The 60948-nt window shown below is 40.7% G+C and overlaps 2 protein-coding genes across 3 annotated transcripts; both read right to left on the reverse strand.

Annotated features, from left to right (window-relative positions):
* Window positions 1–20115: 20115 nt before the first annotated feature.
* Window positions 20116–26134, reverse strand: EAPP (E2F associated phosphoprotein). Its single transcript, XM_068946430.1, has 6 exons — window positions 25963–26134; window positions 25149–25330; window positions 23724–23822; window positions 23235–23358; window positions 22233–22343; window positions 20116–20741 (listed from the first exon to the last, which is right to left on the reverse strand). The coding sequence occupies exons 1-6, from the start codon at window positions 26034–26036 to the stop codon at window positions 20477–20479; spliced, it is 855 nt and encodes a 284-aa protein (XP_068802531.1). The 5' UTR covers window positions 26037–26134; the 3' UTR covers window positions 20116–20476.
* Window positions 26135–26351: 217 nt separating this feature from the next.
* On the reverse strand, window positions 26352–56837 carry SNX6 (sorting nexin 6). Of its 2 annotated transcripts, none has more exons than XM_068946432.1 (14): window positions 56725–56837; window positions 56531–56578; window positions 51384–51488; window positions 50438–50548; window positions 48782–48903; window positions 46675–46798; window positions 45457–45552; window positions 42762–42867; window positions 40017–40092; window positions 38636–38675; window positions 37360–37446; window positions 36283–36442; window positions 35118–35203; window positions 26352–28189 (listed from the first exon to the last, which is right to left on the reverse strand). In XM_068946432.1, the coding sequence occupies exons 1-14, from the start codon at window positions 56728–56730 to the stop codon at window positions 28136–28138; spliced, it is 1221 nt and encodes a 406-aa protein (XP_068802533.1). In that variant the 5' UTR covers window positions 56731–56837; the 3' UTR covers window positions 26352–28135. The 2 variants fall into 2 exon arrangements, with proteins under 2 accessions (XP_068802533.1, XP_068802532.1); XM_068946431.1 differs by having other exon boundaries at window positions 56531–56581; window positions 56725–56831.
* Between the last annotated feature and the right edge of the window lie 4111 nt (window positions 56838–60948).

Consider the following 60948-nt stretch of genomic DNA (forward strand, 5'->3'; position numbering starts at 1 on the left):
GGAGGCTGCAGAGTTTGCAGAATTTGAGGTTTAGTTTTTTGTTGCTGTTGTCTTGAGGTTTTTTTAATGGTTAGTTAAATACTTGTCAGAGATTACAAGTAGGAGTAGGGGAAGGAACAAGATCTCTAAAGCTTCCTCCTCCTTTCATAACCCTGTCATTGTCCCATAAATGCTATGCTAAAAAAGGTTGCCACCTTAAACCCCAACTTCTCATCAGATTGTTGTTTGTTGTTGTAATACCTGTACTCATAAACAATTTTAAAACCTCAAAATCTCCCAATGCTAGGAAGTAAAACAACTTCCACATCAAAGGAAAGAAGAGAGTGGTCCTTACAGGCAGATCTGTGAGAAAGTATCTTCTGACCTTAACTGTGGCAGGCAGTTTAGCCTGAACAGAAGAATGAGAAGCTTCCCATTACCAGCCTCACAGCACCCTGTCCTCTATCTCTCCTCTCTCTGCAGCAAGTGGCTAATGCTTCATGCAAAGAGGAAAAAAAGCCAGAAATCTGAGAAGACAAATTTATTCAAAGACTGGGGGCAGGGAAACACCACTCTCTCCACTTTCCTGGCTCCCGACACATTAGAGTCAATTAAACCTAGTACTCCATACAGAGCAACAAGCAAATTTAATATTTTATTTGCAATTTAAATTGTATAATAGGAGTAAGGGGATCAATTCCACTCTCTGGTACTGTTAAAGAATTAATGGTTTCCTACTGGAAAGATGTTATGCCTTACTAGAAAACAGTTCATAATTAGCAAATATTTATTGTTAGCCCCCATCATAGGTCCAAGCACATTGATAGCAACACACCTCTCACAGACCCCTTTGAGAGATATTACTAAAGCAGACCTAGCTAATCCAAAGGGTAACCTCCTTTGCAATAAACGTAACTAATTTGGAGGATTGATATTATGTATTCTACTTGCTTGCATTTTACCAGATAGAAAGGTTCCCTGTTAGGATCTTTTTCCAGTTTCAAAAAACCCAGCAGTTTTTGAGCTATGCTGTAGCGTCAAAGGCTCCTCTTTCAGCAGATTAAAACCAACTAGTGCTCTTCTTTCTATAGGTTCACAGCAGGACATTTCAAAGTACAAAACTGCAGGGAGAAGACAGAAGCCTTACTATGCGTTTCCTCGGACCTGCAAGCCACCTTCCAGATACTATTCCTAAGGGTTAGTTATCAACAGTTCCTTGTCAAAAGGAAAAAGAGGCACTGAACTGGATATTTCATGGATAACCACACCAATTCCAACTTTATTCAGTGCTTGCACTAGTAATTTGGACAATGGAACAAAAAATATGCTTATTAAATTTGTAGATGACAATGCTAGGGATCCCTACCCTCAGTTCTTTAGATCAAAGAGCCATTGCAAGGATAAACACAAAACTTCCTCCTAGGCAAAGGATGCTTCTAACCACAGCTGGAGAATCCGGGTGACACAATAGTTTATCTCAAGAGAATTTGACTTTTCCCGTAATAAACTACTATGTTTTGTTCCTTAATGGACAAGCATGCATTCAATACAAAAAACATCTTGAAAATGGACATGAAAAAATAAAAAAAAAAAAATCAGAAGACCCTGTGGCTCCCAAAACCATAGATCACCGTCTGTTGACCAGAAGAGTAGACTCCCTTCTCTTCAAAATTGTTTTTGCTGCTTTTATGGTTCTAGCAATTCCCAAAATAAATGTCTCTAACTGGAACAGAGCTCTGCAAAGCTGCACAGCTGGGAACACCTGGGGAATCAGCCAGTTCTAGACAGCCTCGGTTTCCCTTTCACTGGCGGAAATTCCTGCTCTTGCTGACTGCACACAGGCAGTAAGCATCTTCCTGAAGAGCCAATTCTTTGGCAGGGTGGGGCAAGCTTTGGTTTATGTTTTAAGGAGGGGAGGGGTGTTGGTTTGAGCTAGAAGCTTTAAACTCACAGCCCTTCTAAAAGCATAGCAGTTGTTTGATGTCTGCAATTCCCTTGACATACGGGCTTGTTATACCAGTATATCAAGCTAGTATGACAAACAGGTTATTTAAATGGAAAACTGACTATTTTCACAAGCTCCACCACAATGTAGAGCCGAGCCCCAATTCCTTAAGTGCTGTCACTCAAAACATAAGTTACTATGTTTGAAGCTGTTGCCAGGGAGGGTGCAGCGATCAGATGAAGACACTCTGAGGTATCAGCTGAGTTTTCACTGGGAAACCCATCTCATTCCCACAGTGAAATTGTTAATCAAGTATAAAGAAAAGTCCAAGGTTAGTGCACTTGGGGCCAAACACACAGTTGTGTTTGGGGGAGTGGAGGACATCTAGCCCTGGGATGCGCTAATAAGGAAACCCCGGTCTCCCTCACATCCCCCTGAATTCATTTCAGTGTGAAAGCAGGGGCTGGAAGCTAAATTCTCACAGGTGAGTGATCACATTACTGTATTTTTAATTTTAAACAACAGAAGCAAAGCCGACACTTCAGCTATTATGGCTTCCCACATCTCATACCCTTTAGACTGCACATAGGGACAACAGAAATGCAAACTACACATCCTCGTTTTTGTCTCAGAGCCATGTTAGTCCAAGGAAGCCAAAAATTACCTCTAGTAAGGGCAGAAGCTCCCTCCTGGCCCTTTCACCTACTGCAAAAAGACACAAAATAAAGTGTTAATCTCTCACTGAAGGCTCCTAAGCAGTAAAAAGAATGGAATCAGCTTATCCCAGGCCCGCATTGTTTCTTCCTCCTCTCCATGAGACAACCTGACATAGCTGAGGTGTTGCTGCTCAGCTATATTCCACCCTGTGCGTGCCCTCCACAGCCCTACGGTAGTAGACTCAGCCCTTAACTTCTGTCCACTTCCACTTTCCCACTGGTAAGCTGGAAACAATGGTTTTTTGCCTCCTTTTCAAGTGTTCTGACACCTACAAGAAAGAAAGAAAACCTTTACAAAGTGCTTTTTCTTGTTGATGAAGATCTAGGGCTGTAAGACAACAAAGCATTCCTTTCTAGCAATTCTTTTTAACCATACATCATTTGGGAATTTTAGAAGGAACAGCAACAGCAACTCTGTAATATCCAAAAGGAAAAAAAAAAAAAGTACATAAATACTGACTGCAAAAACAAGCTTGCTTTCTCTGGTTTACAGCTGCAAGCCTTTCATGAGAACAATCAGCTCTTGTAAATATGCTGTTCTAAAGTTCCATAGGAAACAGCCTCAACCTGAATTAGTGGAAGTTAGACTCTTCTTTCTGCCCTCTTCCAGAACCAGTACATCACAGAAAATGGAAGACAGTCCGTATTTATTTCTTAATAGCTGAGTCATTCATAACTGATGATACCTTAAGTCTCAAGTACAAAAATCCCTGGATGTGGATGAGGATGAATCAACCTACGACCCCAGAAGGTAACTCAGGAATCTTTCACCATATATATTCCAGAGCTTAAAAAGTCACTATGGTGTGTACTAGCAACAACAAAGGGATGAGTCCAGACATCTACTGTGAAAACAACAGAGCTAATGACAAGGAAAAGAACTTGAATCAACTCACAAGCTGTTCAATCTTATTGGAAATTGACTTCTAATACGTTTACAGTTGTTACAGTGCATGCCCCTCCTGACTCTTTTCTCCTTTCAAGCTCAGAGGATAGTGCTTTCTGTTCTGCCATTATCTGTTGTATTAACTACAACTTTTTATTGACTCAGAACAGTATTGAGAGAAATGCAGTGTGGATGTAAAGATCATCATAGGATCACATCACCACTGTCATCTCAGCACTCTTGAGTGCTGTTTTAAAACTATTTGGGCTCTCCGCTCCAACCGTTCGGGCTCCTCATGCCTACTACTTCAGTTCCTAGTATGATCCACATGCATTTTTTTTATATTGCTTTACCTAGCAAATTCTCTTTCCCCTCCCTATACCCTTTCCTTCTTAAATACCTCACCAAGGTAGTTCCTTGGTTGTTTCCTTAGTCTTTATAGACCCATAGTTCCTTACAAACTTCACTGGAAGGGCTCTTGACCCCTTTGTTAGCTCTTCTGGAGCCTCTTCAGTTTCTCAGCATTCTTCTGGAACTGAAGGGCCCAAAACTAGACACAATATTCCAGGTACAGCCTCATCAGCATTAAGAGAATAATCTTTTACTTCGATCTGCTGGCCGTGTTCTCCTAATGTAGGCCTATAAGCAGTCTGCCTTATGTTGTGAACACACTGCTGGCTCATATTCAACATATGCCACTATAACTCCCAGGTTCTTTCCACTGAGACTCCTCTCCTATCCAGCCAATACCAATACATGGGGTTATTCTGCATCAGCTGCACAACTGTGCACTTCTTGTTAAACTGCATGAGATTTGTCAGCCAAGTTTCGAGTTTATCAAGGTCCATTTGAATTGAAGCTCTGTCATTCAGCATATTAACTCCCTCCCCCATAAAGTACCATATACAAATTTGCTGAAGGAACATTGTCTCATCATCAGCCCCAATATCAACCTGCGGAGTACTCAACTTCTTACCACCTTTCAAATGGACACTGAGCAACTGATTTAAGTCCAGTTATCCATCCAGTTCAAACCATCTAACATTTTCCACATAACCCATATTTTCTCCAGTCCAAGTGAAAATGCTATGGGAGACTGTGTCTGAAATCCGTACTGAAGTCAAGGTATGAGAATACCCATCGCTCTGCCCTCATCCACATAATAAGCCATTTAGTCACAGAAGGCAATCAGGTTGCCCAAGCAATATTTTTATACATCTTCTTTGCAGCCTGTCCTTACTTCCATTTCCTCAGTGCTCTTTTTTGGCCTTCTAGTCCCCTAATATACCCTGCTTATCTAATCAAGCCATTTTCAAAAATTCCCAGTCTTCCTGCACAAGGAGTGGTTTGTTCCTGAGCACCTAGTAAGTTTTCTTTAAAAAAAAAAAATCCACAGCTTCTCAGGGGATGTTACCAAAGTGACTCAGACTTCTAGCTCTGCTTTCACTCCCAGACTTCTTCCATGTCCATAACTGTAACAACCTATGTGCACCAAAGCATCTGTGTCCCCCCATTTGCCAGTAGTTATTTCCTGGTTGTGAGCAGCAGACTACATGCAGCATTTTCTGTGGTTGGCCTCTGTAGCATCACTAATAGCCTAGAAACTTCTGGTTTGCTTATATGACTGCATATTGCATTGCCTCCTCAGCAGACATTTAATGCTTTTTCTCTTGTGAGTAAAAAGGCCTGTGATCTAATGAGTCTCATGAGTTCTGTTAGTTCTTGGTAAGAAAATTTCTCCCACTTCATCCTCAAAGTCAGGTGGTCTGCAACAGACCCCCCCCCCCCACCAGAACATCACCAACCTTACTTTCTATGTCTTGATCTCCTTTGCAAAGGATCTTGATCTCCAATGCAAAGGGTTTATCGATACCTGTACAGAGAGTTTAGATGTTGCTGGAGCCTCAGGCAATGGAGATTGTCCCAATGGGACTGCTTCTTAGAGCAGGTAACAAAGATCTCCATGAAACTGATATATCACTAAATGCATATATGCTGGCTTCAAAAGGAATATTACCTCCATCATCAGTCAGCTTGCATCAGCGTAGCATCTGCTCCCCAGATGGGTGGCACCAGCCAAGGAACAAGGAATGAAAGTTCAAACCAATGCCTGCTCAAAGGTTTGGAAGAAGTTCACATCCAAAACCTGCCAGTCTGAATGCAAAGTTAGCCTACCACAATGGTAAATTGAATATTACGCTGCTTCTTCAATTATCTGGTAAACCTCTTTAACAGGATTAAATAAAAGAGATACTATGATATTGGGGGGTGGGGGGGGGGAAGGCAGTAGGTTATTTGCTAGTCATATGCTTCATTTCCAAAACTCAAGCAATAAAGATTAGAAAAGCCACCTACTAAACTAGCCAACTCTTCATTGTTAAAACATTCTCAACCTAATCCAGTCTAACAAAAGCTGGTGCAGTACATGACTGATACAGTATGTAGTATGCACCCTTCAAGATTAAGGGTAACAAAAGACAAAAGGAGTCTTCTGTTAACCTATAAAAGCACATTTCAGCCAATAACCTGCTAATAACATGGAAGAGGACTATTCTCTGTGCAGACACGTTGTCTTTTCTTACATACTAACGTTTGCTTTGCAGATGTGACTGGCATGTCCTAGATCAAATTTACCTATTAGTGCTCCATGCTTATTTGTCTAGCCTACGACAGGTATCAGGGCCTCAGGGAATATGATGTTCTGTCAGAATGTCAGTTCACACAATGCAGGGTAAAACAGCCGTTAGGATGGTTCATTCTCTAATCCCAAACACCACCATCCCAAAGCTAAACAAAACAATGTCTCAACAACGCCATCAGGTGCCCTTAGTGCTGGCAGGAGCTCCATCCCAAGTGAAGCCATGTGTCTACACACTCTAACCACGCAGTCTAATATGTAGCTCAAGAATCAACACAGTATTACATCCCTTACACCAAATCTTCTGTTGTTTAAGGCTCCTAATTTGATAACTGTTATATTCACACGAAATGAGATTTTTTTTTTAATCTGGTAAATTTTGAGGTTTTTGCAAACATCAGAGTCCAATGCCCTCTGACCAGGTTCTTCTGGATATTCCACACATGGAGGGTATAATGTTTAAAATCAAAATTTACTTCTTTGAAGATATTTGATATTACACAGGATTTTTGATTTAGCAGAATGATACAGCAATATACTAAAAATCACAACACAGGTGTATACACTTAGCAAAATATAGCAATTTTGCTATACAGTACAATGTGATCCCTAATACCAGTCTCTACAGTATACTCACCATCCCCAGTTGCCAGGAAGGAATACGTGGGTTGAAGCCAGCTCAAGCTCACTGCTCTCTTCGAAAGTCTTTTGTCAGTTGTTCGGGTTTTATACTCTATGCTGGGCTGAGCCATGTATATGCTTCCCCCCAGGCTGGTCTGGCTAACTCAGGGAGACATTCATACTCTTTTGTTGAACTTTTTGATGAACAGGGAGAAACGTTTGATCCACTCAACTGACCTAGCTGTTTATCTAAAGCAAAGGTCACCCTCCAGTTCCCTTTGTGTTGAGATAAAGTCAGCTTTCTGTGCCACAGCTGTGGTCAGTGACACCCTACGTTATTCCTGAGCTTCCTGGGCCCCCCGGCCCTTACCCATCTCCTCTGAGCCTTCTCCCCTTGTAGGCGTGCAGTGATCGGTCACACACAGATAGCAGCTTCAGATTGTATCATGTAAGTTTCAACCCTGTGATGTGAAAACAAGATTACTTTTCCTATTTAGGGAAATAATCCTACATTTTCCGTAACACTAGAACCTCCTAAAAACACTCAGTTTGCAAGAGTTGAAGTTCCACAGAAACCAGAGGCTTTGTGAATTTTGGTCCATCCATTCTCCTTATGCCTGTCTAGTAAAGACAAACAAAACTTTCATTTTTCAGCCTCTCTTCTGCGACATTAATTTCACTGTATGCACTGCCCTTTTGGTTTCACATAATGAACCAATTTTAGATTAGAATCACTGTATCTCATTTTAAAGATCCTTCAAAATGAAGAAGGTAATTAGCGGAGGGCCCTCTCTGCATAGCAAAGTGGAATCTCTTAACAGGCTCTAAAATGCCAATGAGTCATATGCATCTGGGGCCACATATTTTGCTGTTGTCAAGGGGGTAATATAAGGAACTTGCTGTGAGCACAAAAGAGTCCCTAATATTTGACAGGCCTCCTTCCAAGATAAAACATGCTTCTGTACATTCAAATTGCAAGATCTAAATATATGGTCCATAAGCAGATGCACGTTATGAATTGTACATTAATACTGTGTTCTTATTCACTGTTAAAATAAGCAGTATTAACTACAAAATAAAGTGCTAGCCAGTGCCTTTGGCACCTTGAAGTTTTGTTTTTTTTAAACACAACAAAAACTCCCCCCAGAATCCTGTTAAGCACAGACACCAGATTGGCTCACAGAATCCACAAAACCGCTTTTAAAAGATTCGCTAGCAATACAACATCAGCATAGTCTGAATTTCAGCCAAGAATACCTCCTAGCATGTTCACAATGTGTTAAGCATTCAATGACAAGATATTGCATAAATTAATTTCACCATTCTATTTCAAGGTATGCACATTTAAGATGGACACGTGCCACCATTGCAAAACTATTGTAAAGGAAAATCTTGACTTAGAAAAAAAAATTAGATCAAAGTTTGAATTAGGCTTGCGTCAAGGCCTATTCAGTTCTTATCAAGCCAAACTCTCAGGGAGAGTGGATGGTCGTAATTTCTTAGTCTTCAATCAGGCTACGACAGTTTATACAAACTGAGGATCTTGTGATGATCTAGTGAATGATACACTAAATTTGAAAGGTGTTTAAAAAAAAAAAAAAACATGAACCACAGAGGAGTCTCTGCTGAAATCCCACTCTGGGATATCTCAGATCTGAAATTTCATCTCTCCCCATTAAACAGAGAGGAAGTTAGATTCAGCTCTGGACTACGATGCCAGATTTTCTCCTTAAGTTATCACTACATAGACAAAAGGAAAAAAAGTCAGGGACTGTTCTACTCAGTGACTGTGATAATGACTGTTTAAGACTGTCCACAGCAGATCAAACAGAGAAACAATGCAAACAAAGGGAAAGCTCTATGCTTGTGATTTAAAAAGAGAGAAAAAACACACAGTTGTCAGGAAAACATCTGAGCAAGAGGGGAAGAAAGAAACCATTTTCCCACTATAGCAGTGGGATTTATTAATGTGTAATTAAATCAATCACCCCTATGGAAAAGAACAATATAATGAATTTCCCTTTTTTATATGAAAAAACTGTAAGTATGTGTAAGTAACTGAAAACTGTGTCCACAGCTGCCTAAGCTTCTCCCTACATGTTACATACACAAGCCCGTTTCAAAGTCTTGAATTTAATCACTGAATACAACCCAACTTTTACAGCTCAGATGTCTTCATGAACTGATAGGAAACTGCCTGCCCATTACAAATACCAGAGAAAATACAGTACAGTTACATCTCTATGGCAAAAATAAAATGACTTCTTACTCTGACAAACATCTACTAGCTTTGTCACCCTGAAATACTAGCAGCCAAATTGCCCAAATTGATGGAAAATACATATATGCAGTCAAAAGGGAGACTACAAAAGCAATAAAATGAAAAACACACTTAAGAGAATAGAAGTTTTAAGATTTCAATATAGATGACCTAGACCAGACTAAAACCTTACTTCTTTACAATCCTCCTTTTAAATGACTTTGGAAGAAACAAAACCAACACCACCAGACACAGCCGTAGATCAATTCCCTCCACGCTAAAATTATTTTTAAATTAAGACTGAATAGGTTAGCTTACTCCCAGTGATATTAAGAAAGAAAAACAACTAAAAACACCAAAAAACCTGCAATCAAGATGCTATGCTGCTGGCCAGAAGGGTCTGCGTCTCAGCAGAACACCGGGGTAATTCTGTCCGACCCACACCGTCACTGACCCAGTCTGCACTTTGCTCTGAAAAAGGTCAGAAAGGGAATGGATCTGAGGAAAAATAAGACAGGTATATTGGTTTTAAAAGTGTTAGAATGAAGAAACAAACAAAAGAAACATTACTTGCAGAAGTTAGAGAGAGATTTAAAAAAAAAAAAGACTCCTGCTATCCTAAATAAGAGGAAAGCAGCAGGCTTGAAAACTGGCTCCCAAATGACCACCATTCAGCAGTAGTCAAACTTAACAAAAGGGCAGAGCACCAGACAGACCACAGCCCTAGCAAAGGTGGGTAGAAACAGAAAACTCAGGCAAATCAGCAGGGGAAAAGGAACTTCTGACATTGGAAAACTTTACTGGGGTCCCAAGCCTAGAGAACACTGTTCTGGTATTTTAGAAGATGACTTCTGGCTCCACAACTTTGTGGACTAATGCTGTAGCAGCAGATCCCTTCAGGATGTGTCTCTTCATTTCAATATAACCTTTTGTTGTTAGCCGGTAACAGGTATTTCTGTTCACTGCTGTGCCTGAATGACAGACAGCGCAACACTTCATAATGTCACTCCATTTGCAACGATTTACAGCAGTGTAACGCATATCTGTCTCACAACTAAGATGAAACTTTACAGTGCTATAGCCCTTTCAGGGCTATTCCTTTTTCATTCTGCATATTCACATAAATGCACAATTAACAAAGGCTTTTCATGCTCTCTGGTGCAACTTTATTGTTTAACTTTTGCTACGAGACTTGCATTAAGATTCTCTGGTCTCTTTTAAAGAGTAGTTAAGAAATCAGCAAAAACAGCAGTCTGTTTCCAAACTAATTGCTACATAATGACCTCTGACAATAAATAAGCAGTTATCACAGCCACTAAGGACGTTACAGGCAGGTATTGCTGGAGCCTGATCCAATGAACTCGGAAAAGTATCCATGTCTGAGGAAGAAATTAAAATATAAGGTCTACTGGCAGAGGATTTTATTTATTTACTGAAGATAAAGCCCTTGATGTTGCAGGGGAAAATGACACATCGTTTTAAGGATCACAAACGGGTGTGAAAATTATGCACTGACTATAAATGCAGAGGCAAAAGCACGCAAGAACGTGCTCATCACTAAAATACAGTAGCGGCATAGAGGTCCTAGATCCACTTCTGGCTCCACACAAACTTTGTGTAATATCATGCCTCAGTTTCCTCTTCTGGTTATGACAGTGCCTACCATGCAGATGCTTGATGGTTATTTCTATGACAGCCAGGGTAATGGGAGCCTATTCCCAGCTGTGCAGCAACTCCTGGCAGGGCAGCCCGCCTTTGCCGGCCCCAGGCAGAAACTCCCCAAAGGAGCTGGTATCATCAGGTGTGCTGTAACAGAACTAATACATTTTTAAATGCTTATTTCAGATGACTCAAGCTAAACCCCGAGAGCTATTGCTATTAAAAGACTAACATAAAGCTGCTTTCAGAGCTCTGAGGTATTTTTGTTTAAAAGAAATACTGCTCATGATTACTTCTTCCAGCGTTATCTATTTAAAATGCTGATGGCTCAGTTACTATCATCCTTTGTGAACAGAAGCATAATTGACTAGCTGCCTCCAAATAATATTTAAATTGCCTTCTAGCTCTGAATTCCACAGAAAAGGCTTATAGTTATGTAATAAGAAGGATGTGATCTCCCCCAATTGACATGACAATAAAACAGACTGCACTGGGAAAACAACTTGGTAGCCTTATAATTCATTTATTATTCAAATTTAATGATGAATTAAATCCCTGCTGATAGCCTTACTTTAAAAAAAAAAAAAAAAACTTATTCAGCTTCATAATTATCAGACCTTGAACTCTCTCTTCACTAGACCAGCTTTATGAAAAGCGCATGTTGCAAATACTTTTTTTTAAAAAAAAAAAAGGAAACACAAACTCTAGTAGCAAGCAGTACTGTATTAATGAAGAGAAATGGTTCCACCTTTAATAAAGCATCTGGAATCTGAAAGAACAGTCCAAGGCTTCTGTGAGACTCTTGATTTATAGTTAAAAAGGAAGTGCTGAAAAAGACCGTACATAAATTAGCAAATTGAATTAGAAGTATGATATCAATCAAGCCTGCTCCAACATAATACAAGTGTTAAGAGGTTATGGTTACTCTTTTTCCACCAAATAAGCAGACAGCTTATAAAAGTCAGTATAACAGAACCCCTTTATGAAATCTTTCACAATTAAAATCATGTGTACATTTGTAACTCTAAAGCACAGAAGGGTTCCCCCCCCCCATACAACTAAAGTCCTCTCTCAGCAGCAGATGACAGTAGTTCACAAAGAAACAAGAGTACCAATTTAAACCTTGGATGGCAGGAAATTATGCTTTGTTACTTCAAAAAGAATAGGATAACTAATCATTATCTCTACATATATTTAAGATACTTGTGTACAATTCTTGACCCACTTAAAAAAAAAAAAGGCAAAACTGCCTATGTTTACACTGTCAGTTTTTAACAAACGAAGGTAGGATCACGTGCCAGTGGTCCCTAGCGTTACCATATCAGTAACGCTACTGCTTTGGCCTCTCATGCAGACAGAGGATGAGTGATAGATGGAATTTTTTCCCCTAAGGTATAACCATGACTTGCATTTAACAGTTTTCAAATAATTTTCACAACCAGTTCCACACTAAAACAAGGCACTAATTTAGTGGGAGAGTCCTACTGACTTCAGCGAAACTTGTATTCATCTAAGAAATTAAAGGCCCACTCTGCTTTTAGCTCTAAGACGACTACCGAATTTTCAGCTGCATAAAATTTAAATGAAAGTAAAGGACTGCTCAGAAAAAAAAAAAATCTGTCTTCTCATGAGCCAATATCCGAAACCTAAAGACAATATCTTCATAGAACAATTTAGTTGCGCAGCTTAAGTATAATTCCTGATTTCAGTAGAAGCTGCATAAAAGATCAAAGTACCTCTTCTTACTAGGCCATTAGAGTTACAATTCTTTGGTCAAGCACCAGTCTTCACCCATGTCAAATTCTGAGAAAAAGTGAGCAGCATTCAGAAACACATTAACTTCTCAAATAAAGCTGTGCATCAAAGCTCTGCTTTTAAACTTTTATTTTTTTTAAACAAAAAAATCCTCCACTTAAGAAAGTTTGGTTGTTCCCATCTTACATTTCAGAATACAAATCTGAAAAAAGCCCTATAAAAACAAAGACAGAACTTCAGCCAAGTATTCAGCACCTTATTGCTGTAGCTGTAACTCAAGTCCCTTTAAAACCCCATGTTTTGGTCGTTTGCATCAAGAACAGGTTTGGAGCTAGCAGCAACAGAAAAACCCTTTGAAATCTAGACATAGTTACACTGTTGAGTGAAAAGAAGCAGAAACTTCCTCTCCACCACCCTTAGAACATAATCAAGCATCATCTAAAAGTACAATTTAGTTGGTAGCTAGAAAAACAGTGACAAAGTGCTATCCCAAAGCTTTCTGTGGGCCTACGTCAGTAAAGAGATATCCTTCTGTTCCCGCTACGTAAAGACCACAACCACAGCGTTACTCCCAAGCATAACGAAGGCAGTCATCACTCCATCTCAGCTCTTTCCCACCCTCCTCCGACAGGTGGAATATAACAACTTAAAATAATTGCTAATTCCAAATTCAATTGATATGCACAATTATACTGTTGAACAAAGTCTGGACAGCAAATAGTACACCTGAGTTCAGTCATACAAACTAATCTTTGTAAATAGTGTTAGATGAATATATCTGAGTCTCTAATAGGAATCTAGATGTATTTTCTTACAAAATGCATTAATAGAAATATCCAGGCAAATACATACCATACCATAGCAAAAGCTTTAAGCCCCATTTAATAAGATGACTTTCCGATTAAAAATAGAAGGCAATTAAGATTTACTCAAAATTACAATTAAGAAAAGCTTTCACAGTGCAATATTGAAACTGTCACAAAGTTAAGAAAATACTGATATCAAAGTACAATCACAATGTTAAAATAGACAAAACTACTATACAAGGGCATCTTGTAAAATTAAAAGGAATGAACACAACATAGGGGACATCTCATGTCCCTTCTCTACATAACTGGTCTCTTAGTCTTCAGAGTCATAATTATGTCTCTCTCTTTTCAGCCTCTGTAGAAGTCTTGTTAAAACTAAGAGGTTCATTCTTCTTTGTAGGACGATTTTCAGATCATGATTACTTCTTGAAAACATGTTCTTCATCATTGCACAATTTCAAAATAGTGCAGTATGGCCATGATGTGCTGAGGCATGAACACATAGCCCGTGTACAGCGCCATTCCAACAACGGAAACTAGCATTGAATCTGAGTAACAGTTAAGGAAAAGAGCATCTGAAAGTGCATTAGAAGTCACATAAGTATAGCACTAAAACTTCCATGTTATCTATTTCATAACATCGCATTTTAAATCATATGTGGTCAACAGCACTCAACTATTACAGCTCTAGGAAGAACCTACAGGAACACGAAAAACAGCCCTGGTAGCAGTGATTAACTGAATCATGCAAAGATGTCCTGCTAGTTATCCACTCCCTTATCATAGACATAAAAGCACAGACCAGCGTGGGAAGGTAGAAGACAGAAAATCAGCAGTGAGAATATATGAATTTTTACATGCACCTTCTTAGATGTTGAGCAAATCTTCCAAATGCAAACACCAACCAGAAAAAAAAAAAGCATATATACATATATATATATTTATATATACGTACACAGAGAGAGAGAACGAGAGAGACAGACAGACAGACAGATCACCTGCTGCAAAACGATCACCATTTTTTGCAAATAGAATGATCTAGGAAATTTAATTTATGAAGCCCAAATATACATCTGGTGGGGAAAGGTTACTATTGGCACAAGGAAGTCAGTAGACCTGGAATCCATTTCTAGCTGCCAGTGTCCTGCAGACTTTAAGTCACTAAACTGCTTGGTTCATTTGTGCGTATCATGATCATACTTTTCCTCCCACGTAAGAAGTTCAATTTATGTTGTTTGACAGCACTAACAAAACAAAAACTGCAGGGGAAATGACATGCACCTTTTCAGCTATTTCAATCACAAAGCCTCAGAGCATAAAGCATGGCTGGGAGTCAAGTTGTGTATTTAAAGAAACAGATAAACTGTACTTTACTGTTACAGGTCACACTGCAAAACAAAGCTTGCTTGAACCTATCTGCAAAACAATTTTAAGATAACTATTTTATTAGTTTAATCAAGAACAAAGACCTCCTGTAAAACTTAAATAGCGAAGTCAGATGACAGTTTGTAATGGATACATACAATTAGACCTTTGTCCAGCTCTGGGATTTTCAGAGCTCTGCACATAGAAATAACGGCATCAGATTACTCCAAGATCACGCCAACTCAAAATTTAAGGTTTCAGAAATTCAAAAGAATTATTCTAAAACAAATATTAACCTTTCGATTTCATCCAACTACATGCAGTGATTCAGTAAACTTAGACAGAAGCAACACTTGTAAAGAGCATTTAAGATTAACGAGTGCGATAACAGTGGACAGCAGTTCTCAGTTTCCACAGGTGAAATAAGAGGAGCTGCACATGCCCTGCATCTTAGACAAATCGAGTTCCCACAGCATGTGTAGAACAGAGGCTACATGACCGATTTCCCTGCTACGGGGTAGAGGTATTAGTTACGCTTATTAGAGCATACCAGCTTCCCGGTGTATTTTTAGTCCCAGAAGATTGTACAATATGAGATACTAAAATGATGGTCAGCTCACAAATCTACATTTCAGTATCAGTGCTCACTTCTGAGTCCGGGAGCGCGAGTCTCAGAGGACACACGCCGCTGACAGCAGCTCTGCACATCTTTAGCTCCCAGGGCCAACGTTCGGTGCTGCGCCTGCACGGCACCTAGCCGAGCTGGCCCACCTGAAGTGAAAAGGTCAAAAAGGTTTGGGGGGGGGGGGGGGGGGAGTTTCCCTGGCCTGCGATGGCAAGCGATACCTGTGACACTTGCAACATTTGTACATTGAACAGCAACTACTCCACTGCAATTAGAGTATTTTATAAAAATAAGTAAGTAATAAACAAACACCTTTCGTTTACTGGAATATTTCGCCCAAGTTAAAAAGCTGCATGGTTAAAACACACGGAAAAAAAGTCATGACTAATACAGGAAGGCAAAGGAAGGCAAGGATGAAGATTAAGTTTCTTCAGCGATACAGGCATGTCACAAGCAGAAGAGGGTACCTTAGTCAGGAACAAGGTATTTCGAAAGAAAGAATTACTACCTGTGAACTCACTGCCCCCAGTTGTTTAAACGCTAGAAAAACAAACAGTAATTTCCACTTTTACTGACTTTACAGAGAAGGAAGATTTGATCGTACAGCTGTAACTTGGGAAAACACCTTCCCGAAATCCAAGGGAAGCTCCTTCACAACTGGGCGGTATCCCGGGAAAGGCAGCTCTTCCCTATTACCTTGTCTTCGTTAATGCCTTGGCTAACTGCTCTTTGCCTCTCCAAGCTAACTGCCGATGTGTTGGCGTCACCTCAGCTCGGGATGAAGCGGCCGGGCGGCAGAGCAAACGGCCGGCGGGGCCGCTCCGGCCCGGCCCGGCCCGGCTCGGCTCGGGGGCGCCAGCTCGGGCCTCCGCCTGGGCCACCACCCGCTTCTTCCCCTCCAGGAGGAAAATCCACCAGCCCCCGGATTCAGTATTCACCTCCTGAACACCCTGTGACAAAGCACCGCGCACACGCAGGCCTCCAACGTGCGCGCCGGCCTTGCAAGAGGCGTCACCGCGAGAGACGCTTGCGCTCCGCACAAACCTTGGCGGCTCGCGTTAGAAGACAGGAGCAAGAACAGCGGGAAAACGAAAGGAGACAGAGCTTCAGGACAGCGGCATACGCGCAGGCGGACCGCACCAGCCCGACGGGCGGCGGCGGGCTCCGCGCCAGCCCCAGCCTCGCCCCCGCCGCGGCCCGCAGCCGCCACTGCCGGCAAACGGCCCCCCGCGCCGACCGGCCCTCGCCGCCGGCTGCTCCCCATCCCCCCGGGGCCGGGGCCGGGGCCAGCGAGGCCGCGGCGGAGCGGAGCGCAACGCAACGCAACGCAGCGCCGCCCGCCCGCCGCCGGGCCGCCCGCGCAGCGCCCCCCCGCCGCCGCCGCCGCCCGCCGCCAGGATACTGAAGATGGTGCGCTCCCAGGGCTCCAGCATGTAGAGCGCGGTGACCAGCAGGTACTGGTAGTACAGCCACGACATCTGCTTCCAGGCCGAGCCCAGCGCCATAGCGCGCCGCCCTGGCCCGCCGGCCGGCCGCCCTGCCTGCCTGCCTGCCTGCCTTCCTGCCTGCGAGCCGCCCCGCGCCGACTGCGCGGGCCCAGGCCGAGCGGGAGGGGAGGCGGCGGCGGCCGGCCGGGACCCGCCCTCCCGCTGCCGCCGGCGCCGCCTGGCCCGGCCCCGCGCCGCGCCTGCCCCGCGGCCGCGCGAAATGGAGGCGCTGAGGCGGCGCCGGAGCTGGGCGGCGGCCGCCCGCCCGGCCTGGCTGCCCGGGGCTCTTGCCTCGTCGTATGTGAGAGTTAATCCCAAAACTCCCTCTTTTTTTTGTTTTTTTTTTTCTTTTTTCCTCCTTGCCCTGCTGGTCAGGGCGCCCGTTTTTCCGGGAGAAAAAAGAAAATCAGCGCCGTGGGTGCTGGGGAAGGACGGTCGGCAGCCGGGTGCGAGGTGCCGTGTTAGGGAAAAGGCCCCTCCGGCCGGCCCGCGGCCCTGCTGCGGTCGGAAGGCCCCAGAGGCCGTGGCTGCCGCCGGGAACCTCAGCAGCGTCTGCAGCAAAGCCCTCGTGTCGCCGCGTGACAGAGGCCACGCGTGCACGCCGCGATTTCCATCGCCTGCGGAGTGATGCAGCTCCCCGGTCCGCACACGTTCGCGTCGGAGCAGATGAGCGACGTGACTAAGCACGCGCTTCGGGGGAATTGCTGAGCTGCGTCAAATCTAGGTGTTGCCACGGCCTGTTTTCTCTCATCCCAGCTAATTTAAATGGACACATTGGGAAGCTATGGAAGACCAGCAGACTGTGTGCTCAGCACTGTCCGCTGGAAGCGCGTTAAAAAAGCTCTGCAGAAGTCATCAGTGTCTTTAGTTGTTGAAGGTTAAAGCCCACCCAGAAATACTGCTTAGATAAACAAGACCTTGACTACATTTCCCAGCTCTGACTGTCTAGACTAATCCCATATGAGTGGAGAAAAAGAGAAGCCAAGTTAGCTATATAACGGCTGCTAACTGCACGCTTGTGTAATGCATTTGGGGCCAGAGAGCAAAGGGTGTTAGAGACCCCTATGCTGAACTGCTGACTGGCCTTAGATATGGAGAAAGTCAAAGGTCTGGGGTACATGATTAGCGAGGTCATCAGCAGCCTATACTGACAATCGAATTTAGAAGGCAATAGTTTAAATAAAGCGCGGGGGCACAAACAGGGACATGAGGCACCATGGCTAAGCTGAGCGTGAGGTGCACCCATTAGGCATTGGGGCCAGGCCTCCAGCCAGGACCTCAGGTGTCAAGCGGTCAGAGCAAGTGCCCTGCTCCCTTGGTCTCCGGTGCCAGTCTAAATGGGACTGAAGAGGCTGGGGCCTTGGGCAGGGGGGTGTGTGCAGTTACCCCACAGAACAGGAATTGCTGTCAACCCACTATACTCATCCTGCTTAGTAAGCAAATTTGATACTATATGTCACTGAGCAGTGTAGTGCTGTTCTTGCAGCCACCCCACCCCTAACTTCACTCATGATATTAGTACAATGAAAAACAAGGAAATACAGTCACAGGAGGATGCACATATTAATTATTTACACAGCTGCAAAATACAACTACACTTCTAGGAGGTAACCGAGAGAGCAAGCCAGTCGGCAGACAGGTTGAATACTGTATTAGCTTATGTGGCAGAATTTGAAGAGGGATTTACTCAAACCAGAATACAATTTAATACACTTTGTGCAGATTTTTCTCAGCACAAGAGAGAGCAATGAGAGCATTCACACGATTAGTGCCTCCAAACAACTGGCTACAGGAGCTGTTGCTTGCTGCAGCTGCTTCTGGAGGAGTCTTGTGTTGATGTCACTGCTTGAAAAAAATGGTGATAATGATAAAAACTTTTTTTTCCCCATATAAACACATACAGAGATTAAGGAAAAGCAGAGGATTCAGCACAATTAAAGCCTTACTCCCATCCAAAGCTGCAAGAGCAGTATCAGCACGGGGCAAATGAGTCCCAGTCTTGTTTGCTGCTATATTTACATTTCCCAAGAAGACCACTGGCAACTCTGAAGTGATAGGGCAAGCAAGCAAGCAGCAGCAGCATGAAAATATTTGAGAGGAAAGGCCAGCTTTATCAACTGTTTTCTCACATCATGTCTTCCTTCAGTTGCTTTTTACATCCTGCTGAACCCCCACCCCAGCTCGCTATCATTCCCCTGGTAGTTTCTACCTTCACAATACAGTTCCTCAAATTCTTCTCAGGGCCTAACCAGCAGCATGCTCTGGCCCACAGAACTCACTCTTTGAAGGGCCAGAACACTTGGTCACAAAACACAAGTTAATCTGCATACTCAGACTGACGGGCCTTTTTTTTTTTCTTTAAATGAGCAAGGCAATACCACCTCTGCTATTTCTTCTATCTGTTGCTGTAGCAACAGTGAACTTAATACTGTCAACTCTATGGCCGCATAACTCTCCTCTGCTGCAATGACATAAGAATACGTGTATTTTTCCCTCTTTCCTTGTCATGCAACACTGTATAAAACCAGTGTTTATTGATCAGTAAGACATAGCACCAGGGACTATAAAAGGTAATCAAAGAGTCACAAGATTGTATTATAATCTAAAGCACACAAAAGAGTATCTTCCTCAGGTTCCTTCTTTTAAGTTCAGATATTTCTAACAGCTCCTCAAAGAACATATACTAAATTATTTATAGTACTGTTGAAAGAAAAAGCTTAAAGTTGAGAATTTTTTTCCAGATAGACCCTTGTTCAAAGTAAAACGTTAACAAATACCAGGCTACAAAGATGTTACTTACTAATCAAAAACAAGAGTACACCCTTTGGGAGCATGCCTTGAGGAATAGAGGGAAGGATCTGATATTAACATTACAGTGGCTTCATAGCTTGACTAGACAAGAAGTCTAAGTATCAAATAATTGAAGCTACTTTTGCTTCCATAAAGAAGCAGTAAACGTATTAAACAAAAAGTATACAGACTACTTCTGTAGCTGTAGAACTGAACATGAATTTCTTAAAATGTGTCCATGAGTCACCCTAAGGAAAAAAGGTAACAAAAAATTTCAGTTATTTTATTTAAATTCATATTTACATTACAAGCTCTTAATTATGGCTTGTAATACTAAGCTTGAATATGTTGATTTAAATGATCCGTGCCAGAAGCAAACTAGATATAACCAAATCTTCCAATTTGTATAAATAAAATGTCCCCTTTTGACATTTTAATGGGCCAAAAATCCAAATGCAGCAACTTCTTATACCTTCTTTCATGCAAATAACTAAGAATGTCAGCCTGAAAGAAGCCCAACATCCCGACTGAGAATCGCTAACCAAATTTATCAGTGCCGTACAAATGACCAATGCAGGTATGAAGGACCAGTTTGTATATACAGTATTTATTCTAAGCAGCTGTTCCAATACATATGGAGATAATGTATAGTATATACACAAGCAATGATCAGAATACACAGATATTATGTTCTATTTACAAAAGTTTAAATCCTCAGTGATAAGACCACCTGAAGGTCTGAAATAATTCTTCTCCCAAATGCAAGCAGTTAACTGGATTCCTTTCGTAAAACGTTGCAAAAACTTGACAACAATTAACAAAAGTTCTCTGATGAAAAGATGTATTTAAAATGGCATTAGTTAAAAAAGGATCACATGTTTGCATTTCTGACACTTCACAGTCTTAAATAGTACAGGATTTTTCTTCTGCGTTTTTGCACATTAGCAGTGACTGGCTAGGACATTGAAGAAGTGAAAAACTTCATCTTTATCCATCACTGCCACTTCAGTTGAACATTCAGTACACATTACTGGATGATATACTTCCTCCTCTTCTTGATTTGACTGTATGGAGGTAGATTCTTTGCTGTGCCTCATTTTCTTATTTCTTTTCTTTAGCTTCTTTCTGTATTTCAGAATTTCGTCTTTGTTAACAGAGCAGTTCATCACAAACATCGCTCTATATTGCGTTTTGTAAGATTCATGTCTATGAAGAAGGGAAGAAAATACAAGTCATACCTCGGGTAAAACCCTGCTTCCAAGAAACTGATTATCATCACCGGAAATGGGATTAAAGATAGAAAGTACCATGCCAAAGGGATGAAAGCCAAACAAATACAAAGTTTTATAAACAAAAGTCAGAACTACAAAATCACAAAAATAGAACTGTAGTCATCTGTCTTGTTTTTAAGGTAAGTATTTAAAAATACAGTGGTTCTTACTGAAGTAAGCACTGCAATAAGTACTGGAGAACAACGACATTGCCACTACAGAGTTATGTATGGCTATTTATAGCTGATGATAGGCAAAGATCATGAAGCTGGGAGTGCAAACGGTTCAAATACTAGCATTTACATACTAAAACTTCTTGTAAGCCTGAAATTTCTTATTTAGAAACAACAATCATTGACCCTTAACACTTGGAAAAACATGTCTATAATAAAATATAAAATGTATTTTCATCTGTTGCAAGTATAACACCTAAATAGTTGGGGGAGGGTATGCAGTAAATTATCCCCCAGACTGCAGTTTTGCAACAGCCTAAACCCAGATAACAGGTGGCTGTCCAACAAAGTCCTGTCTTGACTTTTGCTGGCTCTGCTGCTCATATAACACTGTGATGAGCTTTTTCGACTTACTAAGGCCCCCCCTCCCCCCCAAATCAGTCTGTCAATGTACAGTTTTCTGACAGTTTAGCCAGCTGCAATACTTAATTATTTCACAGTCAGCAAGGGGAAGAGAACGGAAACAGGACACAGCATTCAGATGAGTTTAGGCTGCGCTGGAATTTCAATCTCAGTCACCAAAGGTACTCAATACCGAAAGGCAGCTTATTCCTCATTTCATAGGGTTTCCTTCTCCCCCCCCCCCTCCCCCAAGAGTCCTTTATCTAGCACAGGTTAGGAGTACACATGCAGCCAGATACTTGACAGTTGCAAAACATGCTATGAATTCACAGCTAAATGCTTTCCAGGAACTCGTTAACTAAACTCCAAACCACAATTACTAACATTCAAAAAAAGTAAGAACACTGTTTTCCTTTTGCCTAACCCTGCCCTAAACAAGGCACTTTTACACAAAAATACCAGTTACCTTGGAATAATTCCATGCCTCTAAAAGCTTTGTATATCTTAAATTCTTTATTAAATAAATCAAGCCAACATATTTTTCCAGAAACAAATTCAGCTGTTAAGTTCAACTCCCTGTTTAGTCTCCATGAAAGGGCTCTTTTATAGTTCACCTTCCCTAGTATGCTGAAGTTCTGCCCTGTTCTTCATCTCATCTCCATGTTGCAGGTTAAACCGATTATTTAGCCTTCAAACTAGTATTCAACCCTAAAACTCATTCACATATACCTGCCTCCTCTTGATTAGCTCCACCTCTTAAGAGAGAGTTGATCAAATCATTGAACATACTAAAAATATAACTGACTGAAAAAAAGTCATTACAAAAAGACCCCTTATTGTTCACTAATTACCTCTGACAGTCCAGGCATAACGTTGTCATACAAGCAGGGCAATTCAAAACAGCATCACTATTTGGAACAGCTAGAGGTTTTTGCTGCTGCGCTTGTCTTTGATTACGGTACCTACCAATTGGAGAAGGGAGGAAAGAGAGGCAACAAGTGAAATTATCTGCTCTTGCTGTTAGGCCTATCAATTCAATCTTCAAATCTTACTTATATTAAAATACACCAACAAGCATTTGGCTCCTTCTAGACACCTTTTTTGCTAACCTAGAGCATGCGATTAAAAAAGACTTTGCAGAAAAAAATATCTTTGGATTTACTTTATACACAGGATTCTCACTTAGTAGGACACACACATCTGAAGTGTGGCTTTGTGCCTAATAATCCTGTTCTGAGGAGAAAGGCTTCTCAAGTGCAATCTCAGCAAACAACAAATTAATTTTGCTCTCTCCAATAGATTTACATGGAGAATTTTACTTCAGCTGCAACACCCTAACAATACTGTTTTTCTACTTGACCTCTCAAAAAATCCTCAAGTAAAGCAGCTTTGGGTTGTTCCTGATTGATCTGAACAGTTTATGGCTTGCTAAATTCCAAGTTTTTCAAAACCAGAAACACAATATTTAGCAGAAGCTAATGTTAACATAGCAATCAAAGTATCATAGGGTATTAAAAACCAAAGTTATGCTTTGTACGTTAGGCTATGTATGAAAAGCATAGCATAGCATAGCACAGTTATTTTGATGAGATCTGGCCTACTAGGAAATTTCAGTTTTAAAAGATTGAAAGTTTTAGAATTGTGTCATTTTGAAAAAGGCAACTACATTACACACATTACATACATATAAAAATTTTACAGGCTTTTAAGTTTCATATGCTGTAGATTCCAAATAAAAAATCTCTCTACTACATGGGCTTTACAGCAGGCATTTTCTTTATACTCAACATGTTCATTAAAATTTTTAAGTTTATGATATGCATCCTACAGTTCAAATATTCATAGTCTCTTACCCTCTCCTTTGTGAGTCTACCCACGCTTGGTCTCGACTGTCTTCTTCTGGGTCATATAACAGTTCATCATTGGAAAGAACGCGACGCTGCTGATGTCTTCTTTTTTTCCGGACGTCCTGTGCAACTGCAAGATGTATGCACGCACATGTCAGTAACATCAGCATTCATCAGATATACGATGATTCTCTACTTAGCTAATCAAAATCTCAGTTTTTCTTGAATTTTCCTTTTTCATACATGCAATAAATCTGAACTAAAACATAAACATCTAGCTCATCCCTCCTCCAAAGGCAACAGCCCAAAGAATTAACGCACCTTACATACATCAGGATATATCACAAAGCTGCAGGAGTGATGCTGAGATGATACTGGCTGGTAATTCCCCCTAAAGACCCTCTTCATGAACAGTCCCTGACCCCAAAGAGGATTCTACAGGATCTGAGATGGTGCTACTGTAAAGATGCCCTCCTCTCTCCTTTAAGCATTTACCTATTTTATCTTCATCCTCTGAATCAGAATCAAAGTAAATGTCATCATAGTATTTTGAAGTGGTGGCAGGACCAGGCTGTCCAGTACTTGAGGAAGTATCTGCGTGTGAAATCAGAGAGAAAAGTAATAAGACCATCCCACAAAAGGATAGCAGGTATATGGCCCACAACAAACCTTCATTTCCAAGTTACTTTACCCAGAAGTGCTCTGCTTTATAGGGCTGTTAAGTAACAGCTCTACAGTTTATTCCCAAGTCCTGAACATCCACATTGCACGTACTATTTCATTTACAGGTGCTCTCTCAGAGCAAAGCAGCTTACTCCCTCTGAGATGAGGCTCTAGTATAGCTCTAGGGAAAGTTTGCTCTAAGGTACCCTCCCTTTAGGCACACAGAGCACATCCCACCAAAAATGCCTGTATCTGCCTTATACAATCTGCACACCCTCAAAAACTCCACAGATCTTCAGACTCGTACTAAAAAAATACAGCTGTGGCACACTGTCTCACAAACTTTGATTAAAATAAAATTCATACAAAAAATTTACATCTCAGGACCACAGAAGCCCAGAAATTCCCTAGGTCAACTGCCAGTCACATCTGACGCAGCCAGTCTGCACCAGAAACTATATTCCATTGTGGATGCATTTAGTAGTATAAATGCTGCTACATCTTCTTAATTGCATTACCAAACATCACGTTTTCCCCCCTCACACCAATAAAACTATTAAACCTGTTGAACGCAGAATAAAAATATTCTTAATATCCCCAGGATAGTAATACTTCACTGGGCACTTTATAATAGGTAAAAAGAACACATGCTCTTTGAACGCCAAAGCAATCAATCTATTGTACTTAAAATCATACACAAACTCCAGCACAGATAAATCCCTAGTGCCACTGTACTAGGTGATGAAGCCTGTAACTACTGGCAGGTGAGAGAGAAACAGATCAATATTTTTCCTGACTTTTTTTCTCATTTTGAAATTCCACTGCATGCTTCACAAAAGGGCTCCAACTCTTGATAGCATCTGCAGCCACTAGACAGAGAAAGTACAAGAGATTTCAACCTGCTCAAGCCTTCCAATTGTGTATGTGGCAGATAGAAACGAAAGTTATAGAGGCATTGGAAGAAGGGTATTGAGCCAACAAAGAGAAATCACAACAAAATAGGAAATCAGAAGTTCAGGAACACCAAAAAGAAAGTCTTAGAAAAGATGAAACAGAAGCGTTCACTTAACTGTTACCCAGTGATCATTTGTGCAGAAGTGATTAGCCGTTTTATGATTTTTTCTACAGATTTCATAGAGACCTTGACCATCACCCCCACGAAGCAGTCTGCACAGAATAATACATTAACTTAACACCTCAACTGGACACCACTTAACTTACAATTTCATATGCAAGTAGACGTTAACATTCATTTACCCATTTCTAATGGCTTCCATTTGCCTTCCATAGTTCTCATGGTGGTGTTTAGTTCTGCTTCCATCTCCTTTTGGAACTCATCCTCACTGGAAGATTCGCTTTCTCCAGTAAGGCACTCCCGTATCAACTTCCGCTTCTGATCAGGAGTGCCATGCAAGAGCACATCCACCTCATCTTCTGAGCTACAAATGTTTAAATAGTAAACACCTAATTATTATCACTGGCTTATAATATTGGCTGATTCCTTCAGAAACCGACCATCTGAATTATGTGGAAATACTTGGAAGCACTTGCCCATGCATTTATGAGAAATATATTTGTTCACTAAAATGTTTTGTTAGCTTACTTCTATTACAGCTCGAGTTTGCTCTAATGTAAAGGAGCTTAAACCGACTGGCTGCAGCCTGCTGCCACCCCGTTGCAGCTCGGCACGGTGAGTCTCCATGCAGAAGTAAAGAGTTTACGTACTGCCGTTTTTAGGACTAGAAAAGGAAACACCCCAGGTACAAGAAAAGATTACTGCGACGGTGGCGAAACGATCCTTCCGCAAACCACACGAGCGGCGCTTTTCTCGGGCGCTCTGCGGCCCGCCTGGCCCCAGCGGCGGCAGCGCAGCCCCTCCACCGGCCAGGGCCATGCCCGCCGCCCGGGCCTGCCGCCCCCCGGGGCCCGACGGCGCCTCCCTGAGGGGGGGAGGAGGGGCGCGGCGCGGGCGGCCCGGACACCCGGTAAACACCAAGGCCTGACCAGGAGCCGGCAGGAAGGAGGCAGCCCGCAGCCACGCGGGACCGAGCCCCCTCCCGCAGGTCGGCACCTGCTCAGGGCGCGCTCCTCGTCGCTGGGCTCCTCCACCACGTACGGGTCGTCCTCCTCCCGCAGGCGGCTCATGGCGGCGCCCGCCACCGGCCGCGGCCCGCCCGCCCGCTGCCACGGCGAGCCGGACCCGCGCACTTCCGGCCTGCGCGGACGCGCTCCCCCACTTCCGGCGGGGCGGCCCCTCCCCGCGGGGCCGGGCGCTACGTCAGCGCGCGCAGCGCCCCGCCCCGCCCCGCCCCGCCCCGCCCCCGGCGGGCCCCCACGGCCGCGGCGGGGCGCCCGGCCGGGTCGGAGGGCTCCAGGGCGCGCTTGGGCCGCGTTGTCCAGCTCTTCTTCAGAGTTACGCTTCCAGGGGTTGGGGCTTAAGAGAGACACCCGATACCAAGAGACTTGAAAAAAATTTAATGAGCTACTAACGCTGAACAATGAGTACTAGTCTAAAAACTGTTCCCACATCCTACTTAAAATATTTACAATTGTGTTAGCGGTATGTACATTGTAATCTTCATCCCTTATCTAGTTATAGATGAGTTCCTTAGGAATTACTCCTTTGGTATTTGGAAGATGAGCTGTACAATATTATTGTAAGAGCTAGTACTAGAAAGTGTGCAATACACTATGCGAGTTGTTAACAGCCATGAGGCATTGATCATCAAACCTTGAGGCTGTGCAACTCGATGCGCGATGCAAACAGCATGTTCAGCATCAGCTCTGCACTAAAACTTCTCTACCTTAGAAATGTTTAGAGGTGCAGCTCTGTAGAATAAGTATACTGCATTGTACAATTCACCCATATCTGGGAAAAAAAAAATACCCCGTCAGGCAGTACAGGAGAGCCTGTAATCACAGAGACCAAGTTATTTTGCTCTTAATCTCCAAACATAAAACCCCATTCATCCATATTGCTGCCGCTCTATCAAAGGTCTCCAAAGTCATATAAAGCAGCAGTCCCACTGTCAAGAACAATTCATCAAGTAAAGCCTAATTTTATGACATTCTGAAATTACACAACAGAAGAGAACAGCAGCTCTTGGAAAAGGTTCATGGTTCCAGTTAAGTGAGACAAAGCAACGTACAAACAAAAGACCAAGGATTCAAGCTACGTTAAAAATTCATAGCTCCAAATTTTAAGTCCAGTTAGCAGAACGAGTTTTTTCAGACATTCCTTTAGTTTTTACTGTTCGAAGCAAAGCTTCTTTTCTGTATCAAAGAAGGAGCAATATTCCCTTGCCTTGACACACTTTCTGCTACTCTGGAAAGAAATAAAGAAGTTCCCTTAAAAGCATTTCTCCCCAAAAAATTGCAAAGGCAGCCAAGCTCAAAACAATTTAAGTACACTGGATAGGGAAGTCATGGACCAACAGATAGGCAAATGGCTAAACCTGAGAGTGCAAGTGACTGGGTAATTAGTGTCAGGCCAATCCAGCACTTACCAATGGTTTTACAGGATGAGTAGAGAAAATGCTGATTAATGTCATTTACTAGAAAATATTAAGCTTACAGATGATACAGTGTCTGCATAATTTTAGAAAAATCATTGATTTCATGGTTTATTTTACAATAATTGGATTAGTCTACAAGTTAAGGCAAACATACTAATGCATTTGCTTTTCTTTTTAAAATCATAGTTATAAACGTTACACAAAGTTCTCCAAAATTTCTAAGAAATGTTCACAATTGAAAAAAAAAAAAGATTAAATTTCTTGATATCAGGACATGGGAAAAACTAAGACAGGGTATACAATGCATTATAGTAACAATATTGAAATATCTAATGGTAATATTTAATCCATTTGAACAAAGTATTTCAAATGGCCAACTTCAGAAATTACTTACAAAGGTAAATAAGATTGGCAGCCATATCATACTATTCATAACATGAACATAATTATATTGGCTACTTTCACAAAAACAGAGCGTTTGGTTTCTGAAGAATGAAAGCATATAATGATTAAATAAACATGAATATGTATGTATAACAAGTATGTAGTTGCTTCATATAGTCTGGAGCTACTTTCAGATTTTGTTTTTTAATTGTTTTGAAAGGATGAGCTTGCTTATGTGCACTTTGTCAAATGATTTCTCCAGGGAACTGTAAATGCCTATTTAAAGTCATGAAAACAAAAATCCAGAGGAGGGCAGCCCTTGTTAGTGGGAGGACGGAGCGTTGCTTATGTGTCACCATTTAACACTGCCAGGCAGCTCTGCAGCAGCTGTAAGTTACCCTGTAAAAATAGAGAAAAGTATGACCACATTTCCCTACTTTCTTTTTCCATTTTAGTAAAAAGATCTTTTTAAATAGCAATGACATTCACCAGTAAAGGAGAACAGGTATATATATTAAAAATATGCCGAACCATTTACGTAAGTAACTTATCTTCAAAATTGTTTGAATGTATTAACATTGTGTCAGGGAACTAAAAAAAGCCAACTTGAGATTCAAAAAATAAGCATTTACTACCCTTTCCATGTTTCTTCACAAATTTCTTACCAAGGAGCTATTGTGGCCACAAAAAATACTTACTGCAGAGAATTCTTTTAGCAATGAAGGGCAAAGTTTTACCATTTTATTTTTTTGTACAGATTAATAGCAATACTATCATTGAAATATTATTCCCGTAGTAGTATTCATACACTCAAGGAACACTGAATTCATTAAGAAGTGTTAGCCATTTCTCAGCACTATCTCCTGCTTAAAGCACCCACTTAAGCTTGCAGCTCTGTTTTAAAGACACAAAAATGTCTTCTTTGCACAGACTGTTTTATATGCTTAGCCGTGTGATTTAGCCAACAGTAAAACTATCAGTGTTTAAGAGCCAGAGCAACACAAGTGACCATCAGAACATTAACCTGATTTTGTATGTAAGGCCTTTGTATGTAAGGCCAAGTTCTGCCCTTCATTTCACAAAAACGTGAAGATCTTGTAGGTCAATTTTTAAATCATAATCACAGCATTCTGACTATCATATAGCATATAGGTTGACTTTCAGATTTCTGACTGAATTTACAGAACTGATAGTTCTAAAGATACCCTTCCGAATTAAGCAAATACGGTCTACAACTAAAAACTAGATACAGAAAGCCAGGAGTTACTTTCCAGAACAAACAGTATTTACATTGTTTTGTGCATTCATTTATGCTTAGATCACTTTAAACTACTGGCTATTCACTAATAAAGAACTATTGGATTTGTTCCCAAATCTGAGGTTTCTGTGTAAGAAATAGAATGTTAGGTTATTAAGAGTGTTACAGTAAATAAAATGCAAGAACAAAAAATAAAATAAAATGAAAGAACAAAATGCTCTGAATGCCCAGTTATAAACATGGGAGAAACTGCTTCCTTCTAGTAAATCTTTCGTTAAAAAAAAAAAAAAAACTGAAGAAGGCTCCAAACAAAATTTCATGTAATTAAGCAGTATCTGTAGCTATGGTTTGCATGTCCTTGGTAAACAGTCTACACAACTAGTAAAGAATTTGTAATTCTCACTGTTTCACTTGAAAGCATACAAAGTGACCCACAGTACATAGAGGGGAGGACAGCAACAATCCAAATTAAGCAATTAACTAAGTTCAAGGCTTCCCTAGTTTGCATATGTCTACTGAATCCTCTTCAGCCTTCTCCAGAAGACCACTATTTCCATTAAGGCTTCAACAGCTTTTTGTCTTCTTATGCCTATGCTAGCAAAGTACAATCACAAGCTACCTCAGAGGGTTCATAGTTCTGTGATAGGAACAAGTTCTGTGTGTGCAAGATGCATGGAGACTTGGTGGCCTGTCTCATCGTAGTGTACAGAAGGATTCATAAATCTAAGGTCTACTTTACTGTAACAGCTTATTATTAACTACTAATGAGGTCAGGGATGAAATAGAATATTTTTTCAGCCTGAAGTATGACTGTGGACCGCATGCATGTTACTTATGATGAAAGCGTGCCAGTTATCTTTTGCTTCTTTTCAGCTTATAAGCATGAATTATATTTGCAGTTTACAGGCCACTATGTAACACTATGTAAAGAAAAGAGGGTATGAAGAGGCCATTTAACAGCAGTCATTTCCAGACTCAGTGAGCCAGTCAACTGAAATTTTACAGAGATTCAGCTTCATTAAGTTTACAAAGTTCACAGAAACAACCTTATTTAAATTATAATAAACTAAAGGACAATAGAGGCTGTGAGCCATGGCTCTGGCTGCTACATTTGACATACTTGGGCTTATTCCAGCACATCCAGCATCGCTCTAGAATGTCCTATACTTTCCAATCAGCCAAAAAGTGTTTCTTGTCAACTCATAGATTACTAAGCCTTAGTTAATGGCAGAATAATGGTAACAAAAACATCTTTTTCAGGGAAGACAGAACTACTGGCAAAGCATTTAATGAAAACCCTTAGCTTCGAGTTTTGGTTCCTCCCCTTCTTCTGCCAATTCAAAATAGAAATTTGTTGCCAGTAAGGCAGCAAATTCTTCTTCCACTGGAACTCTCAGAGGCAAGAATTTATATTAATATTCATAGAAAAACATGTTTAGTTTTTTTTAAATGGAGACTGCTATCTTATTCAGTTAAAATTCCGCATGTCAAACCACTCTAAACGCGTAGCCAGGGCTCTAAATGCTTTAAGTATAAGAATACTTCTAACACTTTATATACTTCCTTCTGCCCTACAAAACAGAGTAATGTTTACAGTAACGTATCTGAACGCTACCATTTATAAGTACCTCTACTTCACAGAATTAACTTGAATCACTGGGCTGTCTCGAGAAAATTCACGAGAAATTCATGAAATTCGGTTGTTAAGTAGTAGTAAGAGATGACTAGGGAATAAAACTGTGGTATTATCACCATTTGTAGAGGACAGCAATAATCTGTTTTAAGGACAAGTCGGTGTCTTCTCCCATTTCACACAGACAACTAACTGCTAAGTCAAGATTCAGTAATTCATTATATTTGCTTGTAACCTTAGCAGCTGCCCCCAGTTTCAAACCGTCAACAACCCTTTCTCTTCTTAAACATGAAGTCCAATACAGGATCACCTCAAAAATCTAACGGTTTAAAAAACTGAATGGGTTTAAGTGCAGTTTTTGCACAAAATGGCTGAACATTTAATAAGGTCTTACATTAGGTGTGGCTTCCCGAAGTCATGAAGAAACACAGAGCTAGCCTAAAATACCACCACAGAAGAAAAGAAATGCTTCATTCTAACGCAACAGATGAGTTACTCTTCGATTCAATATTTCTTTGCTCCACTACTATTCTGATCTGCTAACAAAGTATACCAATATTGTCTGCTATGGGACATCCTGCAAATAGAAGCTAAACGCTACCTAAAGGGATAATCAGACTGCCTACAAAGAAAGAAACATCCATCTGCTTAGTATAAGTCAACCATCGAGCACAATCTACAGCTGTGGTTTATCGACTACTTCAAGTGAATGTAAAGTCAATGCTGCTCGTAAGGAGGGAACTCCCTTTTATTCCCAGCCCCTCCCAGCCAAAACTGGGTGTTTTGACAGAAGGGATGCTGTGAAAAATAAACTGAAAATAAAGCTTAAAACACAAACACAGCAGCTTTTATCTCCATCTTGCAATACAGCTGCACACACAATGGTGCCAGCACAAGGGAAAGGGACAGTTTTGTGCCATCAGCTTTCTTGGCAGTAGTCTGCACTTTCATCAACTTAAAACAATTCTCCAACAACAGTCTGATTTTTAGTTTTTTTCAAAAGCCTTAATTAATCTGCAATCAGGAGAGGGTAAGAAGATATGCAGCAGATTAAAGTAAATGTTTTAGAAGAAAGTAGTATAAATAAAACTTGGAGTAGTCAGTGTGCTTAGTATCTGCATATACAGTGTCCTTCCTTTAGTAAAAGCCTGACTTTCACATCACCCTCCAAGTCCTTCTCGAGCAGCAGCAGCTTAGTAGCAGCCCCACAGCCAGATATGGAAATGACATATCCCTCCATGGCAGCCATCCCTCAGAACCAATGCTCAATACTTTGGTCACTCCAACTTCTTCAGTACAGCAGTTATTTTTGGGGGGGATTTGTATTTTTATTTTCACTAAGCCAGCACAAGTGACTTTTAACAGTAAGTCACACAGGTGAATTCAGTGTGGCTGAACTCCTCTCAGTAACAACCTGTCAGGTGAATTCCAGTACCCATGGCTGCTGCAGATTTCACCTCTGTTTTTCATTCCAGGCAACTTCAAGTCCAGAAGCTATATGGCTAGATTCAAAGCCAGATGCATCTGTATGACATATACTTTGGAGCTACTCATTCCAGCAAAAAAAAACATAGTGAAAGACTTGCAGCAAAAGCCAGAAACAGTGCATTTGCTGCCCCCAATCTCCTTACCCCTCCTCTTTTTTTTTTTTTTTTTTTTTTTTTTTTTTTAAAAGTAAGAGCACATAGAGCTGAATAACAGGTCACATTGCCAGGTACAGGAGTGCTGCACTTCGCATGATATGCCATGCCAAGCAATTCTCAGTTTGGAGCTGCCCACATTTAATATGCCTTCAGTGGCTGCAAAAATAGGAAGACAAGGATTACAATAGCATCAGGCAAAGCACTATGTCCACAATATTAAAGCAGGGGGATTTTAGTCTTACTTTATTAATTTCTTGCCTCCATGAAAGAGTTCTTTTTGCCTTTACCAGCCCTCTACTGACACTATTGCGAGAAGAGTTAAGTTCCTACTAACATCCCAGCTTAGCCCAGTCAAAACCAGGGCTACTTAGTCCCGCTGAAATGAAAGAATTATTCCTAATTTTCACTGCACGATGTATCAAAACTCCTCTCAAAACTCTGTGAAGAAATCCTCAGTGTCCCCTAGCATTGTTCTTCATACAGCCGGGCACTAACTCAAAAATTTCCAGGCTTCTTTCTTCCTTTTATGAAACTACCTCAGAAAGACAGACTCAACTAGGTCATCCTTCAATACAATATACATACTAACTAGCAAGCTATCCCTTAAGACTATCCTCACCAATTATGCTGGTTATAGCATAAAAAGAAAATTTCCCACTATGTAAAACAGAAAAATATGATCCATTGTGCTTTTGAATTCTGTAATAATCCAACTCAAAAGTCCAGAAATAAAAGCACAGCAACTAAGCCGACTGATTTGTGATAGTTTGTTTTGAACAAATAAGAAATTGAGTAACCTAAGCTTTGGAAAAAGAACAGAGCTTTCAAAGCTAGTGAAAAACAAAATACCCTTCCATTCAAATAAGTCAAGTTTGTTAATATTTAAAGAAATTTCATCACTAGCCAAAATGCAAATCTTTCTAGTAAATCTTGCATTGTTCTATGATAAAGTAGGTGAAAAGGTACAGCAGAAAAAAGTTCACCTTAAAAACAGGACTACGGGTGAAAACTCCTATTGCAGCCTCATACACTGTTGGTAAGTTTAATAAGACTAGGTAAGTCACAGACTGACAGAAACTATCTGAAGAACCGTGCCATAAACAGGCTGCAGTGACAAATGAAAAACTTGCTCAAGATTTTCAAGGTCTTTCAGGTAAAGCGAGGACTCCAAGAAGCACATAAAGTAAGTTGAAGGCTGCAGAAACAAAGCATTTCCCCCCTACATTTTGCATTTCCCTGAGTGTTATTGTAAGACTGTCTTGCACAGAGAGTTAATGCGACCTTTGAAGATCTTTCAAAGATGCAGACATTTTTAAGCATTCCATTCCAAGGCATGCAGGGACTTCAGCAAGACGACAGTTATGGTGGTGAAGAGCCAATGGCTGTATCAGGACTGAAGCTCTGTGGATTCATCATTCCCTTGTTAAGGCATGATATGGCAAATCCATAAAAATAAACTGTTGCAAGTATGCCTGTTAAGACTATCAGTCCAACTAAACCGGTAACCAGCAACATTCATGACCAAACCTGTCGATTTCTGGAAGACTTCGTGCTGGATACAGACAGCTGTTACACACAGAATTAGGAAGGCTGAATAGTGCCAAGCGTCATGAGAAGTTTCAAGACTTCAGGGAAAATATTGCTGAATTTCTAATATAGTACATTCAAGCAAGCACTGCTTGTCTGAAATAGGAGTTAAAAGTATTCCACCCTTTACTGATTACTTTACCAGCATTACCACATATCTCATCAGGCTGAACTTATACCTGCAGAGTGAAAAGTTAATTGGTTTTGTTCTTAACACGTTAGCTTTACAATCAATGGGTTTTCAGAATGACATTGTCAAACACTACCGAAAAAGATTACAGAGCTGCCCAAAAGATGGGAACAAATTAATTCAGCAACCTTTGAACAAAGTAACTCAGCAAATTTAAACACCTCTTAGCTCATCTTTTCAACAGATATATTCTAAATTAATTCAAAGCTTAGTAGCCAGCACACTTACTTTCAGATAAATGAAAAATGTTAAAGAGTGGACTCTTTAAAGAAAGTTGTCTCCCACTACAGGGCCACTGAAGCAAAAGACAGTCATTCTTGTGTATTGAATCAGAGCAGCCAAACTGGTTTAACCAAAAATATTAATTTAATATAACCAAATATATTGTGAAATTTAAGGACAGCACATGCCTCTTAAGGATTTTTCCACAAAAAAATTATTTCACTGGAAAGACTACCTGCAACATTCTTGTTTTTGTTAGCACTGTAGAGTTTAAAGACAAAAAGGATTCAAAAAGCACACTCAGATTAACAGTAATCTGACTTTAGTCCCTGACTTCAGACAGGCCCTCCGTGTGATCTTGCGTAACATATAGCCTATGATATACAGAATAGCCTATCCTATACATCAGGCCACCAACATCTGTGCAACAGGAGAAACCACCTCCCATTTCCCAGTAAAATGGTAAGAAGAGGTTTTTAAAACAGGGAGGTATTCAAACTTTGAAGCAATAAAATTAGATAGCTAGACAAACATAAAATTGCAGTCAAAATTGTCTTCAAGGAGATGAGCTTTTCAAAGGCACCTCAAGCATACTAGTCGCACAGAGATTTTTCACCTGCACTCTTATCCTCTATTATTCAAGAAAGCTGAAGAAAGTTCACCTTACCATCGGATGCTTACCTTCAAGCTCCCCTTTTGGGATGTGAAGCATACATCATACCAAACTATTTGGTTATTCTAGCATATAGTATTGAAAAATAGTTGAACTACAGGCCAAAAAGGATCACAATTACCTTGGCATGCTTTAATTCCAGTTCTGCTAGTTCTACTAGATTTTTTCTGAATGCTGCAACTCTTCTTGTCTTAAAGTCTATCAGTTCTGTTTAAAATAAAAACGGGTTCATTAACAGTATTATTGCTAGTGCCCTCAATTGTTAACAGACTTTCTTTCAGACTGGATGGAGTAAAGGGTAAGAGAAGGCAACAGGAAAAACTCAAATTTAATCTCAGCATATCTGAGGCTCACACATATTGCTACACTGTTAGATAAGAAAGTAAAACATCACTGCAGTTCCTCATCTCTACCTAACCTTTTGTGGCCACAAAGCTCTTTTGAGATAAGACTGCAGTGTGGATGCTTTTAAACACTAAATCCTCCTCTACCATACACACTGTTCTTGCAGGGCTAGTATGTGAAAGGCTCTAGGGAAGATACCAGGCTAAAACTAGCACGAAAAAACAGCAGAAGCAAGTATGTTTTACGCGTTCACCTTTGCCACTAACAGGATCTCTGATCCTCCACTGTCTCATTTACAGAAATCATTAGCTAGATTTACAAGGTCAGAGAATTCTTAACTGATAAAGGCAGAAAAAAGGTGGTGGCTAAACATTGCACAAATCTGCCCCAAATAATGAGTCAGATGTCTACTTACTCATAACAATCGTAGCCTAAAAGAGAGGAGTAAGTTTCCAGGAAAGAGGCAACATACAAATAGGTTCCTCTTCTCTAGAGCTACTGTAAGTCTGCATCGTCAGTGAAATCTCATTTCATGATTTCTCCCTCTTCTAATCCCGTATCATTTGCTACAGACTGCTACCCTCACAGAATAATGCATAAAACCAAAAGGGCATTTCAACAGTGCTCGAAAAGATTAGGTTTGCCTTTACTGCTAGCAGTTTTCCTTTCCCTGCATCTAAAAATGCATTAACAAATAATTTGTATCTACACATTAAGGGAATCCTGCCAAGAAATTATGACATTTATATTATCACCTAATGGAGCTATCAGGAATCAAAGGAAAACATGGCACAAGCTTTCCCAAATAAGCAAATACTGATTAAAAGGTAACAGTTCTCTGCTTAGAGATCACAGAACAAAAAAAATCTCTTCCTATTAATGGTGTCTTCAAATCTGTTAATTTTCAAATGGCAACACAGGATAAAAGACTACTCCAATACCTTGTTTTGCAGATTCAGATATTTTCTCAAATTTCTGACAGCATATTTGCTGAGTGGTTTCAGCTTGCAACACATCTTTGTTTTTTGCTCTTGCTTTATCCAATGCCTTATTAGCATTTTCATAATCCACTAGTGACCTAGATCTTCTATACAGGAGATCCTATAAAAAAAAAAAAAAAAGTGTAAAGGATGTTTAGTCTACCAAGAATCCACCCTAGGATTTTAGTAGGTACCAAGCCATCTAAAAACATGCAGATTAATTTTAGTCTTTCTTGTTGAAATCATTTTTAGTCTTGCTGTCTTTCAGTTATTACAGAATTATTTACATCCCATGAAAGTCACAAGAATACCTGTTCTGCATCAGACAAACAATTTAATATTCTTTGGTCTGCATCCTGTCTGACAGAGGCTAGCACCAGATGGCTTAGACAATGCTGCAAAAAGCCTAAGAAAAGATAATCATGGGAAATTTCATGGCTTCTCAGGTTAGAATCAAATTACTATTTGGATTATGGATGTGAAATACACATGGGGCCTTAGAAACAACACTCGCCTTCTGAGGCCTTTGAAACAACATTCATCTTTCCTGTGCAACAGCTATTGCTGTGATCTTCTAACTACAAAACATTTTTTGTCAATCGATCATCTTCACTCAAGCAACTCCTTAAGAATAAAATTTACTCTAAGTAAAGGATCTAAAATTTGGCCCATGTTTTTATATCAGCACTTGCAGAGCCTGACCTGAAATAAAGTATCTATTTTAAATATTAAAAATAGTATAAATGCTTGTAGTCTACAAGCAGCTTTAACAATTCATCAAACGCTCTTCCATGGAAGCTTTTAATTTCCCTGCAAGATTTGACCTTGATATGTGGCTCACACAGTCCCAAGTAACTGTTTTGCTACCACTTATTAACAGCAGAGATCCAGTCTTTACAGTTGAGGGAGAAATAGCAGACCAGAAGCAGCATTTTAACCTGCCCACTAAAAAGAAAAAAATACTGTACATTTATCTAGATGATCACTTAGCTTTTCTTAATAAATACTATTTCACTAAACAAAAAAACATAAATTCACCTTAGCAGCTTGAGATTCCCTTAGGTAATATTTCAGAAGATCAGAAAGTTTAAGATCTTCATCAGCAGATACCCGGGCCTCTATTTTCTGGAAAAACAGTAAGTAAAAGCATCAATTTTAAAACTTCCAGACTTCAGGTATTCATTTGTGCAATGTAAGTACAGTATAAAATATGCAACAGTGCATAACAAATTGTCCTTTTCAAAAATTAAGGTCATGCACTTGTGACAGAATACTTAAAGATGTATCATGAGAAACAGTATTAGTCTTTTGTATTAAAATATAAGCGATGACCCACTGTGGAAACAGTAAATGATAACTAGCTTTCTATTTTAAACAAAGCTTTCTTCCCATTTTCATTCATATGCATCACGTACTAGAAAACCTGCAGAGAAATAAAAATTTATCTAGTATAAGAGTCACACAAGTAGTTTTGTGTTGTTTGTGAGATCAAAGGAAAACATATTTTTCTTTAAGATCTCTTTGGATCTTAGTTGTGTAATTGCACTGTATTAAATGGTCCCAAATATTTTCTCTCAAGAAACTTATTTGCTTGTATTTAAAGCAGCCATTTTATAAACAGTCTGCACATTCTTAAATAAAAAAAAAAAAAACACAAAAAAACCCACTCTAAAAGGCAACGTTCCAGGTCAAAACAAGTACTTTCACTTATTTCATTTTCTTTAAAGTACATATTTATCTGGGTACAACTGTTCATGGTTAGGAAACGTTCACATACTTAATTCAAATTTTTTCCTAATACGCGGCATGCATCTCTGTTCTACTAAGCCAAAAGAATAAGGCAAAAAGACAAAATACTAGAGAATCTGGTGAGAAGCATGATCAGTAGTCTTGCTGAGTCAGTTAATTGAGTCAATTGATCAACAAATCTTAGCTTTGAATAAGTAGCACGCCCACCACTTTTTGGTTTAAGAATTACATTTCATTTTTGCAGAACAAGTTCTGTGATACCCAACATCGAGTACAGAAGGACTCTTAAGCATTTTAGAGTAACAACGCCTTTACTAGTAAACTGCACAGAAGACATGCAGCCTGTCTAGAAGAGTTTCGTAGACTGAGTACTCCTAAAGATCCATCATTTACAAAATAGAGGATTAGGTTCCTATGGCTTTTCATTCCCTAACACCCACTGCTTAAACACTCGATATAGAAGCATCCTTAAAACAGCCATATATTAATGTCTAATTGACACAAGATCAAAGCACTTCCAGGATGTACACAAAAAACATATCTAAGAAGGTTTCATAATACATACCCTTGTTTTGTCAAATAATTCTGATACCTTCAGAAAAAATCTGCATGAAGAAAACATCAGCTTTAATGGGATTGTCTACATTACAACATAAATTTGAACACTATTTTTTAGAACTCAAACTATAGTCTGTGGCTGGCAATAAAGGCTGTAAAGGCATTGTTTAAAACTATAATTTACAGAACCCTGAGAACATAACAGATCCAAATTGTAGCGCTTCAGAAATTTGTGACTTGTGCAATTTAAGAAAAGGTACGGGACAAACAGAGCATAGTGGATGGTATTTACTAAAGAATAATTGAATAGCTCCTTGGGGACTCTTTATGCTTGCATAAATTAAACCCTGAACGAGTCCTATATATTACCAAGCGTCCTTCACTGAAGTTTCAATATACTTTTCTCCACACAGTAAACATGACACATGCCCTACTTGGAATTATGGAATTCGGGGAGACTGAGCAGCAACACGGCACATCACGGGAGACAATACAGGGGATATAAGGTTCAATATATCAGCAGACTGAATTACAGTAAAAATCATTTTAATTTGACACAAAGTAAACATGATATCTGACTCAGACTCCAACACACTATATCACATCTTGATACTATGCATCAGAGTAACTGATATGTAAACTATCACAACACATGGAAGTATATGACGATAATTCACGTAGATTGACAAAAACAGGTTAACTTTCACATACGTCTCCTACCTCTTGTAACACTAATTATAGACGTTCACCAGCATCAACTAACATTTTTAAGCTAGTTAAGTTTCACTTTCAGATACTGCAAACAGTTCACGTTCAAGCTGAAAGAGTAACAGACGAACGCCTATACGCAGACATCCTTTGTACTTTCAAAGCTTTTGGAATCTCTGAAGATGTCTTTCTTTCCCTAAAGGCAGTACAATAGGCAGAACAGCAAAGCTATTTTTCAAGATGCTGGTACGTGGAGCACCCATAAAATCTGTATACTCAAACTTCAGACATGAGGTGTACGTATGACACATATGACACATACTCAGTATACTCAGACCTCAGACATGTTCTTATTGCAGGTCAAAGCACACCATAAAACAGTTTAAAAATAACAGTGAAAGATAAGGAGTGTAGGGTTTCTTCCTATTGTATGAGAATTTTTCAATCTCATCTGTGTATTTCTCTACAAATTCTTCTTTCCAGAAAAATATTAAAGCAAAAAAATATTGAAGAAGCCTCATGTTACAGAAATGAAATGCTAAGGGAAGAAAATCTCTTAATCGAATACAACCATGATAAATTCTGTTCTTATTATACAACTAAAGGGATATTAGTCACAGGTCACTATTTAGAGACTGCTACTTAGCAAATTCCTCCATGAGTGAGTAACAAAATCTTACTTGCATATATCTGTGGAGTCCTGTGTTCCTAATGCATACAACGAGGAACCAATTCTATTATAGTCGTCTGCCACATCTAGAAAAAAGCAAACTTTTTTTTAATATATCACTCATTCCTCTCCTTTCTGCAAATTTTGAAAAGTATCAGTTCCTCTATTTGTTCAAGAGTGGGTGTTTTTTTTTTTTTAAAAGGAACATGCCCTAACACAAAAGATGAAATAAAATTTAATTTATGTCACGTATTACGAAAGACAACTTCACATCCTAAACACAGCTCTCCCTTCCAATCATGCAGTCTGTAATTTATCTAGGGATATTTAATACACTTAGTACCTGCTAGGTAAAGTTTATTGTGCGATGCTGTACATCTTCCATTAAAAAAGAAGATCTAACAAAGTGAACTGCTAAAGCCTGAATTTAAATTTCAATCTAGTCTAAAGCTATTTGAAAAATTTCAGTCAAAGAACAATGAATAGTAAGTCTGCGTGCTTGAGAGTAGTGAACTGAAAAAAAACAAAACAAAAAAAAAAAAAAACCCCACACACTCTGAACTACCAAAAACCCATAGATAGTATGGCACTATATGCACAATACCTTTACTAGTATGAACTTCATTTTCAGGAAGCCCTTACCTTATCAAGGAGTGATCATTGGCTGAAGTAGCATTAGCGCTAACACATTTCAAAAACTAAAATTTTAAACGAGGTTTGTAAAGAAGCCTGCATCATTTGACTAGTGAGATACTGTTATATACTAAACAAAAAAAAAAATCAAATCTTTATACAGAAGATTTTTTTTTCCCCAAGAGGTTTTCATATGAACTCAATGGATGATGAAAATACTAATAATTACATTCAGTGAATAGAAAAAGATATTTACTTGTTAATTTCAGAGTTTACATGCTTTAAGCACATAAATCTTTATATCTGAGAAGTTTCAGGACAAATTACCTTAAAAATAAAACAAAATTAAAACCAATTCTATCGTATCGAAACGTCATCAGAATTAATTTTTTTTTCTTTAATAACACAACCTTGTTTTAATGGATTGAATTACAGTGAAGATAACACACTTTTTTCCATACCATCCTGATGGAATTATTGCAACTGCTTACAACGAAGAACAGTATTAGGGTATCTACTACAGTATCTACTATTAATGGTATCTACTTCACTTCCACTCCCCTCTTCCAAATATAAAAATAGATTTTCTGCTGGAAATAGGAAGCCAGTTTCTTTGCAAACATTGTAGCTCACTGTAGCTCACCAGTAGGTTATTCATAAACCACAGGTTGCCAGTTTCCAAAACAAGCTTCCCAGGTCATCGCTCTACTCCTCCAGCCAGAATTTCAACAGGCACCACTTATCCAAATACTCAGTTTGATAAACGTTGCCAATAAATATCCTAGAGGTCTTAAGTGTGAACACTAGTGAAGCTTTGTCATGAGTTTCATCAATCTTTTCAATAGATCCTTCATTATTTGATTTTGTAACATTTTTTCCTGGTTCTACACTGACACGAAAGGTTCTCTCAACACCTCCAGTTTGGTACCTAACTGCCATGAATGAAGTTCAATTTTCATTTTAAGAGAGCAAACAAAACACTAGAAATTACTTCAGGCAGGAAACGAGTGAAGACACAGGGTCACTTAATACTCGCATTAAATTGTAACCAGCTCTTCCCCATCTCTTACGATGGATATTAAAGCTACAAAAGATGCGGTCTTCAAATAATGGCAAGGGAAGTACCTGAAAAGCTCCCAAGCTCATAGTTCAAACTCTCATTCAGTACCCACAGATTTACAATGCACACTACTGGAGATGCATAGAAAGTTTGCGGCCTGGTTTTGTGAGAACTCTATTACTACAGATAGCAAAGACACAGTCTGTGAACCAGAGATGGAAACTTCAAGGAAGTAGGCAATATTTATTAGTTCAACTGTGATTTATCTGTAGCACAAAACCTTAAAATCAAGGGCAGTGAAGGTCAATTTCTTCCTGAGTTTCTCAGAATGTTATTAATATCTCTCTAAACCAGAAGTTTTCCATTTTTTCAACTGTGCACGCTGCAATTGAGGAGATTCTTTCTAGAGCTTCTAAAAAAAAAAAAAACACATTAGCTAGCATTCAGCTCAGGAAAAGACATCAATAACTAAATGGAGAAACTGAGCCTATTAAGAGAAGGGGTCTTACAAACCAAGCTACTGAAGCCACCACTTCAGTCTCCAGTTTAAACGGCTCAAAAACAGAAATCTGACCTCCTGGTCTAGAAATAATATCTTGAAAGGGTTTGCTGTTCAGCGAGGCAACACAATGCCTAGTGTGCCAAGCAACCGACCCCTGATGAGTGCAAGATCATCCAATTAGGAGTAACTTCATAAAAGAATTTAAATCATAAATGTTGCCATGCTACCCGCCTTTACACTTTAAAGACTCAGAAGCAGACTTAAAAATAAATATTATTACATAGTTTTGTGTGTCTCTTCAAAGGGACACCATGAAGAATCAAGATGTCCCCAGTGTGACAGCATGCTATTCTTACTCCATCTGAAGTATTCTTACTCCATCTTACTCTATTATAGCAAAGGCTAAGCTTTGAAAGTCAGATTAAACTTCTTTATACTGTTAGAAGTCTACACTTGGAAAAACTTATTCAGTCTTTCTATGTTAAAAAAAAATACCGTTCCTCTCAAACTATTTCTGTACATTTTAGCTAGTACGTTTCCATCGTGGAAAAAGAACTCACTTTTGTGCGATCTTGTCATTTTATCAGATTTAGCAGAGGCATCTTTGACTCGGTTGTGGTATTCTACAAGGAATGTTCTTTCATGTTCAAAGAAATCATCCACATCCTACAAAAAAAGAACATTTTCAAAAACAGGCTTTCATTCACCCTTTTTAGTGCAATTTATATAGAGCAAATTTGCACATATTGCAGTTAGGGTGACATGGAATGAAATCTACTTTTATTCTATAAAATGCCATTAATGCATATTGATTTCTTATTTCATCATGATCTGAAGTTTAATATTATGAATGTGTAACAAGTAGGCTAAAGGTCTAGATCACTAAACCTCAAGTGAAGAAAAAAGTTCACTACCAAATATCACTTTTTTTGCGATAGAAAAAAATAGGATAAATGTCAGTTACTTAATAATAGGACATCTACCTAGAAAAATTGAAGTGGTAAGGGGGTGGGGAAAATACAGTCGTGCAAATCACAGAATGGCCAAGGTTGGAAGGGGCCTCTGCAGATCGTCTAGTCCAACCCCCCTGCTCAAGCAGGGCCAGGGCGAGTGGGTTGCTCATGACTGTTTCCAGGTGGGTTTTGAATATCTCCAAGGATGGAGACTCCACTACCCCTCCGGGCAACCTGCCCGAGTAATGCTACCCTGACAGCAAAGAAATTTTTCCTCATGTTCAGATGGAACTTTCTGTGGTTCAGTTTCTGCCTGTTGCCTCTTGTCCTGTCCCTGAGCACCACGGAGAAGAGACTGGCCCCATCCTCTTGACACCCTCCCTTCAGATACTTGTACACATTGATGAGATCTCCCCTCAGTCTTCTCTTCTCCAGGCTGAACAGGCCCAGCTCTCTCAGCCTTTCCTCATAGGAGAGATGCTCCAGTCCCCTCATCATCTTGGTAGCCCTCTGCTGGACTCTCTCCAGGAGTGCCATGTCTCTCTTGTACTGGGGAGCCCAGAACTAGACACAGTACTCCAGCTGAGGCCTCACCAGGGCTGAGGAGAAGGAAAGGATCACTTCCCTCGACCTGCTGGCATTGGCCTTCTTGGCCACAAGAGCGCATTGCTGCCTCATGGTAGGCTTGTCTACCAAGACTTCCAGGTCATCCTCTGCAGAACTGCTTTCCAACAGGTCAGCCCCCAGCCTGGACTGCTGCATAGGATTATTCTTGCCTAGGTGCAGGACCCTGCACTTGCCGTTGTTGAACTTCAGGAGGTTCCTCTCTGCCCATCTCTCCAGCTTGTCAAGATCCCTCTGAATGGCAGCACAGCCCTCTGGTGTGTCAGGCACTCCCCCCAGTTTTGTATCATCAGCAAACTTGCTGACGAGGCACTCTGTGCCTTCATTCAGGTCATCGATGAAGAAGTTGAAAAAGATTGGACCCAATATAGACTCCCGGGGAACGTTGCTAGCCTCCAACATGACTTTGTGCCACTGATCACAACCCTCTGAGTTCTGCCATTCAGCCATTTTCAGTCCATCTCACTGTCTGCTCATCTAGCCCATACTTCATCAGCTTGCCTATGAGGATGTTATGGGAGCCAGTGCCAAACACATTACTCAACGAAGTCAACCTAGACAGCATCCACTGCTGTGGATACCTACTGTGGTAGGTAAATTAAAATAGTTACAGTATTACTATTTGAAGATAGTTGATTTACATTTACTTAAAATAAACTTCTAAAATAGCATGGATGCTCCTTAATACTATGTAAAAGTCTACAACATAGGGTTTGAGAAATACGCTTTTTGAATAAAAGGTGCTAGTTATTTTGCCTTTATATCCTTTGCTGAATCATAATTAATCCATGGTATATCCACAGTCCAATAAATTCTGAATGAAAGATTTTACAGCTCAGAACGCTAGCTCCTCTAACTTGCTTGCAAATGGAAAATTACCACTAAAGGAGATCACAATCAAATTTACAAAATTTAAGTTTGCTATAAAAATATCCCTTTAAATTTGGAAAAGTATTAAAATAAAATTGAATTTTCTTTGTCTCAGTTATCTTCTTGAGAGTCTACTGTGGGGGGGGGAAGGGGAGGGCAAAAAAAAAAAAAAAAAAACCCCGAAACAGCACTTCTACCACTGCTCACAGCTTTGAAACAATAGAGGGACATTATAAGGCAAATAAGATTCACTGCTGTATTAGTAATTCCTAAGCAGCAGCAGTTGCTAAAGATGTGCATATGCATAGCATAAAATGGTAGGCCAGAAGAAAATCAGGTTGTGGATTAAGCATTTTTCTTATCCGTACATAATTTCATAAAGCAGGGGAAAAGAGAGTACTGAAAATCCTCTCTCACAGAAGCAGTCTGAAAATTCTCACTAGATAAGGGAGAAAAAGGAAAATAAATAAATAAATAAAAATAAAGGAAGATGCAGCCCACCAGCAGAGAGGTATGTAATTCAAGATGCCTTCTGCTATTAGCCAGAAAAGAAGAACTACACGAAAATGCATGCTCTCAACTCAACAGCTTGTACTTAAACAGAAGACCTAATCAGCATGCTCACCTGGATCTTGTTTGCAGAATCACGGGTCCCTTCCCACCCTCTGCCTCCAATTCTTAAGTTAGATATAACCAAAACAACAAAGTATCCCTTTTGTAGCTACGTAAAATTCTGTTTCATTTAACAAAGAAAAAAAAAAGACAACAATGTTAAATTCTTAACTTTGAAACACTAAGTAGTAATCACCTTTACTCCTGAAACAATGACACCATCTGCCGATTTAACCATGTTTTTAAAGAAGTCTTCAAGTTTCTCTTTCTTATTTTTCCCACGAACACTCAACTGAAAAATAAATTCATATGTCATGTTAGCTCATTTGCTGGAGACAATAAAAGCATGTCTTTTAACAAAAGGGGGAGGGGGCGCTACATAGCAAAACTTGCTACCCTAAACCAGTTTTCCCGCTCTCTTCTTAGTCTTATACTATGCCTTAATGGAGATCAGGTACCATGTACTCCAGAAAGACAGACTACCCTTACAAACTAGACATTCTTTTACCCCCTGATGTCCTCTTCCAGGAAATAACAAAACAAAGCAAAGACAACAACATCCCGGCACTTACAAGTAATTTCAAACGCCTGAGGTGAATGTTCAAGTTTTTAATAATACAATATTTATCATTCACAGTGAAGCTGTTGATAAGTAAAGCTAATATAACCAGATGTTGCTCTTCTAAGTAGCAGAATGACAGGCACTTTGCCTTCAGAAGTACAAGCTCTTACTGCTCACTGTACTGACAGCCTCAGTTTCAGTCTCCTCACACTCTTCCTGGCAGTCTAAATTTGCCCAAATTTACAAAGACTGACTGACTTCCTGAGCAGTTGACACTGCTACATCAAGCAATAAGAGCATCAGCTTTAACATATTCTGAAGTTAAATACGTATTCAACGGAACCAATTTGTCACGATGTTATCGTGGCACTAATACTAATTGAAGTTTCACCGACATTATTAAAAAAACCCTTTTATTAGCAAAACAATCAAAGAAGATTTCTAATCAAATATGTCAATTTAAACTGCAGTTCCAAATCCTAAAAGTTAGCATTCCATTTTTGTTGTATCATGCTTTCTTTTTCAACAAAATTTCAGTCAAGGACTGAACAAGTATAATGTCATGTGAAATCACTACCAAAAGTTAATCTTTTTAATCCAAAGCATATTAGTTTCACATAAATATTTGTAATGCTTAAGCTAGGGCACAGAGAGCATTTGGTCCCCCAGGTGGCAGCAGAATGAACTCCTATAGAGCTAAATTAATTTTTAACTTTTAAAGTAGAAGTATGCCTGGTATGAAGGAACTGATGCAATTTGCTTTGGGAGGTAAAGCCTTTTTATCAAATTTCCATGCTACCATAAAAGTACATCTTGATTTCTCTTGCCAGAAATTCATTTTTCAGTACTCACATCCTGATTATATTCCAAGAAGACATGGAAATTTAAATCCTTTCTCAAAATGGGATGTGCTGCCACACGACACAAAAACACTTCATGCATTGCAACTGTCTTCTTGAATATTGCCAAATACTCACTGAAAACAAGAAACAGGAGACATCAGAGTTTCACATGAAGCAATTAAGTTTCAAATAAGCCTAGTGAGAAGTTTTAAGATACCCTCAGCGAGGATACAAGATTGTAAGCTGACATAGCAAAGGTTATCACTCTGATATTTGATACGTATATAAAAACATAGTACAATGTTAATACAAGGGGGGAAATGTGAAACCCTAGCATACTATATACAGTCTTTTAAAGAGGACTCGACAAACATATTCTAATTTTTAAGACTAGCTAACATACAGACTGGTTTGCTACAAACTTAACCCGTCTTTAAGCGTCCTTCCCCCACCTGCCCAAAAAACGAAGAAACTGAGATAGAGACTACAGACAGTACATAGCTGATGTGCAAATTACTTCCCCCCATCTCCATCCCCTGACCTATTTGCACCCTCCTTACTTGTTTGTCTTTAAATGCCCATTTTGTTCATTAGCTCGTTGGATCAGCAGTCTCTTATTCCACATTAAAGCATCTAGCCTTTTGGGGCTGAAGCTTACATGGAAGTTTTGCTTCATAGTGGTTCTAAAAGTGAAATTAAGTGCTGCATTTGATAAATGCAACCAAAAATCGTGTTTCATCGGGACAATCACGAAGTTGTCCAGTTCAACCGACTCAACTTTAAAGCAAATATTAGTTGTGATTTAATTAAGAGGAAGACATTCTTATCAATACAAGTTTGCTAGAATTCATTTAATAAATTTCAATTAATAAAATGTAACTTTCCCAGATGTGAGGAAGGGGCTCTTTTCCCCATTCTCAGGTCAAACAGTGAAACGGTAATCAACACTTCTGCTTCCACTATGTGCAAGGAGGTTAAGTTTTACATACCAGCAAACCAGCAGGGCCAGTGTTGGGAGATGTTTGATCTCAGTGAGAGTAGTAGTCATTCAGTGAAGACAAAAAAGGAGGATGCAGAGGATGGAGGTGGCAGTAGAAGAAAACCCAAGTTTTCTGTGTTATCCAACCCCTAACCAGACCACAAGAGAATCATGATCAGGGCCGCTGGAAAACCACAGATTCTTCAAAATTTATAGTGTTTTGATAACTTCCAGTTTTCTGCATATGAAGTGTATATCTACTCCGCTATCAAATGATGTTGTATGTATCACTCTAACATAGGGCTTTTAAAGACATTTGCTCACAGAAGCTGGAGGGTGGAAAGAAAGAAGCAGTTCTAAGAGAAGAACCCTTTTCTTGACAACTCAGGGCTCTTGAGGGAAGCAGTCTAGAAGCAGTGTAAATATACACTTGACTAAAATCAACAACAGGAAAAAGATCAAGGAAGTGAGTGCGTGACAATGAAAGTGGATGGAGCAAGGAGAAACGTCACTACGTAACTCAATATAGAACAAAGAGCATTACTCCAAATCTTTTGATTCACATTAAATTCACAGTAACAGAAGATACTATTTTCAGGAAGCGTACTTGTACAAAAAAGGGATTCTCGTTTAAAAAAAAAGGGGGGGGGGGGAGATCTGCTAGTAATCTCCAAACTTCTTGGGAAACAGAAGGTTGGCATCTATGCTTACAGTACCAAAAATATGCAAAAAAAAAAAACTTAGTTCAATGACTGTATGTATAAACCTTAAAGTTTCATTATACTTATAAATAACGTGGAACACCAGAATGAAAAAAAAGATTGAGGCTGCTTCCCTTCATAAGCGTTCTGTGAAGAAAAGGAGCTAAAAAGTTGTTGCCTTAAAAAGGATGCTTCAAGAACATGCAGATTTTCTTCCTGTTTCAGAAAATGTTTTATGAAATTGTTATAACTTCTGGGCAATGATTTCTCCAATTTTCCTACTGGCTCTGATCATGATCACTAAGATAATCCTGGTTATGCAGCAACTGGACTCTCAAGCCTACATCTTGCATAAAGGACCATTAGAGTGAAATCAGAAACATGGAAAAGTAAACAGCATTAAGAAGGGGAGGGGAGTAATAATCATGTCTACATACGCCTCCAGTTCTTGTTTCATCTTGGTGAATTCCTCTTTAGTCATTGATCCTTCCCCTTCTCCAAGCTTCTGCAATTTCTCCCTTGAGGCATCAAAGTCAGGCCTGGGTGGTGCTGGTGGAATCTGGAAATGAATTAAAGTGTTGTTTTTTTCAAGTTGCTTGCAGCTTTTTTAATACATGGCTCTCTCTTTCCTTGCTTATTGAGGTATTTATGGGTACGTTCTCTTACAAAGAGGTTAGACATCCTGCATTACTATGCTAATTTTGGTCAAGTGTCCTTGAAGATTACTGAAGAATTAAGTAATGGTTTCAGTAGTTCAATTACAACAGAAATCAAACAACACCTAACTTTCCCAATACAGGGAATTAAAACTTTAAACCACAATGTTATAGTTATTCTTGCTTTAGCTTACTCGGTAAGTAATGTTTCTGTTCAAAGAAACAAAGAATTCCTACAATTGTTTGCACACCATCCATTTATGACTCCTGAAAACACTTAACCAAAAACCATTCTGTATTATTTACAGACACTAGTTCTTTCTTGCAGCACTGTTGACATTAAAGATACATCTGCTGAAACAACAAAGTACAAAAAAGATAAGTCTCTAGGTTAGTTAATCTTGTAATATAGTACATTAATGTTGAAAGAGGAAACACTGTAGTCAAACTGATCCTGGACTGCAATGAATAAAGAGACAAAACAAAGCTAGGCTACCCTCAAATTTAAGTTCACTGGTATTAACCCATTATATTAATCCTTCACCAAAAAGAAAAAAAATTCAGTCTACTCAGTCAACCATTTGAAACTAATTACTACCATACTGAAGGTCTTTTCCCTCCAAATAACTTTTCTTACTGAAAAAAAGACTAGCTCAAGAACAGTATGACACATCATAGACTAGTTTCATCAGAACGTACCCATTAGTCAATCGGAAATATACATTTATCTACTGAATCAGTAGATCACCTCACTCAAATACAAAATGAAATATATAACTTTCACACCAAGATAATAAATATTCCCCTTTTTAATTAAAGTATGAACAGTAGCATCCAATTTTAACAGGTACTGTCATAAGGTAACTACTTTGGGGACATCCATTCCCTGCACGCCTTAAATAAACTACAAAGCAAAAGCTGTTGGGTATTAAGGTTCTCTGCAGTTCCAGGTGATATTTGCTGGGTTTTTTTCTCCAACTGATTTACAGGAAAATGATTCTGATCCTCATAATGAAAACTGGAAAAGCTTAATTATTACAGACTTTAGTTACTGCACTCTTCCAGCTAATACAACGGAAACTTGAAACTAAGTTACACAGTAGCTTGCAAGAACAATAGCACCACGTTATAAAGTTTACCTAACTCCCACATTTAACACTGTGGACTAAAACTACACTAGGATACAGATAAAACATTAAACCACTCACTCTTCAGGACTAAAAGACAAGGAATACTACAATTACAATGACTTTCCTACACGTTTACTTCAAACATTAATTTTGCATAACTGCATAAAACAAAGCAGTAAAGCATCAGGTTTGATTATAGAAGGAATGAACACCTTCCACTCCCCCTGTATTTAAAAGTAGTCATAAGTATTTTTGATCCAGTTCAGGGAGAACAGCACGAATAAAATGAAAGAACTGTAGTACTTACGATATATCCAGCATAGTCCTCATTCTCCACAAAGGAATCATGAAGCCAAATAAATTCTTCATGTTGACGAACAACAGAAAATTCATTTTGTTTGAAATTTGGTAAGGAACTCTGAAGGGAGGAAAGAGGGAGAAATTATGGGGAAAAAAATCAATGTTTTTCATTACTCTATGAAAAAAAGCCTTAAAGGAACAGTAAAAAAAAAAAAATCTGTGTAAAAACAACACAAGCATCCAGATAAGGTTTTGAAAAAAATGTTTGTACAGTAATAATCATCCCTATGTTAATTAGTACATCAGTCAATTCGAATGGGATGCCTAGAGAGGTTGTGGAGTTTTCACCCTTGGAAATAACTCAAAACCCAACTGGACAAGCCTTGAGCAACCTGCTCTAGTTCACTCTGATCTGAGCAAAGGAGTTGGACTAGATGACGCCCAGAGGTCCCACCTAACCTCAACTATTCTGTGAGTGATTCTGCCCTCAATAAATCTTTGAGTCCAAAAAACAAAAAGTAAATGACCAGGAATTATTAACAAAACTTGAATATAATTCCATTATGAAATATATTTTTAGAATCTGAAACAATGGTATCTAATTTATGAAAACTATATCGAAGAATATTGAGGTATACTAAAGATTATACCTGCAAATAGGCCAATTACTAAGCATTGGAATAACATGACAACACAACAATCCAAAAAACTGCAAGTCAGTTTTTAAGCTGTTTTGGGTTGCCTTCCTTTTTTTTTTTTTCTTTTTTAAATTTAAGCAATATTTTGTGATCTGAATTTTTTCTTGAGCATTGCAGCTGATATCTCTGAAACAAGAGATTATGCTATTTTTCATTTCCTTTGGACAGTGTTACATTTGTTTCGATGAATAGTTCAAGCAAAGTTTCTTAATATATAATTACGAAAATTTTCAGTGTACAAACCCAGGCTTTTACCTTTGTATGGACAGTGAATTTCACTTTGTCCCTCTCACTGAGAGCATCTGAAATATCCACTTGCAGAGCAGCATCAGTCTGGAGATCTACATTTATTGCCCTAAGCTAAACAAAGAAAAATCTATTTAGCTTAAATTAAAAAAAAAAAAAAAGAGAGAGAGACAGAAAAAACAACTCTAAAAAAAATCCTCAGAACTTAACAAGAGCTAAACTTCCTTAGAAATATTTTTTCTGAAACAAGATTGCAATCTCTTTGAAAAGTAGCATTACCAATGGCACAAATGCAAGGTATATACATATTTTATTTTTTCCCCACAAGACATGTAAAATAAATAGCTCTAAAGTCTCACAAAATAATACAAAAAGTCGCATCAAAAAGAAAATGGGACAGTGATCAAATACAGAAAATTCAGAAGATATCTGTGTACTGTAATTAGAAGAGTCAATTCGGGGCAGTAACTGGACCAAATACTCCATCCATACTCAGTGAAACTAATATGATTCCCCTCACACTGGCTCCGCTGTTCTATAGCAATTTACCACATGTCAATTTCTTCATCGTGGTCAACAGAAACTCAGAACAATTTTTACAAGTACTAAGCTAATTCTGAAGTCTTCTGCAATCACATTGTCAGACATTATTTCTGTTCCATGCTTATGAGGCTTTTTACTGAGACACTGTGTTCTTTGATGCTGCAGTTTTTACAGGAGTTATCACATTCTACTGCATAAAAACACTTCGCTGTACACAGAGAAACACTTCCCCCCCCCAAGTTTCTTCTGGATTGTGTTTTGAGGTCTGTGCTTAATTATCAACAACTCAGCACAGAGGCTATACAGGAGCATATTTTGAACGGCATGCTGCAACACACTGAGACTTGGGAGAGGCAGCCTTAGGAAAGAAACATCAACTCCCAGATCTTGTTTTCCACCAGTTATCCTAATCCCTTGCAGTGGTCAACGCTAGCTCCTACTCTTCACTTTTCTCTTTCGCCTCAATACACAGACAACTCTGCTGCTCATATGGTAGCAGTCAGACTGATACAGTTTACAATTGGTGTGTTAACGTAAACCAAAATCACTACAGTCTAGCATATTATGCTAAATTAGCAAACTGTAGCAGTTCAACAGCTACCACACATACAGTTAAACCATCCTTACACAAAGGTGGAAAGCATCAAAACCACCCCAGGGTAACATATTCCCTATGCACATTCCATATGCTGCTTCAGGAATCTTCCCCCTCTCCCCCTCCAGATTTAGGGGTCACTGCCTCACACAAAGGCAAGATATCGTCGTACACCAATCCGTTGCATCTCACCTCTCAGAACAATCTCCTAGCTCCTACTGAGCTTCCAATGAGCGTAGCATCTAATTTAAGAAAGAAAAATACAATCTGGCATACCAATGTCTGCCTTATGTCATGACACCACATTTTTCAGCATGTAAAAGTTGTTAATGGTTAGGTTCTTTGCGGTACTGTTTGTTTTCACAGTCCCCTAGAATACGTTAATGAGTACAGAGTAATCTCAGCAAATAGTCTGTATTATCTAAATGGTATTTTTGTAGTCTTTCACAGGTCATAGAAAACAAAAATAGAAAAAAACAGTACCTACTAAAATGCTTTGTCGTTCTGCCCTTCTCCCTCTCTCCCTTTTTTTAAAGTAGCGTAATACAGAATTCCAAGATTCAGGATAACATCTGCTCAAGTTTGTCACTAGTGCTTATGCAGTGTCTAGTTTAGCACATCCAGGCCACGGGCACTAGCACAACTTCAGCACAGAAAGACATTTTGTTTATGAGGAAATTAAAAGCAAACAGGACAACTTCACTCATCACATACAAGCCTAAAGGACTATTTCCTTGACTGTTACAAACTTATTTCAGTTTAATCATATGTTAAATTATGCCATCTAGCCTGACACAGCCAACAGAGAACATTTTCATCTGCAATGGTAATGAAGCATTTTGTAAAAGGTGTCAAAGACAATCAGAAAGTTGAAGGACTTCGAATGTATTCATGTGGCACAATGGTTCATATTGTATTACTGGGAACTAAATTCACAAACAACATGTCACACCACAAACTTAAGCAATTACTTCATTGCTACTTCAAAAAAAAAACTGCCACCAGTAGATGGTTTTCTAGTTATCCAGGCAGTAGGGAAAAAAACATATATATATATATATATGCTACAAAACCTTCCAAAGTCTAATTTGGATAAAAACTGAAATGAAGCTACCTTAAATTCTGAAACAGCAGAGAAGGCATAGAGTCCACTTGTCTCTGGCCCCCCCCTTACAAATACATACAACATAGCATAATAATTTTTACTTAGATACATGCTCTATATCCATCCTGGATATCTTAAAAAACAAAAGCTAACTTCTCTTTAACACTTAACAGCTTCCTATGGTATATCAAAGTCCCTGCTTTATTCAAAAGGTCTAGAAAATATAAGAGGCCCAAAGGAGGGCTAAGCGATGCTAGCATACTACAAGAAAGGGAATTCAGTAAAAGGGGAGGGGATTTAGCAACTAAGCTCTTGTTCAAGGACCAAGTACACGTCAAATTGTATTGGAAGGAAGCTGCTAGGGACAAGACAAACAACCAAACCTTACGTTCCTCTATAACGTCATCCTTTATAACAGAAACTATTTGGAAAGAGGTTAGCATATAAAAGTTAAGAGAAAAAGGGCCCTTTCTTCAAAGGGTTCTTTATAAGCAGATAGAGAAGTACACAGAGCAAGGCAAACAAGTAATATCTCCACAACAAAAGATTATTAAGCGTCACTACAGCATTAAGTTTCTAACACACCTGTTATAAGAGATAGCTCACTTCTCTTCAAAGAGTCTACAAGAACATTAGCCAAGTAAGCTAAAGTATATACAGGTATAAGACCGCATACAGACACAAGACCGTACTATGCAGAGAGATCACAAAAAAATAGGAACCAAGTTACTCAAAGTGCACTAAATAGTATCTTTCCTAAGTGAGATTTAGAAAAGCAATTCCTGCAGGTTCATTTAATGCAAGTTCCTTCTGCAGACCACCCACGGCTACTTCCTCAACATTGATTCTCAGCGTTCTATTTTACAACCCACTGGAAAACACTACATATGGTATAATGTAATTGTTAGAGAATTACTATTTTACGTGTCGCAATGTAACTTCCAGTTTTCTTTTCATTCTATCATCCCAACAAGATTAAACTCAATGCAACTGTACCTCACCAACATGATTTTGAAGAGTTAAAAGCAGGGACGGCATAACAATCTCTGAGTTCCAGAGAGGAAAGAACATTTATTTCCAAAACTGGAAGCTCAATCACCTTAACCAGAAGTTGCTGTACAGGCTTTCTACAATGAGAGGCTTGACCTATCCCTTTTTTTTTTTTTTTTTTTTTTTTTTCCTCATCACAAACAGAGGAAGGTGACAAGTAAGAGACAGGGAAATACCTTAGGAAAAAATGTTTTTTTTATTATTGCTACCAAGAAAAAGAGAAGTTATGGTCCTGAAGACTAAAGCACAGTGAATCCATTTCTAAACAGACATTCATGAACATTTATAAATAGGAAGGAGGAGGAATCTGTTCTAGTTTAACTCCTCAGTGCTGGATACTGGAGGAAGTGAGGAAAAAAAAGAAGAAAAAGTGGGACCGCACTTGGCCAACTGAGATTTAAGTTGTCCAACAGCATAAACAAGACTGCTAAGAGTTTTCCAAAGGCTTTAAAAGTACATTATGAATTCTGACTTCCTAACATTCTTAAAGGGAAAAATTAAAAACAAACAAACACACTTTCACACAGGATCAGGCTTCCATTCTTACGTTCTACCTAGAGCTTCAGATAAAGACTACTACATACTTCCAGGTCTGTCCCTAAATACTAGGGACAACATGCATAAAATATGCCTCCATTGTTAAAAAGGTCTACAGCCCTGGTTCTGAAGACACTCAAAGCACTACAGTTTCCACTTTCCCTCCTTTTTATCCCCTATTCTCACTAAAGTAGCTGTGTAACTAAAGGCAAAAGCTCTATAGTGGGCAGAACAGGCCTAGTACAATACTAGGCATCAAGGACAGTATTCCCTTTTGACCTCGTGGTCACAACCTGGGCACAAAATTAACTGGAACCCTACCGCATTCAGTCAAAATTAATTCTCTCTGCTCTTTTAAAATCCCTTGATATTGCTTAACACTTGAGTACGGCACGCATGATAAAAGTGCACACCAATACAGCGTTATTCAGGTGTTTAAGTATTCATCATCTTTATTTTGGGTATGCTGGATGTAGCTACTTTAATAACCTGCAACAGTCAAGTCAATCTAAGCATTCTTTCACAAAAGCAGCTCTCCTACCTTGCTCAAAGTCATTCTGTCTCAAGATACTGAATGATGGGAATAATCAGTCTGAATGAGTTATACCAGATCAGCTGATTTGTTTCTTAAGGGAGACAGGGCAGTAAAAGAAAGATGGATACAGCAGCTATCAAGACAGGAGAAACGAATGCCAGAATCAGCAGGCCAGAAAAAAAGGTTTTCCCAGTAAGAAACATAATCATGGCCTCCTGTACCAAGAGTAAGTCATACAACAACAGAACTTCTTTTCAATACAAAGTTTATTACACAGCGTGCCTGCAATATAACCCTCCAGCTGTCAGCTATGGGAGCATCTCTAGGCTTAAAGAGAGGGCACAGCGGTACACCATGTTCCCTCGGCCCTGGCTCACGGTCTCAGAGGGAACCTGGTGCTCTCCACCAGGCTGGTCAACCCAGGCAGGAGCACAGCAGCCCGGGGGGGGGGGGGGGGGGGCGTCAGAGCAGGGGGCGACACAGAGGTAAAATACCCATTTCTAGCAACACCCACAGATCTGCCTCAAGTTATTCTACTAAAAACATTATTAAATAACGCTTCCGAAACTTGGCGGACAGAAGACTGGAAAATTCAGGGCAGAAAACACGCGCACAGGCCGCGCTGCTCCCACATCAGCAAATCTCGGCCGCCCAGCACCCCGGCCCTCACCGCCCGCCGCCCCCAGCCCGCGCCCCTCCCGGCGGCCCCCGGGGCGGGGGGGGCTCGGCCCGGCAGCTCGAGGGCCCCAGCCCCGGGGGAAGGGGGGCCCCCCGCCGCCCGCGCCACTTACCCCTCGGTCCTCCTCCGAGAGGAAATCTGGGCCGTCGTCGGAGCCTTCCTGCTGGGGGCGCCGAGGAGGAGGCGGAGCGGGCCGGGGGGGACACGGCAGGGGGTGAGGGGGGTAGACAAAGCGCACAGGTTAGCGACCCAGCCGCACACGCCCGGCCCGGCCCGCCCCGGCCCCGCGGCCGCCCCGACACCCACCATCATGGCTGCTCGCAGCGCTCCGCGCCCGCGGCCCTCCCCCCGCCAGGCCGCCCCAGCCCAGCGGCGAGCCGAGGCGGGGCTGCGGCGGCGGCGGCGGAGCGCGGCGGGGCGGGGCGCGGGGCGGCGGCGGCCGCTGGGAGCGCGGCGTCTCGCGAGGGAGCGGGAAAGCGCGGCGCGTGGGCGGCTCGCGCCTAACCGCCGCGTCGCCTCCCCGCCCTGCCCCGCCCCTCCGCCCTCCGCCGTAGAGGGGCGAGGCGGGGAGAGGCCGCGGCCAACGGCCGGGAGGCTGCGCGGTCGGAGACACCGTAGCGAGGAGCTTCGCGGGGGAAGCGCGCCCCGCCCACGGAGGCTGCGGCCGTGCCCGCTCGCGTGGGCCCTTCGTCGCAGCCCCGCTGGTTTTGTTCCTCGGCCGGCGTGCGCCGGCCTGTGCTGCGGCAGGGGAGCTCCCAGGGCGGATGAGCGCCTGCTCTTTGTGCCTGGCTGCGTCTGTGTCACACGGGCAGGCGTGTCTTTGTTCGTGTGTGTGAAACCCGGCTCCAGTGCCTGCTCTGCGCGCTGGGCGCAGCCGCGCCCAGCCTCTGGGCATGCCAGTAACAGACGGAGCTCTGTGGCTGCCACCGCCGTCCTCGACCTTCACCCATAAAGAAATCAGCTGCTCTCGTGCTCTTCTGGTCGTAATTTCAGTGAGGGATGGGCTTCGGCAGTGCTAGCCCTTCACCACATGAGTTTTTACAACTGTATATGTAAAACTGACCGTGCAATTACACTGTAGTAGAAATCAAGTGGTTCATAATATGCCTTTGACTGGTGGACAGTTACGTGTCTGAAATTGATGACTGCCTTTCATTCAGACTAAGCAATGGAGCAGTTGAATGCTCCTTTGTTTAGTGATATCTGAAACAGTGGAGACCATCAACTTCTAAAGACCAGACTAGATGTAGAGGGTAGAGACTCAGCGCATGAGACTGCACTTTCTGTGAAACAGAACTAGCATAGCAAAGACGCAGTCTTAGGGTGGGGTTTTATGATCGGCATGAGCTTATCTATGTCTGTGCCACTGCTGAGAGAGGGTGGCAGGTGCGGACACTGGTGCTCTCCTGGGCATACTATCAGACAGACAAGGAATTGATGCAGCTGCAAATTAATCTCACAACAGATGATTAGTTTCCATCTGAATCAACTCCGTAATCCAGCCAAGCCCATAGTTACACAAGCACTAATGGGACAAACCACTGTTTCCAGCAATGCACTATGGATTTAGATGGGCCTAAGCTGATCAGAAAACTACACCTTGAGAAATCCTACTCGTGTAGCCTCAAGATAAACAAAGAGAAAGCTTTCTGAGCCCTTTACTGCTTAAAATGTATTTAGAATTCTGAAAATGAAAATTGTCTCTTGATACATGCGTATCCTAAGACCGCAGAAAGAGACCTTTGCATATTTTTTAAAATAATTGTAAAGCTTGCTTTTTAAACAATCTTCATGTATACAGGCAATTTCTGTGTTGGTACAGACACATGCCACATTGTCCAAAGCACTGACTTACTACTTGGGTCAAGAGAAGTAACAATCTTGTACAGGATACTGAGAAGAGTATTTAAATATTGACCTATCATACATACTGAAGGGTGCAGATGAAGGCATGAAGGAAATAGCCTCACGATCACAGGCCCTGGTTCTCATGGCAGACTTCAACCACCCTGACATCTGTTGGCAAGACAGCACAGCTAGGCACAAACAGTCAAAGAGGTTCCTGCAGAGGACTGAGGATAATTTCTTGACTCAGGTGGTGGAGACGCCAACGAGGAGAGGTGCAATGCTAGACCTTGTACTAACGAACAAAGAAGGTCTAGTTGGAGAGGTGAAGGTTGGGGGCAGCCTTGGCTGCAGTGACCATGAGATGGTGGAGTTCAGGATCCTACGAGGAGGGAGCAGGGCAATGAGTAGGATTGCAACGCTGGACTTCAGGAGAGCTAACTTTGGCCTCTTCAGGGACCTACTTAGGGGAATCTCATGGGGTAAGGCCCTAGAGGGAAGAGGGGTCCAAGAAAGCTGGTTAATATTCAAGCATCACCTCCTCCAGGCTCAAGATCAGTGCATCCCTCTGAGGAAGAAGTCCAGCAAAGCGGGCAGGAGACCTGCATGGATGAGCAAGGAACTCCTGGCAAAACTCCAGCAGAAGAAGGAAGTGTACAGAATGTGGAAAAGGGGACAGGCCACTTGGGAGGAATACAGGGACGTTGTCAGAGTGTGCAGGGATGCGACGAGGAAGGCTAAGGCCCAGTTGGAATTAAATCTGGCAAGGGATGTCAAGGACAACAAGAAGGCCTTCTTCAAATACATCAATAGCAAAAGGAAGACTAGGGAAAACGTGGGCCCGCTGCTGAATGGGGCGGCTGCCCTGGTGACGAAGGATATAGAGAAGGCAGAGTTATTGAATGCTGCCTTTGCTTCAGTCTTCACTGCTAAGGCCAGTCCTGAGGAATTCCAGACCTTGGAGACAAGAGAGGAAGGCTGGAGAAAGGAAGACTCTCCCTTGGTGGAGGAGGATCAGGTTAGAGATCTTTTGTCCAAACTTGACATCCATAAATCCATGGGCCCCGATGGGATGCACCCACGAGTGCTGAGGGAGCTGGCGGATGTTATCGCTAGGCCACTCTCCATCATCTTGGAAAGGTCCTGGAGATCAGGAGAGGTGCCTGAGGACTGGAAGAAAGCCAATGTCACGCCACTCTTCCAAAAGGGCAAGAAGGAGGAGCCAGGAAACTACAGGCCTGTCAGCCTCACCTCCATCCCTGGAAAGGTGATGGAACAGCTCATCCTGGAGGCCATCACTAAGCATCTGGAGGACAAGAAGGTGATCAGGAGTAGTCAGCATGGATTCACCAAAGGGAAATCATGTTTGACCAACCTGATAGCCTTCTATGACGGAATGACTGGCTGGGTAGATGAGGGCAGAGCAGTGGATGTTGTCTCCCTGGACTTCAGCAAGGCTTTGGACACTGTCTCCCATCACATCCTCCTAGGTAAGCTCAGGAAGTGTGGGCTAGACGAGTGGACGGTGAGGTGGATTGAGAACTGGCTGGATGGCCGAGCTCAGAGGGTTGTGGTGAATGGCGCAGAGTCAAGTTGGAGGCCTGTGGCTAGTGGTGTCCCCCAGGGGTCAGTCCTGGGTCCAGTCTTGTTCAATATATTCATCAATGACCTGGAGGAAGGGACAGAGTGCACCCTCAGCAAGTTTGCTGATGATACTAAACTGGGGGGAGAGGCTAACACACCAGAGGGCTGTGCTGCCATTCAGAGGGACCTGGACAGGCTGGAGAGGTGGGCAGAGAGGAACCTCCTGAAGCTCAACAAAGGCAAGTGCAAGGTCCTGTACCTGGGCAGGAATAATCCCATGCAGCAGTACAGGCTGGGGGTTGACCTGCTGGAAGGTAGCTCTGCAGAGAAGGACCTGGGAGTGCTGGTGGACAACGAGTTAAACATGAGGCAGCAGTGTGCCCTTGTGGCCAAGAAGGCCAATGGGATCCTGGGGTGCATTAGGCAGAGTGTTGCCAGCAGGTCGAGGGAGGTGATCCTGCCCCTCTCCTCAGCCCTGGTGAGGCCTCAGCTGGAGTACTGGGTCCAGTTCTGGGCTCCCCAGTACAAGAGAGACATGGCACTCCTGGAGAGAGTCCAGCGGAGGGCTACCAAGATGATTAGAGGGCTGGAGCACCTCTCCTATGAAGAAAGACTGCAAGAGCTGGGCCTGTTCAGCCTGGAGAAGAGAAGATTGAGAGGCGATCTCATCAATGTGTACAAGTATCTGAAGGGAGGGTGTCAAGAGGATGGGACCAATCTCTTCTCCGTGGTGCCCAGGGACAGGACAAGAGGCAACAGGCAGAAACTGAACCACAGGAAGTTCCACCTGAACCTGAGAAAAAACTTCTTCACTGTGAGGGTGACAGGACATTGGAACAGGTTGCCCAGAGAGGTAGTGGAGTCTCCTTCCCTGAAGATATTCAAAACCTGTCTGGATGTGATCCTGGGCAATATGCTCTAGACGATCCTGGTGGAGCAGGGAGGTTGGACTAGATGATCTCCAGAGGTCCCTTCCAACCTAAACGATTCTGTGATTCTGTGATTCTGTGAAACTGATGTTTATGGATTTACCCACATGCCTTAGCATCCTCTTCTGTTTATCGTCTGTGCTCAGCACTGTATGACCACTCTACCTAACAA

This window comes from Struthio camelus, chromosome 5 (genome assembly GCF_040807025.1).
Source record: "Struthio camelus isolate bStrCam1 chromosome 5, bStrCam1.hap1, whole genome shotgun sequence".
NCBI classification, from domain to species: Eukaryota; Metazoa; Chordata; class Aves; order Struthioniformes; family Struthionidae; genus Struthio; species Struthio camelus.

Excerpts from the sequence above, each read along its gene's own strand:
- EAPP (XM_068946430.1), bottom strand. The coding sequence starts at position 26,036 with ATGAGCCGCCTGCGGGAGGAGGACGACCCGTACGTGGTGGAGGAGCCC. Across the intron at positions 23,823-25,148 it reads ATGGAAGCCATTAGAAATGG|ATACTTCCTCAAGTACTGGA; the intron begins GTAAATGAATGT and ends TTTCACACGCAG. Across the intron at positions 22,344-23,234 it reads GTAGACTCACAAAGGAGAGG|GTACCGTAATCAAAGACAAG; the intron begins GTAAGAGACTAT and ends TCCAATTGGTAG.
- SNX6 (XM_068946431.1), bottom strand. Across the intron at positions 48,904-50,437 it reads AGGACTATGCTGGATATATC|ATTCCACCAGCACCACCCAG; the intron begins GTAAGTACTACA and ends ATTCATTTCCAG. Across the intron at positions 45,553-46,674 it reads TCTTGGAATATAATCAGGAT|TTGAGTGTTCGTGGGAAAAA; the intron begins GTGAGTACTGAA and ends TTTATTTTTCAG.